General features: G+C 36.4%; 1 long non-coding RNA gene across 1 annotated transcript; it reads left to right on the top strand.

The window, feature by feature from the left end:
* The first annotated feature begins 11794 nt into the window (after positions 1–11794).
* Positions 11795–38953, top strand: LOC145668203 (uncharacterized). Its single transcript, XR_014127989.1, has 3 exons — positions 11795–11854; positions 26181–26243; positions 38863–38953. It is a non-coding gene; the product is annotated as an uncharacterized LOC145668203 (long non-coding RNA).
* The last annotated feature ends 33136 nt before the right edge of the window (positions 38954–72089 follow it).

Genomic DNA, 72089 nt, shown 5'->3' on the forward strand with positions numbered 1-72089 from the left:
TCCCCATTAAGATAAAAATTTTAATCAAAATAGCATAACAAAATCCGAAGTTAGGTCATGGTCCACTCGTAAAGCAATAAACAAAAAATCGGTGTAGCGACATAACACGAGTTCCCGGATAAATAATGTTTCATTTATTTACGTATAAGATGCCCTATTTATTTTTTAAAAAATAATTAAAGTAACTCTCGACCAGCCAACCAAGACCGTGAGATAGTCAATGTTTTACATGAATAGTTGATCCATTTTTATCTCTCTTTAGAACAGGCATTATAATTCACTAATATGTCTAAATTATAAAATAGACAATGAACAAGTCAGATACTAAAATCACCCAACTCAGGGATCTAGGAGAAGTTAGAGAACAAACACTGTTACACTCATTTATGTAAATAATTATTATTAGAAAGTGTAGTGAAACCAGTCAGGTAACGTTCTTAATACCTTCCTCCGTGCGTACGTTCTTCCGCTCGATAATTGTTCAACGGAAACGATTTTTAGAAATTATATTTCCGTTGAGTAAACAGCTAGGAACATTATCTGGCACGAGCACGCTAATGAAGTCAATGTTTTTTTATATATATACTTGAAAAAGATACATAGGGCCATTATTTTAGCGAATTCATCAATAGAGTCAATCCGATAACATGTTAAAAGTTAACAGCGACTTCAGAGTTGTCTACCTCTATTTCATCTCTTATATTTGTAAGGAAATTTTGAAATCTGCTTTTAAGCAATAGAGCACTTTGTAAACGGTTTATGGAATCAACTCCCTACTTAAAAATGATTATGAATTTTTAAATACTTAAATGATTTCCATATTTTTTTTTCTTAGAATCGGTGGAGAAATACAGCAACAGAGATTTTAGCGAAGAGAATGAAATGAAATATGTGAGTTTTACTTCCCACAGTAATGCTGTGTGGGCCAAAGGAGACGGTGATGATGGGAAATGAATGAAATGAATGAATGGAATAAATGAAATCAGACAAAACGGGAGAACCGAGAGAAAACCCATGAAAACGGTGTTTCCCCAACACAAAGAACACTTGGTGCGAGCTATGATCGAACCAGTGACTTTAAGCACCAGATGATAACGCTTACCACTGAGCGACCGCGGTGCATGGTAGCGAACAATAAAAGGACCTTGCGCTTCGGTAAATGCAATATTCACAAGCAACTGTCATTCGAAGGTAATGGACACGGGTGTATTACCAAATGTTTTGACACGAGGTGGCACTTCAATATCTAGGATGAAGCACAAAGTGCAAGTTATTCAGAAAATGTTTACTTGATCTCCTTAGATATCACAAAAACAGATATTTCGCGAAAGTGGTTTAACCCGACACATAATCCGAAGTTTTCTGAAGGAAGACTTTAGTTTTCGACCATGGAGAATCGTGGGTCCATCTGTCATTCGGGACACAGTTAATGCAGAACCTTATGATGGACGATTATGTTCACTGTATTGTATCCACGTGAGACAATTATAACGACCTAAGTTTTAACCAAGATGGGGTTGGGCCTTACTTCGCACGACCTGTACGAACGTGATTCGACAATATTTCCTTGGAAGTTGGTTATAACGTATCAGCGTTGAATGTACGAGTTCATGTCCTATTATCGTGCGATATTCTCCTCTGCGAGTTAGGAAAAGAGTAAGTTTGTCACCTAAAATCCAAAGCTCTATATAAATTGGAGGAGCGAATCTCAATGTTCTTGCGAATACACCGCTGAAATATCTGTAAACGTTTGTCTTAAACATCCCCAAACGTTTAAGGAAACTGTGTAAAATAATGCTGCTTATATGGAAGTTTACAAATTCTTAACAATACTACCATTGTATGGAATAAAATGCTTTTCGCTTCGTGAAAATTGATTATATATCTAAAAGCTCATATATAATTTTCATTAGGAACCTAATTCTTGCACACCCTTTAAGAGAATATTTGAATTATGTCTTGGAATATATAACTAGAGCATTTGTCTCGTCTGAGTTCGTTACTGAAGTCAGTCTGTTAACGTTTGTATGTATAATGCTGGGTTTAATGGTGGCCCTGTGTCTCATATACATAAGGAAAATTTAGAATTCTGTCTTAGTGGTTGATAGCTAGAGCTAATATATTCCAATTAAAGTAAATATATGAGGAAAGCAGTTTATAATGCATATGTAATTTCTTCCTACTTAGCACTAGGATGGACAAGGACAAGATTGGAACATCAAGTCAAATAGTTTCATTGAACGTGGCGTCTACGAATGGACTAGATGTAAGTAATTGTCTTAAATTTCATTTTATGAGCAATTTCATAAAATAAAAAATATAGGTCGTAGGATCATCTTTTCTAGGAAGTAGATATTACATTTTTTCAGTAGAATCTCTGAGGAATATGCGTTATCAATTAGATATATCTTTAAAGTAGTATTAAATTATAATGCACAGTCCAATTCCAATTGCCGGACGGCTGGCCCGTGCTGGGTCACTAACGAGGGCGGTGGACAAGTCTACCAAAAGGGCGCCCATACAAACGTGAATATATATATATATATAACGAAAAGTATAGACCAACCTGGGTGTAGAAATGCCTCTGAGCTATGGCCACCCGAATATTTTCGAGAAAATGCAACAGCAGCCATACTCGAGAACAAAATGTTGGATCGAAATCGTGCAAAAGGGAATGTCCATTATTTTTAGTCGTAGATTCCATTAGTGTACAATCGGATGTAGTTCAGTGGCGGTGCAAGGGTGACTCCCAAAGAAAATTGAGTAATATTCCTTGCAGTATTTTATCAAACGTATGTACACGAAACAGCTGTGAGGAATAACAGTTCACAGTCTGATATTGTCAACCGTTGACCGCATTGCAAAGATGACATTGCCGAAGCAAATTTTTCCGCGTGCGGTTAAACACACCTGAAATTTCGGAGGTGATTGCCACAGCTATGTTAACTCAAGCAACAAGTTCTTCGGCTGTCGTGGCTAGTGTTGCATACAAAACGCGTTTCATAACGCCCCAAATAAGAAATCAATGGGCGTGAGTTAGGGTGAAAGAGGTGGTCATAACACAGGTCAATCTCTCCCAATCCCAACTATCTGGAAATGTTTCAATTAAGTAGGTCTGCATATACCTGGCAAAATGTGCAGGTGCACTATCATGCTATAATCACATCTGCTGTGTTATGTTCAAGGGCACATGTTCTAACAATTTTGGGAGAACATTACGTAAAAATAAATTATAAGTACTCCCACACAGGCAGGCCGGTAAGAAATAAGGTCCTACCACAAATATATCCAATATACTGCACCGCGCGCTCACACTAAATCTCTCTGCTGATCGTTCACTAGAGCTGCATGTGGATTTTTACGCCCTACACATGGCTACTGCTAGTTTCAGGACGGTCTTTGATCATTCCCAGTACGCTGTGTTCAAATTCAAATGTCCACATGGTGCAATTTCCTTCGATTTTATGTAGGGGGAATTAAAGAGACCCTATCTCCGGAAGGCGAATATGGAGGCGTGGAAAAAAAATACAGGGAAAGTTACTCTCCTATGAGCGCGACGGTTACGATATAAACGCCTTGCCTCTGGGATATTTTCCCTTATCTTTCCATAAATGAGGTGCACATCTGTCAGGTCGTGGGCAGGGTAATCTGTCATTGTGCAGGCACATACAGATTAACAAAATTAATTTTACTTAAACACCAACGTTTAAAGTTTTACACGACGTGAATACCTGGACACTACAATCTACCGTCGTACGCTACACCTATCCTGTTATACAGCAATTCCACATTTAACATCAGAGCATCGGACACTCTATATCACTTACAAGTTGCGTCAGATGCCTACTATAACACAGCCACGCTAATTTATGCCATCCACATCAAAACTCCAATACAGCCTTCCGCAAGCCACTTGCAAGTGATATAGAAGGGACGATAATTCCGTAAGTGCTGCTACGTCTAAGCAAAAGTGCCACATTCTCTTTCCTCCGTGTTGGTATTTCAACCGGAATACGGACAAAATCTCGCGGGACAAAATCTCGCCGGGCCAAAACCTCGCCGCCCAAAACCTCGCGTGGCCAAAACCTGCCGCGAATGAAATTTTCTTTAAAATTTACCCAATGAGTTTCTTAATATGCAATTCCACATTACAAATAATAATAATAATAATAATTATAATAATAATAATAATAATAATAATAATAATAATAATAAGATATAAAACATCGTGTGCGTGGGCTTTCTCGGGTTATTCCCGTTTCCTCCCTCTTTCTTTATTCGATCATTTCCTTCATTCTGGTCATCTACGTCTCCTTTAACCTACAGGACATAATCAAGGGACGTCGTAAATACTCATATATTATTTCATGCTTTCATAAATATTATTAGATTTTTGCTAAAATTTTAAGTTTTTGTATGTTCTAAAGTTCACGAAACTAAGCCCGTTTGTTGTTATTACTTTCCTTATGCAGACTTTCTTTCCCTATAACCAGTTTAAAAACATCATGTCGCCCTACCTTCACATTGAAATCCTCTAATACAGAAATAGAACTTTCATATTGTATCGCGGGACTTGGCTAAATACCCGTGATACTTCTTCTGAAACAGCGTCTTTCATACCGTCATCCTTATCATCTGTTGGAACATTTACATTTTGGTCAGGCGAGATTTTGGGTATGGCGATATTTTGGGGCGCGAGGTTTTGGAAGACGTGGTTTTGCCAAGGCGAGGTTTTGGCCAGCGAGGTTTAGGGTGGCGAGGTTTTGGCCCCGCGAAGTTTTGGCCCGCGACGTTTTGGGCGGCGAGGTTTTGGCCAGGCGGGGTTTTGGCCCGGCGAGATTTTGTCCCGCGAGGTTTTGGGCGGCGAGGTTTTGACCAGGCTAGGTTTCGGCCCGGCGAGATTTTGGGCCGCGAGGTTTTGGGAGGCGAGGTTATGGCCAGGCGAGGTTTTGGTCCGCGAGGTTGTCGCCGCGAGGTTCTTGCCGCGAGGTTTTGTACCCAAACCATTTCAACCACCTCCAAGGTACATAGAGAACGTCGAAAAAATATTTTCCACCATTTGTTGCATGTGTTTTCTACTAGAAACAATTTTATTCTAAAACATTGTTTCACCAGTGACAAAATCAAAATATATGTGGGCTAAACTACGACACTATTTTGGTATATTCACAATAGGAATGTAGTTCTTCGTAGGTCAGGATTAAGGGGCGTTTTTCCAACTCCAAGAGAGGGGAAAAGCACCTCGAAAGTATCCCTGGAAGAAGATTCACCTAACGGATAAATTAAGTATACTGTTCCAGCGCATTTCTTTGTATCATTATGCAACATATACAACATCTCGTGTTTCGTCCATTTTTGTTGCTTCTGTCCACAGAAGTATCATATTCCACGGAACTACATATTACGAGGAGGTAATCCTTTAATACAGCTTACTTTCGCCCAATACGTACCTGGAAAATCCCTTGTACACTCGTTGATCACATATGATCTTTGCATTTTTGAATACTACATGTTAGGTTTCTTTACACACCGCCTGACTGTCCTATGCACGATCTTTTTAAACATAATCTGGATCAAAGTTATTTTTTTCCATTTTCACACACTCCTAACTTGGACAGAAAGCCTTTTATTTATAAACCACTATCAATAACCTAGAAGCTATAACCGTCATAACATAAAGAATTCTTTTCATTTATATTCTTCTCCCGAGAGTTTATTCCGTGCTGAGACGAAATAGATCAATCACACATGTGTATATCTCTTTCTTTCGAATTCTAAGTGTTCTAATTTGAACGATGTACTAATACTTTTGATTGTTGAAATCTTGTACTTGATTGTTGTTCATTGCCCTTATTCAACGTTTGATAAAATAGTCGACGGAATACTCCAGTTTCTTCGGGAGGCACCCTTGCGCCGCCATAGTATACTAATGGGATCTACGACTAAAAATAATGGACATTCTCTTTTACCCGACTTCGATCCGATGTTTTATTCTTGAGTTATGGCAGTTCTTACATTTTGCCGACAAATTTTCGTGTGATCAAGGTGCCAAAAGGAGGCATTTTTACACTCAGGTTGGTGTATACTTTTCGTTTTATATCCGTGTCAGGAGCCATTTTCTGAAGTTTATGTTAATTAAGTTACATCCTGTATATATACGGGCGCCATTTTATGTATTAAAACCCAAAGTTTGTTTATTAACGTAAATAGCTAAACTGTGAAAACTTCTTTACTAGAGAAACATTTTTTAGTTCTTGTAAGATTTTTTTGTCACACAAAATGAAGCTAAATATATACTAATAAATCAATATTAGAAATACAATAGGCACTAATTATTCTAACACTGTTCTAAAACAAAGGGAATAATCATATGACAAGGGCGCCTTACGTAAAGGGCGCACTATACTCTTCACGGTTCCTTCCCCAACAGTATATATTCATTGTACAGAACTATGCCATATAGAAAAATAAAACCGTTCATCTTTGATGTGGTTTCGCAAGGGCGCCTTTGCAAAGGGCGCACTGTACCCTTCATGAGTTCTTAACTACAGTAACAGTATGTATTCATGGTTCAGAACTGTGTCATACAGAAGAATAAATGAAACCATTTATCTTTGATGTGTTTTCGCAAAGGCGTCTTATGTAATGATCGCACTGTACTTATCATAGGTTCTTTACCAATAATACCAGTAATACAAAGAATTTATTATTAAAAAAATGTACCTTTATATATAATGTGATGTTTCGGAGGGCGCACCGGGACATGTCCAGGTGTCCCGGTGCGCCAGCACGGGCCTGCCGGATGGGGCCGCGGTGGCTCAGTAGTAGAGCGTTCACCTCTGGCGCTTGGGGTCCCAGGTTCGAACCCAGCCCCCGCCAAGTGAACTTTGTGGTGGACAAACACCGTGTGCGTGGGTTTTCTCGGGGTTCTCCCGTTTCCTCCCACTTTCTTCATTGTACCATTTCATTCATTACTCATTATCACCGTCTCCTTTAGCCTAACCGGCATAACCGTGGGACGTAAAACTCAAAAATATCATTTCATTTTTTTCCCATTGCCGGAATACAGATTAAAAGACGCAATCGAGATAAGTCGGTTAATCGTAAAAAATAGTTTTCATTGTAAAATAAGTTTTTTTTCTACAATCGCTTAAATATATCTAAAGTGCACACGGTGACTTAGTGGTAGATACTTTTCTCTGGTGTGTGGGGCCCAAGCAAATTTGTGGTGGACAACATCGTGTCCCTGTTTTATGGGTACATTTCTTTTCACCCACTTTCTCATTCCACGAATTCTTTCATTATCATTAATTTGCCTTAATCATCTTCTCCCTTAGAATAAAGGGCATAAACATAGGACGTTAAACTGAAATATTATTAAAACAGGCCAATATCTACTACAAAGGTAACATGGAGAGTTCTGTCGTATTTGTGGAGGTCTGTGTTCACTTTGCCCTCACACAGTGATTAGAATAAAAATGGATATAAGGCAACGGCCAGTTGTTGGTCTGGGTATATCCAACATGCTACCTGGTTGTGGCAGTTCAGTTACACCGTGAACGTGCGAAAGGATATAGTGAACATGGAACCTCCACTGAGCGTCATAAATGTTGTCTGATGTACGAGTTCAAACTGTGATCAAACACTGCTGCAGCTAAGCGAAAAATAAACCTGGCCTTTGGTGTGGTTGTTGTGGTTACGCGGACAGTACAGCGGAGGTTTAACAAGTTTAAGAACGATGACGATACACTCTAAGAGCCACTCCAAGACACCACGAGACAGAAGATCAGCACACTTATGTACAAAACTTATGTCTCCACTCATGTACAAAACTAATATATTCAGGCAGCAATTAATTCGAACAGTGGCCAGACATGCGAGGAACTGGGATTACAACTCAGTATGAGTGGAGAAACCATTCGGAAGCAGATCCATCAACTTCGGAAGCACTACAAGTTGCGTCCATGGGTCCTACATGATTTGAGTCCGGGCCAGAAGAGAAGACGAGCAGACACCTGTGTTTCTTTGTTGTATCGTCTGTGGAAGGATGGGAGACCTGGGTTCGATTACCGGCGGGAGCTCATGGGGTTCGGATTCCACGTTAATCAGTAGGTCCACGTCTCATATAGCCTCAATGCTGAAAGGCACCCTAAACTAAAATCAACTCAACTCAACGTCTGTGGAAGGAGTCATTTCTGGACAGAGTGTTGACATGTGACGACAAATGAGTCCTGTATGAAGCTTTAGAAAGTGTTCTACTGTGTGTTTGGTGGACTGCTCGCGATATCGCGCATCGGAAATTGCTACCAGTTGGTCAGAGTATCAATGCAACTGTGTATTGTCAGCAGTTGAAAAACTCAAAACTCTCGAACCAGTACTTCTGATTCTGATTCGGGATCCTCCAGTTACAGAACAACGTATTGCCCCACGTGGCTAGGATGACCCGGGACACTATTATACGTCTTGGATTTGAAATACTGTTGCATCCGCCATAGTCTCCAGACATTGCCCTGTCCGATTATCACCTGTTTTATTCCTTGGACAATGACCTTAGAGGACGCCAGTTCAAGTCTCTAGTAGAGTTACAAAACGTATTTGATAGGTTCTTCGATTCAATGCCCAAATAGTTCTACTGCGATGGAATCCATAGCCTTCCAGAACGTTGGCAGAAGGTCGTCAATGTTATTTTTGATCTTCCAGGTACTTCTTAGATTAAATATCAATGTTCGAAGGTGATGGGTGAGAAAGCGACAGAACTTTCTTGGTTAAGTTTATAAAAACAGTAACTGCTCCTGCCAACACTGGATTTTTATGGTTATCAGGTTAAATGTGATGTAGTCCACCGAGCTAGACTATGAAAGAACCTGATGAATGTAGTGTAAAACAGTAATTAACAAGCTTTAATATCCGTATGTCTACGGATAACTTCGACAAATGTGCATTCATAAACTTCGCTGGTAATATTGGCACAAAAGTAGGGGCCATATTTTCTCTTCGCATGTGGTACGAAACTCCAGAGGCTATCTCTTCTTGGCTCTGCTATAGAATTAGTGATTTTCAATAACGAAAGAAAATTTTCGCAAAAAATACAGCATATTTAAATAGTTTTCCAGATTTCTTAACACATTTTTAACACCCTCTAATGTAACCCTGGGAAAAGTACACAATACAAATGTATCTAAAAAAGTAGTATAGGGGATTAGAAATATGTATAGATGAGAGAGGAAATCGTGTATTCGTAAAGAAGCTTTTACCTCATATCTATTCCATCTATCAATACACAACTAGATATCCACATTTCGTATCCGCTTTTGAGATACCTTTATACTGTGTGCTTTTACAAGAGATTACTCCAGAGGTGTCCAAAGTTGAAAAGGGGAATTTCTAGAGGGAACTTTTGCTACATTCTCCCAATTTTCCCTGTTCATGTACATTGTAGACGCGAATACATAACACCTTTGGAAAGTTTGTTTCATGCTTAACAGAATAGACTATAAACAATGACTTTCCAATGAACAGTGCTGATGTAATAGCTATTTCACTGCGAGTCTACGATTTTCTTTATACTAACAGGGTCAATGGGACCAAGGGACTTACTCCGTTGTCCATGGCACCTAAGTCTCTGTGCATGAAAATATCTTTGTTATGTTTATCAAGTGGACAGGTTTGATTAGTAAATCCCGTTGACAGGTGCATGGCCTGTTCCTTGTAAGTAATTGTTAAAGTGGGGCTATTGAGACTAAGCTTAAATATCCACTTCGCCTTGACTTATAAGACTGCTTGTAGTACTAATTAATTGAATCACTCAGCGCCAGGCATGTTCTAAACACAGACTGTGCGTTCGTGAGCTACGATCTAATGAAAGTGTAGGTTCCAGCCCCGGTTCCATTATATAAAATAGCTCGTCCTTTCTAGGAATGTATGGGATTTAGCCCGCAATAGCTTAATACTCGAAGTTTAAAATACTCCTGCTTGGGAAAACAATATGTAAGGCTATCAAGAGGACCGCCGAAAGAGTTTGTCTCTTTTAATTTTGAAACATAATATCTTCTCGACACTTTAAGATTAAAAAAAACATTCTTATTTCATTTGACGAAGAGTACCTTTGAAAATATTGTTTATAACAACTAGTATTCATACACTATGGCCATATTCAAATATGGTGCATTAAAGTGAAACAGAAATGTACCCTTAATTTATGCTTTAAGATTTAACTGTGCATAACTCTGAAACGAGAATGTCCTATACGTTGTTACTTTCTGATTCAAGAGATTTCTAACGAGCAAAGTATCATTGTTTTATCTTTAAAACTAAGAAAGCTGTTCCATTTTAAGTAATGATCGACGACTTTCAAAAATGAGCTTGTCACAATCATTTACAAATGACAGTAAATAGTACTTCTATTAGTAGTAACTGCTGCAATATTCAGACTAAACTCTGCCATATTTCTACCATAAATAAAATTCAAATATATAGCTTAGATAATTCCCTTAAGAGGGAGATACATGGGAATAATATTTTGTAAACATAATTCTTATTACTGGAGACTATTTCTCTATTTAACGATTCAGCTGAAAAAATACTAATTTTATAATTCATATGTTGTTTTCTGTTTGTATTGTAAAGACAATATATATATGATAGTCTCTTTTTTGATTACAAAGCAGTGAGTAAAATAAGCTAGTCTTCAGTCATGTAAATTACGTCCCACATGAAACCATAAATAATATTTATGAAATATAAATGAAATTAATATAAGGATCAACTAACTCGCTTGACCGTAATAGTTCAGTCTTTGGTCAGATGAAAAGAATTTCCAAACATTCCTGTATCTCTCTATTTCTGACAATGAATCAAGTGTTTCTGTGGTATCATCCTCGACTAGAAAGTGTACGTAATTTACATAACCATGACTTACATAATGACTCTACATCGTCAAATAGTTTAGGTCAATACTTCGACAATTTACATCAGGATACACTATCAGTCGAAATGACGTCCAAGATCATTTTATGTGAGTGATCATTTTCGTTCGGGAGAGATTTGAACCGACCATTCAGATTAAGCTGGTGAAAAATGGAAACTTTTCACTACTGAAACCGGTGAGAAACTCGTAAAAATGTTCATTTCCTGTGGGTGTTTTTCGTGAAATTGAGGATATATCAAAATGTTGACTTAACAGACTGGTATCTACAATTCTCATATATTGATGATGAGTCTCTTCGTTTCGTTTACCATTGATATCGGAGTCATGAAAATCGAGAAGAAAATATTCGATAATTTGCATCTTTTGTACGTTTTGTCTTATTATGTGTTAAACAAACAGACACGTTTTTTTGAGAATTTCTTCGTATTTTTGTTATCTTTCTAAACGACAAACAACATGTCTCACCTAGTTACGGCATAAAAGAAAATAATATTGGAAACAATTTCTTCCAGCTCAGCGTAAATTTTGTGGGATTTGAATTTTTCCTGAGCACTTTTTAAATATTAAAAGGGACAGATAAGTATTTAAGGGATGAATTAATCAAGAAATAATATTTGAAATTTAGGAAACATTTCTGTAAAAGTTAAATTTTCGTCTGCCTGGATATGATTAGATAAGTAATTTCCGCCATTCAAGAATATGCAGACTAACTACAGTTTCTAATGTCGTTTAGGATATTTCCTTAAACAAAATATCCCTGGCTAATGTCAATGAACACCAATACAAGTCCCTAATAGTAACGAAAATCTTTCATTTTCATTAATAATAAAATGGTCAACTAGTATCTTATCTCTCTTCCAGGACAATGCTGAATCTTCTCGGTCTGCGATATTGGAAGAACTTATCATACCGTCATCTAGTTCGGAGGTAAGCATTTGTCTTCTCCATAAAATATTTGTATCACTTATTGTTATTAATAGTGGTAGTTATAATAATTATAATGATTACTTATGGAATGGTTTAGTTCTTGCTGTCTATCTAACTCCCACATTACCAAAATCAATATGCTTCTTATTAGAAATGCAGTGCGAATTCTAAATTTTTCTTATGCTTCCTGTTATTAATAAAAGATAACTAAGAATAGTATGTCGTGTTTTCTAGAGGTCTGTGTTCCGTTAACCCTCACAAAGTGAGTTGAATGTGAATGGAGATAAGGCGAAGGTCAATTGCTGATGTGGGCATATCCAATATACACCCTGGTTGTGGCAGTTCAGTTATACCGTGAACTTGCGTAAGGACACAGTGAAAATTTGTTTTCAACAGAGTGTCATGAGGGCATGTATGCTGTACGAGTTTAAACTAGGGTAAAACGCCACTGCAGCGAGGCGAAAGATATGCAAGGCCTTTGGTGAATGTGTCGTAGCTACGCGGACAGTGCAGCGGTGGTTTAACAAGTTTAAGGACGGTAACGAAACACACGAAGACGCATCACGTGCCAGAAGAACAACACATATGCAAAATGAAGATCTTCAAACAGCAGTAATTAATTGGAACAGTGGCCAGACAAGTAAAGAACTGGGACTACACTTCAGTCTGAGTGGAGAAACCATTCGCCAGCACCTCCGTCAACTTCGGAACAACTACAAGGTGGGTCGATGGGTTCCCCACGATTTGACTCCGGACCAGAAGACAACGCAAGCAGACATCTGCGTTTCTTTGCTGTCTCGTCTGAGAAACGGGATATTTGTCGATAGGGCGTTAACATGTGATGACAAGTGATCCCTGTAGGAAGCTCCACGGCACAGTGAAGTCATCATTGGTTAATATCCATGAACGGGTTACAAAACTGCCGAAACCATCACTGCACCAGAAGAAGATCCTCTTTCGTGTTTGATGGACTGTTCGCGGCATCGTGCATCCGGATTTGCTACCAGCTATTTAGAGCATGAATACAACTATGTACTGTTAGCAGTTGAGCGGTGTTCAAGAAAAACTCAATACTCTGGAGTCAGCAACTCAGAATCGCAAAGCGGTCCTACTGTTACAGGACAACGCTAAGCCCCATGTGGCTAAGAAGACAGGAGACACCATTCTCCGAACTGGATGCGAAACAGTATTGAATCCGCCATACTCACCGGACATTGCATCGTCCGACCATCACATGTCCCGTTCCTTGAATAATCACCTTAGAAGACACCAGTTCAAATCCCTAGTAGAGGTACAAAATGCATTTGATATTTTCTTCGCTTCATGGCCCACCTAGTTTTACCTCGATGAAATGCATGGCTTTACAGAACGTTGGCAGAGGGTCATCGATGCTATTTTTGATCTTCTAGGTACGTCTGAGATGACATATGGTGGTGGGTAGAAAAGCGACGAAAATTTCTTTGTTACCTTTATATTACTTTTCTTTGTTGAGTCGTGGGCGTAATAGTATCCTGTATTGACAATATTGCAGTACACAAATTCAAGATTAAGAACATTGATCATTAACATACAAAGATTAAAAAAAGCCTGGGATGCAATACAATTAAGGTGTTTGGGGCAATATACTGTTATGGTAAACGTAGATGAGGAACATCACTGTACGTCACATGTGCCCTAAATAAAAGTTAATGAACTAAATGTTAGAGTGAGCATACGTCCCATTAATCAGGATTGTTCCATTTGCAGAAAACAAAATGTAGAAAACAATTTGCAGAAAACAAAAACAGAATATTTTGACAGACTTTTTTGTCAAAACAAAACACTCCAATTAACCTTTATTGTTAATGACATAATTATGATAAAATTGATTAATGTTTCAAAGCAAAGAAAAAGGAAAGAATTGAGGAAGGAAAAAGAAAAATGGAAACATAATATTCTGTCGGATAAGGATCATTCGTGTTTTGTTATAATTTGAGAAAAGAAAAGATATACAAGAACAATAAGCGACAAAAAAACTCACAGAAGTAGTTACTAAATATATCCGTCAAACTTCTGTTTCGATTTAAATCTCTAAATCATTATTCTAAAAATTGTAAATGAACCAAATTTTGTTGCTAAAATCAGTTGACGAAATAGCACTGAATTTGCGACATAATTTAAAAAAGAAGAAAAAAACTATATTTGTGTAATAAATCGGTGGCCTGGCGCAAGAGTAAGTAATTGTTGGTAGAGTAGTTGTGTGATTGTAAACAATAGATTCGCCTTCTGAGTCGTTTGGATTACTCGAAGTCGAAGAAATCAACGACTGTGAAACACAAGCTGTTCAGTTATCACTTTAGAAGCTCAACTTTTAACAGAAAATACACTGCTAACTAACATACACTGTGATTGTGAATGAAGTTATAAAACAGTTCTGTAAACTGGTGGAGAAAAGGAAGCAGAAAACGTTATACAGGGTGAGTACAGAAACAGTCCCAGGTTACAAATTAATGTAAATTTAATATGCGAAGGACTATTTTGATGAAATTTTGAACAGTGATACATAAACTCAAAATGTTTTTGTAGCAATAATTGAAATCACAAACACTCGATGTGCGCGCCACCTGTAACGCGAGAAATATCGAGGTGGTAATCTAGCTCCAACCACACGTTGTGAAGCATATCCGGTGTGATGGAGTTGACAGCAGTACTGATGCGTTTTTGGAGATCGTTCAGAGTTGCGGGTAGTGGAGGTGAATATTATTTGTCCTTCACAAATCCCCACAGAAAGAAGTCACAAACAGTCCAGTCAGGTGATCTTGGATGTCACTTGCAAAGAACTTGAACATTGACTCCAGAGCGCCCTTCCATCGGTTTGGGAGGTTCTCGTTTAGAAACCTGCGTACAGCACGATGCCAGTGTGGCGGCGCTCCATCTTGTTGTGGAACGAAGTCGTCTATCTCTGCATTACTAAGTTGCGGAATCAACCACTTACGTAGCAATGCTAAGTAACTTTCACCTGTAATTGTTTGTTCCTGAAAGAAGAACGGACCGTGCACCCGACGCTCTGATACTGCACAAAAAACATTGATTTTCGGTGAGTCACGTTCCACATTTACGGTTGCATGAGGATTCTGGGTTCCCCATATCCTTGTGTCTATTCACCTTCAACTTCAAGTGAAATGTCGTCTCATCGCTGAAAATGATCTTCCTCAGAAAGTTTTCGTCATCCTCCATGAAATTTTGCATAGTCTCACAGAACTCACGGTGCTTTACCTTGTCTTGTGGGTATAACTTCTGAGCCAACTGCAGTCGGTACGGGTAACACCGCAAACGCTTGCGTAAGATCGTAACTCCGCAAACGCTTGATTGTGGCATCTGCAAGTCTCTGCTAGCTTTACGTGTAGACTTCTTTGGGCTGTGTACGAAGGCTGCTCTTACGCACTCCACAGTTTCCTCGGATACTGGACGTCGACCTGAATGTCCTTTTCTTTGATCACAAATGCACCCCGTCTAAATAAACGTTCTAGACCACTTCACAATGGATTTGTGTGTGGGTGGATCAGCATTAAATTGTTGTTTGATATCACGCTGTACTCTCACAAAACTGCTTGTTTTTGCAAATTGTAAAACACACCAGTTTTGTTGCTGTGGAATGAACGCCATTTTCGATGTTTCTGCCCTCTAGCTGCCCTGGTCAGAACTAGGATTCTGAAAAGATAGATGAGAAAATACTTTGTACCGAGCTCTGTACAAAATTTCATGTAAATATTCTATTAAATGTTAATTGTATGGGACTTTAAAATTACGTACTGTTTCTGTGCTCACGCTGTACAACTATCTCATGAAGAAGACAAAACATGTAAGTACATAATACTGTGGGAAGGAGTTCAATTTTGGGAAGTGAAAAATTAATCTGCTTGTCCCTGCATAATCTAATGACTGTTAAAGGCAACGACACAAATCTTTCTTCAACTTTGGGGGGCCACGGGTTAGACAGTTCCCATCAGTGGCGTATTTCAGGGGAGGCTTCCGAGCTTAAGCCACCCGAAATTTTACTTACTATTTCAAAGTAAATGACATATCTGGCGGAATTTTCACAGCAAAAAGTTAGCAAAGCCCTTCCCCGAAACAAAATCGTAAATACATCACTGGTTCCCATATATATATATCCTATATATATTCTGGGAAGGGAGCTGACAGGGACTTACTCTGGGAAGGGAAGAGATGAGACTCATATTACAATAGGTGAATCTGATTTCTAGGTGAGAATGTTGTATATTATATATCAGGCGATATAGATGAACTAGAGGTATATATCAGTATTACAAACCAGTGTTGGTAACACATTCTGAAATCTGAATACATGCATATTTATAATTGGTACCGTAAGAATGGGTTGTTTTGCACTTTAGGGGTAACTTTGAACAAAACATCAAAAGAGTTGCACAGTAGGGTGCATCGAATTTCCACGTTTTTTGAAATCAGCTTACCCTTAGTGATATTTTTTTTTTTTTTTGCAAAATGGCCTCCATATAACGAGTAAAAAATTGCAAGTCGATTGGTCAATATCTTTAGGTGCCACCAACGGCCGAAAATATTTAAATTTTGTGAAAAAATAAATGTTATTTTAAAAAATGTAAAATATGTACTTTTATGAAATATGGTTATCCTATGTGGTTTTGTTTCTGTAAAAAGTCTATATTTTACGTGAAAAAAAAATCAGCTTGATCAGTCAAGTTATGCAGGTGCCATCAGTGGCTTAAAATATGGACAAATATGTCCCTACTTTTTTTCATTTCTTAAAAATACAGTTGCATTGTTTGTGATTCATCTCAATCGTTAATTAGATAAGAAAGATTTTGTTTTACATCTGCAGCTCTTTGCTTATTTCCAAACATTAATGATGGAAATAACCCAGAACTCACCACGAGGAGGTGGCTGCAATTTGAGGTTCGCCCACGCGCCCACCTGTATATACTGACGTTGCATATGGTGGTGCAAGTTCATATCATTACTCTTACCTCAAATTGTTTTTGTATTAAATTCTGGTATGTTTTTTCTTGATTGTAGTGTTGCTAGGACAAATCTATGTCGTGCTTCTTGCCCACATACCGCTGATACCACTTCTGTCACCAACTTCACCATTCTTTCTACAGCGAGAGTGTGACAGGGTAAGGATGTAATAGATTCATCAGCCATTAGAGCCATCTTTACATTTTCGTTTAGCTTCTGCAGGCTCAAGTGTTTTGTCAGTGGTGGCTCCATGAGCGTGCATGTTGACCAATTAATCATATCAACATTGTTTGTCGCTTCTAAGTTGATTTCAGGGACGACGAATTCTTGTATCAGTACGCGATCACCAGATTGGGTCGTTTGCCTTGCTTTTAGGACTCCCCTCCAGCCCAGTTCTCGCACTTTACCATCTTGGTCAGTCAACATTGATATAAGTAGGTTCTCAGGATGGCCGTATCACACATTTCTAAGGATCACTGGGCCAATTATTTTCCTGTATTTCGCTTCCATGTGGCGAGAAGTCGTGTTGAGTTGACACAAATGACGAGCTCCTGCACACTATGGATTACGGATCACAGCAAATCAGAGTGGCGCGTAGACCATCATGATGTACTGGACGATGGCTTAAGTTCATTCGTGGGTTCTTTTGTTCCTACGTACAAACGTAAGACTCTATTTGCTGTAGTTAGTCATCTGGCTTGATGAATTTTACCAGGCTTCATGTGTGCTAACTCAACGGGACATTCTCCTGAAGAAACCGCTTGGAAGATATTCCGCAAATATTTTTGATCCGTGCTTAATGCATCCTCAGTGAAGTCGAGGTCCCAGTCTACTGGAACGGGCTGAAAATTCTGGAGTGGAACTCTTCGCAGGTTGGAAATGCTGATCCTATTGGTTCTCTAAATATATTTGGTCCAGTAGATTTGCCGTCTATAAATTCAATCAAATGTCGAAATGGGAGCTCATTCGTGTGTATCATACATATGATTCTCTGAAGGGGTTTGTTCAGGAAGACTTCAATATGTGACATCGAACCATTCTTCTGACCAGTGTTGGTAGGAGTACCGTGGCAACCCAGAACAACCAGATCTGACCGGGGGATATGTTGATGAACAAAGAACTTTGTGATTGTAGCCCGTATGCTCTCTCCTCTTCCAGATGAAGGAGAGATGTAGCCAAGATAGTTCGATCCTGGCTCCTGAAGCAGTACGTAGTGATCTTCTTTCATTATTCGGTGGTTGATGCCGTCTTTAGTCTCAAGGGTGAGAGTCTGATTCTTCCGTCGCAGTATAACGGTGGATTTAAGCGATGCACTCGCCTCTTCAACGATGTCGTTTCCTAAGGATTTGTTCTCTCTCCGAATCTTGCTTTTGTCGATCACCTTCTGATTATGAACTGGGGTAATCAGTCCGATATCTGCCAAAAGCGACGAAGTGATAATTGCGGTCTTGCGGTCTGATATATTACATCTATGTACTGCATTGGAGATAGACGGCAATCTAACTATCATTTGTTTAGAAGGGCTAGTCTTCTTTCTTTTAAGCGCATGAAGAATCTCTACAGTGGAAACTGACTCTTCTCACGATTCATTTTGTAAAGGGATACTATCGTTTTGTCTTCTGGAACTACTAATTTCATTGGGCTTTGGTTGATTTTTCTGACCTCGAGTTTTTCGCAATAAATGTTTGGCACGTTTCTGTGTTTCCTTTCTATCAAGTCCTGCCATGCCCATCTGTCGGGTGGTTCTCTGGTCAATTAAAAATGGAACCTTCAATTTAGGCACTTTCTTCTCTCTCGCAGAAGTGCAAGCAACCGGATCGATGCATTTGCAAGAAGCGATATCAAAGTTTTGGTGGCGAACTCTTGGGATTCTGCAACTTTGGAAGCTGGTTTGTCCTTGAACTTTTCCAGCTGACGGACCTTTTCTTGGTAACGTAAAATCAACGATATAACCCGTTGCTCGCCCAAAATAGCTGCACCACTGATTGATGCATTTTCCCAAATTTGAATTACTTTCCTTGCCACTGAATGAGCTAGCACCTTAGCAGAGGGGTCCTTCTGAAATACTGCTTCCCATTCCGTGTTCTCTCTTTCCCACAAGAATTGTTCAAGAACACAAGCGATTGTTGGAAGCTGATTAAAAGTGAATTCCACAGGGGATCCAATGACATTATGGACAAAGTTCCTTACATTCAAACGTGACTTGTTCTTAGGTGACATCTTTACGGACACTTGATAGTTTATTCATCGAAACCAATTTTGAACAGTTAGACACTTTTGTCAACGCAAGACCTCACCAAACTTGCGGCACCATTGGAATGACTGCCGACAAGCACAAGTAGGACGCAATCCTTCAAAAACGCACACAAATGCACACTTATTTTCACTTTAACACAATCAGCAACGTAAACAGTTTCCACATTAAACACCAGTTTTTCTGTCTAGAAAGCAACGCAAAATTACTCCTAATCTCATATCTAGACACACTAACAAGGAGTCACTCTTTTCTTTTCTCTCGATGCTACTCCACTTTTAATTTTACGACAAACTAGCTTTTGGGCGACTTCATTCTACGCAGTGCAGGTGTATTATCGAAAGGAGTCTTTCTACAAAAATAATTAATTGTTATTTTTCTTCGCGCTACGAACATAAGCTGAACAACAACCGTTATGTGTCTTATTTAATAACATTCAATCTACTGTAAAGTCTGTTTTTGTTACCTTGATTGCCCCATTTTTTACCTAATTAGCTGTTTATAAGAGAAGAAAACTCGATTTTTTTTTACAAAACACTGAATAAAATATATTTTTGGGGAGGGGGGGTCCAAATTTTAAGAAGCCGGTAGCACCTGAAGGACTTGACCGGTCAAGCTGTTTTCTTGACGTAAAATATCTACATTTCTGCCAAAAATAACTACTAAGGGTAACATGTTTTCGTAAAAGTAAATGTGTATAAGTTGTTTTTTTTTTAAATGTATTTCTTAACTAATTGTTGAAACTTTAGGCCGTTAGTGGCACCTAAAGAAATTAACTAATCGGCCTGCGAATTTCTATATGACATATAGAGACTATTTCGCAAAAAAAAAATTCGCCAAGGGTAAGGTGATTTCAAAAAAAGTGGAAATTCGATGCACCCTATTGTACAGTCATAAACTGTAAAGAGAAAGATACATCTGACAGCGTAAGATAGAACATTTAACTGTATTTTGGCAATAATGTTGGCGGTTAACATCAGTTCTAATTACCCGGAGGGTTTGTTGTTGTAGAGGTATGGAAAGCAGTCACTGTAAAGGTCGACATAATTTGAAAGATATCACATAAAAGAATTTCCTTGAAAGTTAAGTGAGTTTCGTAGAATACTACTGTGTATAATGGAACTTTGAAGCAGAAATTGGAGTGTGAAACGTATCAAAGTCATAGAAAAACTAAAATTGGAAAATAGACGGTCTTAGCCTCTAATTGTGGTTACTTTCCATCAATCCAAGTAACCCCTTAGATAGGAAATTAATATTACTGATACCTTATGCCTTCTAATTTTAGGTAAATTTCCAATTTAGGTAGATGCCGGAATGTATTTCTTCTTGGAAAATAAATTACGAATAGTAGCGGATCCAGGAAAATAGTTTAAGAGGGGCTTCACTCAGAAAGGCTTTTTTTTTGTAGACTGCATGCAGTTTTTTGTAGGAACTGAAATGTACAAACACCGGTTGCAAGGGCATCGAAATTGGGGGGCAAGGGGACCCGGACCCCCAAAAGCTCATGTGAGTCCGCCTACTGTATTTGTGAATATACAATATTTGGCATAATTTGAGTGCAATTTGCCTTAAAATCATATATGTATATGTATATACATACATATACATATATATATATACATACAGGTATATATATATATATATATATATATATATATATATATATATATATATATATACAGAATATACGGTATATATATACACCATTCTGCATCTGAGTGGGCCCCCCAAATTTATAGACAAATCGGCGCCCTTGGCTGTGCCCCCTTTACCCTCTCCCTCGCTACGGGTCTGGAAGCACATTCTGACCATTTTCTTTTTCTGGCAGATTTTTTTACAAAAATAAAATAAAAGTAAACATATGCTTAAAGCAAGTTTTAAAACATACACGTTTAATCATTTGTTTTAAACACATCAACCCTGATTTGTGGTTGTGCCCATTGACACACTTTTTTTTTGTTTGAAACACAATATCTACAACATATCATGATTTCAAGGAATCACACCGAAATCCAATGTTCATGAATATTGTGCGAAGTCCTTTGTTATTTCGAAGGGGGCGTTGCCACCTGCAAGTCTTATCTCGAAAAAACGGCAAAACTCGTATTTCCCACTACACTTAAGCTTTAACCTAGTGGAGGTTAATGGTTAATTTGGTTGCTACAACCAGTTAATAATTTGCAGGAACCCTTCTGAGATAAAAATGTTTACTTTACGAGATCACCGTTAATCAATAGGAAAAGGTTATTGGAAAATGTGTAGAAACAATACAGTGTTTGGTTGTTATTAACCAATAAAATAGGTTAGAAGAAGGTAACCAATTCAAGAAGGTTAATTTCATTTAAAATGCCCAGTTGTTATCAACCGAGTTTAACACAAGGTAGATTTAACTCTCTGGAACTTGTTTACTGACAACAAGGTATTACTAAAAGCACAAACAGCAACGTAACCTTTTGCAATTTTACGAACGAAAAGTCTTAACAATTGTGAATAGGTCTGAAGAATAGGAAAACAGTTACTAAAATATGGATTCTTCAGAATTAATCAGAGAGAAATGTGAAGGAAAGTTTACTTATGGAAGTTTATGCAATTTCTGATATTTAAATGAATATATTCTTTTCAATCATGTCTGTAGTACAAATTATCACACGAGATGGTAGGACCGCTAAACATGTAACTGCCGTCAAAACATTCATATACTCATACTAATAATCTCGTGGTGGGTTATAGAAAATATAATACATTATACGTTGCTAAGCGGTAAAATATTACATGTACCGAATCAAGCTTTGCTTATAGCAAAGAGTATGCACAGACAAATTCTCACTGTAAGTTGTTATATATATCCAATAGGGGTAAATATTATTACAAAGGTACACTTTCCTACTACTACCGCACATCCTCATAAACCCACATTACCGCCACGATACCTTTCATAAATAAATAACTGCATCACGTAGAGCTTACCGAGAGTACCGAACGAGCGGCAACTTGGAAGCACTTCGACTCCATCGTCAGTACCTACGCATAACACATAACTACATCGTTGCGTACAAGAAACGACAATGGATCCGTACATGTAATACTCTGGCTTCGGAAACTCATCCAAGCAAATATTGGCGTAAGTTTCGTCAACTTACTGGCACAACTTCATCCACGCCATATCCGCTCATTCAAAACAATCAAGCTCTCACCACTGACTCAGAAGGCAAATACGTTCGCCCTCTTTTTCCAAGATATCTTTACTCCGTTCCCTGGGTGGCACATGCCACAACGACTTCAAACAATTATCAACCTCCAAACTGATCCGACCTCAGCTCACTTACAACCGTCGGATAATCATCATCTTGAACCAAATAATCCACTTACGCAGTCTATAACATTAGATGATATCACTACAAGTCTACAAAAGAAACGGAATACTGCACCTGGCTTTGATTGCATCACCTATGTACTTATCAAACATGCGCCTCCTTCTTTTCTTCTATTCCTCAGCCAAATTTACACCTTCATATTTCGTACTGGTTTCTTTCCACTTGATTGGAAATACTCGAAGGTTCTTTTATTTCCCAAGTCAAAGAAACCTCCATCGGATGTTGAGTCGTATAGACCAATTCATTTAACTAGCTGCATCTGTAAAATATTGGAACGGATTCTTGTTCGCCGACTTCATGACTACATTCGACGTCAGAATCTTCTGCCTATTCACCAAGCTGGTTTCCGGCCTGATTTTAGTACTATAGATCAGCTATTACGCCTTACCACGGCCGTTTATAACCAGTATAACCGGGGTTTTCCTTCCTGTTTAGTCACATTTGATCTCAAGAAAGCGTTTGATAAAGTTTGGCATCCTGGGCTTATTTATAAACTACATCACTATATATTACCTATTTTCTACATACGCTTAGTTAAATTCCTTCTTAACAGTACGTCTGGCATACATATCCATAAACAGCGCTCTTTCTCATCCAATCTTCTTACACTCTGGAGTACCTCAAGGTTCGTCTTTGTCGCCTCCCCTCTATCTCTTATACGTTGCCGATCTCAGATTACCAGCCAATATCCACGTTTATCAGTTTGCTTACGATACAGCTTTTCTTTCATCAGCCCGTACTATTCAGCAAATTAATCGCCTTATGCAAACTGCTATTGATAGATTTGTCGATTGGTGTAACATATGGAGACTGAGTATTCACTCTGCGAAGATACAATCAATTGTATTTTTACCACTAGGACGACGCTCAAGAGTGTACCGTAACCCGACTTTACTACGCCTTCATGTTGAGCATACACCAGTTCCGGTTCATTCGACTCTGACTTACCTTGATATCGTCTTTGACAGTAAACTATCTTGGATCCAACATCTTAAGAAGGTTGTCACCCAGGCTCAAAATCGTCTCAATTTGCTTAAAAGGCTAGTCGATACAAGCTGGGGCTTACAACCCTCTACAGTAATGCATACGTACAAAGCCTTCATGAGAAGTACGTTAACATATGGCCACACGGCTTGGGTCTCTGCATCTGATAAATATTATGAAAAATTTTGTATCATGGAAAGATATGCCTTACGGTTAGCGTATAGAATCACGTTACCAAATCCAACTAGGCTCCTGTACGATCTTATCGATTTTCTGTCCTTACTCCAACACTTGGAGCAGCTTCGAATCCGATACATTACTACTTGGTTTGAGTTACACCATGTAATGCTACAGGACATTATACGCTACGATAGAGATAACGATGCACCACCACGATACATCGACTTTCCGCTGCAACACTATATGACACTATATCAGCTCCAATTGGACCCTACCACTAGAAATCCAGAGATCTTTGCCATATATCATCCACGTAATTTATCACCTCATGTTTATCCATCATACGCACAGTGATTACCAACTAATATGGGCCTACCCTGTCTTCATCAGTTACTGAGTGGCCTCAGGAACAGAAGATAACTGAATTTGTCCATTAACAAAACCTCGTGATGTGGCGTCTAGTGCAATTCATTCATTCATTATCATTTCATCATATCATCCTTTCAGTTATATATTATGTTTTCTACTTCGTCACCGCTTTTTCGCTTTATTAGCCTATATGCACATATAAAATATTTTCTACTTTTCACTTATTTACTCATTGTGCACCTATCACCTTATATATTAGTTTTGTGCACCTATTAACTTTTGTTATTATTGTTATTGTTTAGTTATCGTTCTCTTGATTAATTAATATCAGTTTTGAATGTATGTATAAATTATTTAATTATTAATGAATAAAGAAAAACCCATAGACCAACTATAATATTATGGAGTCCAAAATGTATATAAATCACTTCCCCGAAGAAAGGGCAAAACCCATTAACCGGGTAAACAGCAAAAAAAGAAAAAAAGTACACTTGAATGACAATCTTAAGGACTTGTCATTTATTTTAATATTGCGTCATTTGATGTATATTAACAACTGTGAAAGTTGTGTTTGAAGTAATACCAATTACTTTAGCCAATTGAATGTTATATTAACCAAAATACTTGAATACTATGGTACTATGGATGAACCTGTTTCATTAACCGAGCAGTTGGTTGTTCCAACATGCTAACTAGGTGACCGCTTACAGGCTATGATCGATTGTGGCAACTACGTGATCGGTTAGCGTACCGTGTGAGCTATTATACTGTAACCTAGCAATATTAGCCTGTAACGCAAGGTTGCAATAACCTTCTATCGTTAACCTTTCTGGCTTGATAGCTGGGAAACTCGACTTTGTTGTCCCTATATTGAAAAACTAACTTGGTTACTCTCCACTTTTTTTTGTTTACCAGTAACCTTTCTTTATTGTGAGTATGAAGTCATCTTTGCATCGGCAGAGTTTCGTTTCTTTAATGTGTACCTTTCAATCAAGGTGGCTCTGTCTGGAAACGTGGCTCTTTATCCCCTTTAACCTATTTTCCGGAAGAAACAAAAAAGTACGTGTGGATTTACTTTCAGTCTAGTATATATGTGCCAAGTTTGAAGAAAATCGAAAAAAAAATAAATGAAGTCTGAGTTTTACGCCCCACGGTTATGCCGGTTAGGCTAAAGGAGACTGTGATTATGAGAAATGAATGAAATGGTGGAATGAAGAAAGTGGGAGGAAACAGGAGAACCCCGAGAAAACCCACGCAAACGGTGTTTGTCCACCACAAAGTTCACTTGGCGGGGGCTGGGATCGAACTCGGGACCCCAAGCACCTGAGGTGAACGCTCTACCACTGAAGAAAATCGGAAGAAGAGAGTCCCTTGTGGAGCTATCTTCCTTACACTTTCACTTTCTGGACTTGACGGGTTTTTGCCCCAAAGTCTTCAATTTAACTCCAAACAGTGTTAGAAATACAGCTAAGAATGTTCTTTAAAATAAATAGACTTTGGTAGTTTCTTTTGTTTAACTCAATATGGAAAATAGAATTATGACTATAATTTTAAACATTTTATGATACATTAAATGTTATCAGATTATTAGTTTATCGGACCTACCCTACTCATGAGATTACGCTTCGCCACTGGATCCCATAGTTTTGGAGCTATGGACCTTTAAAGTTCATTTCTTCATGTTTTCGGGATAATATAACTCCGAATTGAAGCATTTGTGCACCCATGTAAGTTTATACTCTTTGTGCTATCTTGGTGTCAGGAATCACCTCGCAAACATTGTTACTGTTGTTTTAAAACACCCTATATATATTTCGAGAAAATACGGAATACTTTTCTCTCGAGGATTTCTTGTACATATAAAATAATTCTTTAAGACGTGATTTATCACAACGCAAGCTAGAAATTAGTCAACAAATAAGGCTTGAAATATTGGGAACAGCTCAATATAAGTAAATCTTTCATGTGTATGGACACGATCGGACATGTAATTTCAGGTATTAAATAATGTCAAGAATAACTTTAGTTCGTAAACTCAATTAAGATATTTACTTAAACCAATCTCCCCTGGCCAATCTCAAAGACGCCACTACAAATTCCTAACAGTAATAGATATATTTAATCTTATTTCATGACAAAATATGAAACTTTTATCTTTTACCTCTTTTAGGAGAATGCGATCAATGGTTCAAGCATTATTGAAGAGGTCTCTCTCCGCGAACTTAGTTCTCCGGTAAGCAATAGCTTAATTCACAAAATATTTATATTATTTATTTTTATTATAAATAATAGTTACAATAATAATAATGCTCATTTGAGGACTAGGTTTAGTTTTTTGTTATGCATCTCTCCTCCCATCACCAAAAGTCACTACGCTTTTTTATAATAAGATACGCAATTTATGATATTTGTTACTCACCAATTTTATTATTTCTTCAGACAGTGGGGTAATAGCCTGCTATTTACACAGTATTGCTATTTAAATCTATGGTAATCAACGTTCAAACCAGAAATTTAATGTTTTTACTTTAAGCACAGGGTTAAGGAAGGATGTGGTACCTAATTCGGAAAGCTGAATTGATTCCTCATCATACTTTGAATCTGTTGATAGCAGACGAGAAGACATAGTTTTTATATAAGGCTTCTCTATTTTTGCATAGGAAAATTAGAAGCCTAAATTAAGAGAGGTGAAAAACATGTTCTGAAAAGTAACTATCTGTTTGCTTACATACTTATAATACAGTAAGATTATTGCCTCAAAGGATTTTTGGAAGAAGTAGTCCTACCGTCAGTTTGTCCTCCCTCGCTGCGTATAATGCAACACAATGTAAAGATGATTAATTACTATGTGAAGAGTTTGATATTAGGATGCTGAGTACATTGAAAGTGATTGGAAGACAGGCATTGGTTGAAAGGACTCAAAATCTAAGTGTAAAGCAGTGAGAATGTGGATGGGAGGGAAATAAAAATGTCACAGGAAAGTCTGGAATCTGGTGTTTAACCAGCTCAAGACATGATTTATTTAAATTATTTCTTACAATGAGACATCCTCAATTTGCGATTAAAACTGTGAATGCTACGAATATTAAGCTTGAATTTCAAACGTACATTGGGCTGGAGTTTGAACTGGAGGTTTCTTTGAAGAATTGGATAGTTTAATTAGTCGACGACTTTAGAATTTATATAGATTTGTCTTTATTCTCATAACACGCTACGTAATGTCCATTTGGTCACGTACCGTCCATGAACCACCATATAAACTTAAGAAATGAACATGAACAAGAGGAAAAAATTACATAGATGTATTGGATTTATTTTAGCATATATTATTACCCATTGACTGATGGCGATTGTAAATTTTGGTAAGAAAAAGGGTGCGATATAACAGGTTACTTAGTAAATTTTGGTTTAAATTGCTGAAGTTTCAAATCATTATATACGGGGAATGTTAGAAAGGCAATGAAACTGCCTTCCTGTTAACGATAAATTTTATTATATTTTTAAATATACGTTACACTTCAAAACGGTCACCTTATACAGCTACAGTGCAATGGAGGTGCTGTTTCCATTTTTGTGTCAATGCTAAAATATATTTTACCTTGTTAGCCACGCTTTTCTGGAATTAACCTATGTATCAAATTGGCAGTTTTCACGTTTTTTTTGAGTAAATTGAATCAAAGTAAGTCATCGAATCTTAGATGCGGTTAACTGCGGAACTGAGAACACATGGATGCTTTTCTTATGCGAAGAAATCATTGATAGAAACTGCAGTGTGACATGGTGCATTGTCGTCGTGCAGTATCCAAATATGTGCAATGTCTGATCGCACAATTTTCTTATGCCCATTTCTTGTGTTAAAATTTAATGGACGGTACTGGTAATTTTCACGTTAAAACGACAATCTAACCTGACAAGAAACTTCATTCTTTCCACATTGTCATCCGTTCTTGAGGCTCGTGTATTTGTTCTGCCTTCTAAAAGGGAATTTAGCTATCTACATATTTGTGTCCTGGATGATGAGTGTTCTCTATAAGCTCTTCGTAATTTATCTAAGTCACAGTAGTGATTCGCCAGCCAAGTTTTGCTGAAACTTTGATAGCAGGACATTGTTTAAACTGGTCTACTTCGTTGTGCACCTCAACAACACAACATAACTTCAGACTCTCAACTGCAGTAAGTTTAAACTTATTGGGCCAATAGCAATGTTAACGATCGTGTAAAGGTGGAAGCAGAAGCGTTGTCGGTACGTATACAGTGTTGGAAGGAATTCTCTTTACATTTCTAACAAATTTTGTATTATTTTTAAATCATTGGAAAATTTACAGCACCTAATAACTTACTACGAAGGAATTTCAAGACGAAATACATTTCCTTTACTATAAACATTTTATTTAAAGAAATATTCGAAGAAAGAAAATCATATTCCGGAATAAAGTAAACCTTCTTATATATATCTACATTTCTTCCCTTGGTCTTAAGGATCGTATATGCAAATATCACCACTCTACATCAGGATGAAAAATATGTATGATACATTTGTAGAGGAAAGCAAATATCAATGGTATAAAATGAATATGAAATACTTTCAGCTCAGTGCTAGAAACGAATTACTGCTAAATATCAATTTTCTCCGACGTATGAGGTTGACAATTAATTTCGCAAACACGTTTCATAAAATATGCTACATACCGATATAATTACTTTCAAAGCACTCCCCTTTGGAAGCTATACGCTGATACAATAGTCTACTGTACCATTCAAAACATTTTTGGATCTTTATTTCTGGAATAGCCTTTTAGAACTACCGCGAGACTAACCTTAATGTAATCACTGCCATCGAAACGCCTTCTTTTAAATACGATTTTGATCCTTGAGAGACGAGAGAAGGCATGAGTTTCACTCAAAATTTTCTTTTCGTTCACTTCTTACATTCTCCCAAAATCTTCCCAGCATTCTCAAATAGTACACTTGCTTGACTGTTTGGCTTTATGGCACAAACTCATGGTGTACGATCCCACGGATGAAGAAAACTCCGTGGGGATGTTCTTTTTTAAATCTCCATTCGTAACAGGAGATTATAACTGGAAATATTATAACATAAATAAATTGGAACCACTTTAACTGTTTTCCAACTTCTCGTAAACAAGCTCATTCTGCAATGTAGGGCCGTTGATAGCGAATCAACTTTCAGAACAATGCAAATTACATATAATTAGTTTCAAATGTTGTTAGCTTGAGGTGCAAACTAGCCCAGACCCATGATATAAGAAGAAAGAATAAGCACCCAGGAACCAGCAATAACAGAGTAAACCGATGTCGCAAAGCGGCCAATGGTGTATAAGAATATAACTGAAACATAAATTAGCTTCCACCTATCTACTTCTTCCAAAGGAACTGACAAAAGAGATTTACTAAATTCTTTAGTTACTTTCTTTGTGTTGCCATAGTTGCATGACTTTATTTAACTTGCTGGTCTGTTCTCGGCTTACGTTAAATGTTACGCACTCTGCCCCTTATAACTATAGTATTTAATTAATTCTCTCCCCGTTCTTTATATTAAGAACCGTCAATGTTATATATATATTTAACCCTAAATTACAGTCCTACATAAATTAGATACATTTATATAGCCAACTGCGTACACACAAGAAAAGTGTATCATTACGTAAGATGGATTGAGGCAGAATATATGAGTTACTACTAATGAGTAATATGTGTTCCACAGATAAACTTTGATGAGTGTTCCATGGATTTCATACACTGATCTGAAACTCCTCACAGTGTCCAAGATGAGCTTCGTATTCTCTATAATCGCAAGCACTACCATTTTGTTTCACGTTTTAGGGCCAAAATTACAGTTCTCCGTAATTTTCCATAATTTCCGAAAAGTCCTCGATCATGCTTTATTTCGCTGTTTCCAGGCGCGCTTTGCTTTCCAATTATCTTCTTCTTACAAATGTATCATATATTCTCTCTTAGTAGGTAAGAACAGGTAGTGTCCAAAAGCTTTAAAGAAAATCTGACTTCCACCCGCAAAGAATGAAGCTATCCTTTATAACAATTAATATATCGTCTGTAGAGTTCCACAATCATCTTGAAAGAAGGGGCAACGGTGGCTCAGTGGTAGAACCTTCACCTGTTGTGTATGGGTTCCTTGGTTCGATCCCAGCTCGCGCTAAGGGAACTTTGTGGTGGACATCATCGTGAGCGTGGTTTTTCTCGTGGTTCTCCCACCTCCTTTATTCCACCACGTTATTCGTTTCTCTCAATCACCATGATAAACGGAATAAATAAAGCATTTCTGTTAAATTTTAATTTTAAATCCAAAGCTATATTCACAATTACATATTATTACTCCCAAGCTTCGGCTCGTTTGACAGTTGTTTATATACTAGTGACATCTCTTGGCAGTTAGTAACACTTGCTAACCTATCTGTGAATTATTAGAAATCAGCGTAACTGCCTCACAGACCGAGACATTCTGAGTTTAGAGTTAGGATTAACAATACAACACAACTGAATCCTAAATAACCAAATCACTATAAAAAAACCTGCTATACTAGGAGCAGTTCGCGGCATAGAAATTGTTACAAAAATTCTAAGTCCAAATTAATAACAAACTCTTGCCCCGTTATCTTATGTATCCAGAAATACATGTCTCAATCAATTAGTTAATTTTTGTATTCAAAACAATTCCTCCCCTTCCTCCACCTCTCTTTGTCGAAAACAGTGAGTGTGACGTAGTACACTCTCTAAATTCAGCTGAAAAAGAAAGAGGAATCAAGTTTAAAACGTTATAGCTTTAAAACAGTCTTTTCCATTTGTTTTTCTGAAATATTTTTAAGAGCCTAAATTTTTTAACAAAAAGTCACACAATGTTCCCAGAGCTTCATATAGACCTTTAGTTTCATTATTTCCCTTCTTGAAAGACTGCAAGCTAGTAACATGCTCCCTAAGAAATCTATGGAAATTGCCAATAACGGCAGTAGGTTGTGCTTCCTAAAGTCTGTAATGCCAACACAGAGCTCTAAAATATCTACTGAAAGAAATGAGTGTTATTCAATGATTCATTTAATTTGTTTTCAGTAATTGCAAACAAATGTTCCAGGGGGGTCATTTGAGCAGGACAGGGGGTGTATTTCCCCTTCCCTTGAGCTTCATAAGTACGAATTCTTTAATCAAATGTATAGTAATACATTAATAAAAAAGTGAAAATCTGATTTCGGTGGAGAATCCATTCCCCCTACCGAATAAAATCTAAAAGACACTCCTTTTAGGTAAAAAAAAAAACTACAGAGTTATGATAGCACATTGCTAGAGAGCTTATATTTGGTTTCAAGAGTCGAAGGTTTGATCTCAAGCCATATGAGTTCCTGGGCGACATTGAGACAGAGAGGCAGAGAGAGAGATTCAAGTATGGAGACAGAGATGCATGATTTATATACACAGATTTAGAATTGGGGAAAATGATCGCACAGCATTGGTATTATGACGAAAATTGTGATTTTGTGAAACAGAAGAAGGGAAGGTTTCGAACTGCGAGGATCACATTAGGCAGTTGTGGAAATAATGTGGATCACTTTTATTAGAGAATCAGACGATTACGAAGGCAGAGAAAGATCTATGAACAGAGGAATTAAGAATTTAAAAAGTCTGAAACTTCCGAAACGGGTTTCGAACAAGGAACCTTGTAGTTATCGAACCACGACTTTACCCATTCTGCTACGGAGAACTCTGTGTACTCGTTTACATACGTTTCCTTTAGGTACCTTGAAATCTAACTTAATGGGATATTCCAAAAGTTGACTCGGTGGAAGCGCCGTTCAGATAGAACGTGAACCCCTGGTAACTTAGTTACAATGCATTGTGACGGACATAAATCATTGATCAGGTAATGGCGAGTGCTTTGAAACAAGTGCAAAGTATAAGAATTATATCAGTCATATCTGTGGTTCCGTGTGGAAAAGAAACAAACTTGTGAACCAAAGGTTTAAGAACTACTCACGTTATTAATATAAACTTTGCGGAAGATTATTCACTTATATCATCATAAAAGAAATACGAAAGACGTTCTGAAACGAAGAAATAAAACTTTGCAAGCGGAGGCAAAGAAACCTAAAATAACGAGACTAAAGGCGAATAATTTACTCGTAGTGGTCGTGGTTCAGTGGTCAAGGCGCTGGATCAATAGTTGGAGGTTGATGTTTCAAATCCACGTCGGGCATTTCTTCTTTCTTTTTTTTTACTTTAGGATTTTTATGGCGGTTGATCGACGATGACACACGTGCTATTATATTCAGATATTTGACTACTAGGATGTTTCAATACTTGAACTATCAAATCTTCATGAATAATAATAGTAATAATAATAAACTTATAATAATAATTATTTTCTCGTAGAAGATTAAAAGGTAGGAGCTAATTATCGCTCAGTTCATACCACTGCAAGCAGAAACGTGACATTTGGCAAAAATATTTCTGTTTTGTTTAATGTTGGAAACGAGAAGGAAGTTTATCATCTCGTTTCTAAAACAAACAAGAAGAGATGAGAATTAACATATTACATTCCAGACGGGACATCGCTAACTCAAGTTATCGTCTCACTTTGGAGATGAGAATCCAGACAATACAAAAAGTGTCGTAAACATTCCTCGTCTTGTCTCTATTCTCGAAATAGTGCATGGCCATTCTTTAAGTAACAAGTGTTCTCTAGACTGAATCTTATAGGATTTTTGTTACTTTGTATTTCAAAGCTTATTGAATTATGGTCTGTGTAGATATTTTTGTAGCAAAGCTTTTATAATTACCTCTGCATATCCTAAAAATTAGTTTAGTATATACCTTACTGTTGAGTGATATTCAGTTATTTTTATTACAGTTATTTCCCTTAAAACATACAGTAGAACACTTTCTACATGAAACTTTAGTGGAATGCTTTTGTTTAAAATGTGAGTAGTTGCAGTCAGGTGTGTCTTGAAGGTACGAAATACATTCCTCAAAATCACTACTTTTAAGTAAGTTTTGCCAAATTATAGGGCAAATTTAAAACTTAAAATAACATTCTTCTTTTTCTTCTTCTTCTTCTTCTTCTTCTTCTTATTATTATTATTATTATTATTATTATTATTATTATTACTGAAGTGTTATTAATTTAATATTTCTTTCATTCTCATCATCGAGATCTTCTGTAGCTTAGCCGATATAACCATTATTTAAAAACAAATTTTCTTATGGCTCTTGTGAGTTTCGTATCCCTACTTTGTACATAAACTTGACCTCGAAATGTTTTGTTATAACAATTAGGTAGTTTTAGGGACGTATGCAAAGGGTAAGTCCTCATGGTCCTGACATTTCTCTCCAATCCCGACTATTTTGTAACTTATGCCTAACGCTACGTGCGATTTTATAGATTTTAATACAATGTGTCCTCATACAAAATATTTCTATATTATTATTATTATTATTATTATTATTATTATTATTAGTAGTAGTAGTAGTAGTAGTAGTAGTAGTAGTAGTAGTAGTAGTAGTAGTACGAGAAAATGGACGAAATTTGTAATATTAGTTTCTGTACGTTGGTTTACTGCCCTTAAATTGGGACGGAAAATTTCATCCGTTTTCCCACTTAAAAGTATCGATAATTCAACAAGGAAATAATTAGACCATAATAATTTAATTGAAATTCTTCGTAATTTTACGCATGACAAACAATTTTACTATTTTACTATTTTACTATTTTATATCTTAAAGGTCAGATCCATCGTTATTGTAAGAGCGGTGCTTGAGCGATTGACGGTAGAAATTCAAACTCCGATTACTTAGAATTTCACAACCTGATTATATTACAAGTGTAAACTCTTTAGTCGGTAAAGAGGTCGTGGATCATGTCAGAGTTGATGACGATGTGTTTTGGTGAGTCAGTGATTCATGGTGGATCGTGCCATAGAGTGGTTCATAGTGGTTGGTGGACCATAGTGGGACACGGTGGGTTATGAGCCAGACTTGGTCACGGTGGGTGGTAGGTCGTGGGTCACGCTGGGTTCTGGAACAGTGTGTTGTGGGATAAAGTTTCATTGACCCGCAACATATCTGGGTTAACTCGTTTGGGTTCGGTTTAAACTTGAAACAGAATGTGTTCGTTTATTTCAGAAAAGTAACCGTAAGTTGGTTGTTTTGTTTGAAAATAGACTTATATTGGCACTTTTCAGAATATCCGTATATATTTTGGAAAAGTTTCAAACGAAATATAATGATTTCGTTTTAGGTTAAGGTATTATGAGACTGCTGTTTCACTTTTGAATGGAATTACGATTCCCCATGTTTTTTTCTATATATTTTTTGTGAAAAAACGTTAATGAGCAACAGAAAATACAACTGTTTTTCGATTCGGATTGGTTTGGGTTAACAGCTTGAAAATAAAATTTTTACGTTTAATGTCCAACGATTATACCTGTTAAGTTGAGAAAGACTATGATTGAAGCAAGTGAATTATGATGGACGAAATAATGGAATGAAAAAGTGGGAGTGTCCCGAGAAAACCCACGAACACGATGTTGTCTGTCTCAAGCTTACTTGCCTTGGGAACGAACCAGGCACCCTACCCATCAGTAGGCGGGGTCTCAGTTTCGATTCCCGGTGGGAGAGCCTTTAAAATATTAAATGCCCTCGATGTATCTGTGTTCGTGTCCCTGTCGTTCATGGTTACTGGAAATACCTGTAAAACGAGAATAACCGAATATAATAGAGATACGTTATAGAGATACTTTCGGTCTTTTTTTTTTAAATAAACTTGAATTCTCTGTACTATAGTATTTTATCATGACAGAAATCAGTGTTTATTGTTACAAAAATATTGAAATCGTTAACGTTTGCAATTTGCTACATAGTGGAGTGTTTCTTGACTGTTACTTAAAAGAGCAACCTTAGGGTAGTGGCTTGTTCATGCGTTTCGTGAGTTAGGGGTCCGTTGTTCGCATCCATCCGAGGATATTCAGAAAATTTTTATAATTTAGAATGGAAATATTTCTGAAGTATAATAACATTAAAATAGTCAATTTCTCTCGTTCTTACAAGTTAGAGTTGAAAAACTTCCTATGGGGAAAAAACTAACATGACATCACAGTCTACAATATCGGTTTCTACTGTCTGAAAAGTTCGCGTGCTTCGCAAACAATTGATGAATACAAACGGGTCATCCTTCAGGCCTAGCATGAGTCATAAGTTTGTCTGAAAAGTCATTGTCGAATTCTTATTAAGTTCTTCCACTCTAACTAGAAATAATAATAATATTTTCGTTCGCCATTTTCAACACGTTCCATATATTCGTTCGACAAAAATTGGTAAATAGGTACTTTTTTTTATATTTGTTTCTGTATTTTGTTAAAATATCAATATAACGCATATATAATCGAATGACTTTTACCCAAAGAAAGATTGTACTATGTATCGTGATGAAGACAAATCCTTCTTAGTTCATGTTAAGGCATGCGATGGTTCGCTTTTCATATTGTCCAGTAGCTGACACCTAATTTCCCCCCTCTTTTCTTTCCAAAGTATCTCTTATATGGCAATTCATCCTTATAGAGAATCCAAAAGATTTATTTTTATTTTTCTTAACTTAGTATGCTAATTTGCGTTGGAATAGAACATAATATTGAGGTCTTAAATATACAGTATAAATAATAATAATAATAATAATAATAATAATAATAATAATAATAATAATTGTAATAATAATAATAAATAATAATATTATTATTATTAATAATAATAATAATAATAATTGTAATAATAATAATAAATAATAATATTAATAATAATAATAATAATAATAATATAGAAGAGAAATTCTCTATAAGGACACACTGTATTAACATCTGTAAAATCGCCCGTAGCGTTAGGCAGAAATTACAAAATAGCCGGGATTTCAGAGAAGTGTCAGGACCATCAGGACCCTTTCCATACGTCCCTACAGCTATGTAAGTGTTATAACGGAAAGTTTTGAGGTAAATTTCATGTAGAAAGTAGGGATGCAGGCCTTACAAGAGCCGTAAGAAAATTTGTTTTTAAGTAGTGGTTATGCCGGCTAAGCTACAAAATACGTTGATGATGAGAATGAAAGAAATATTGAAATAAAGAAAGTGGAAGGAAGCGGAGCCCAGAGAAAATCTACATACAGCGTGTATGTTCAGCACAACGCCTACTAGGCGGGAGCTTGATGGAAGAGGGCGACGCATTAAATTATACACTTCAGATATAAAAATATTATTATTATTATTATTATTATTATTATTATTATTATTATTATTAATAATAATAATAATAATAATAATAATAATAATAATAATAATAATAATAATAATAATAATAATAATAATAATAATGGTATTAAAAGTTTTAAACTTGCTCTAAAATTTGGCAAAACTTACTTAAACATAGAGATTTTGGAGAGGGGGTTCCGTACCTTCTAGACACACCTCTCCAACTATCCACGTTTTAAACAAAAGTTTTCCACTAAAGTTTCATGTAGAAAGAATTTTACTGTATGTTTTAAGGAAAATAACTGTAATAAAAATAAATGATTGTCACTCAACACTAAGGGATATACTAAACTAATTTTTAGGGTATGCAGAGGTAATTATAAAAGCTTTGCTACAAAAACATATACACAGTCCATAATTCAATGGGCTCTGAAATGCATAGTAACAAAAAACCTCTAAGATTCAGTCTACAGAGCAATTGTTACTTAAAGAATGGTCACGCACTATTTCGAAAATCGAGACAAGACGAGGAATGATTACGAAACTTTTTGTATTGTCTCGATTTTCATCTCCAAAGTGAGACGATAATTTGAGTTATCCTTTTCCCGTCTCGCATGTAAAATGTTAAGTCTCATTTTTTGTTTCTTTTAGAAACGAGATGAAAAATTCCCCTTCTCGTGAGCAACATTAAGCAAAACCAAAATATTCTTGTCCAATGTCACGTTTCTGCTTGTAGTGGTATGCACTGAGCGATAATTAGCTCCTAGCTTTTAATCTTCTACGAGATAATAATACTTATTATTACTATTATTATTCATGAAGATTTGATAGTTCAAGTATTGAACCATCCGTGTATTCAAATATCTGAATATAATAAAACATGTGTCATCGTCGATCAATCGACATCAAAAATCCTAAAGTAAAAGAAAAATGCCGAACGTGGATTCGAACCCCGAACCTCCAGATTACGGCTCCCGTGCTTTGTCCACTGAACCACGATCACTACGCGGTAAATGATTCGTCCTTAGATCGTTACTGTAGATTTCTTTGGCTCCGCTTGCAAAGTTGTATTTCTTCGTTTCAGAACGTCTTTCGTATTCCTTTTATGATGATATAAGTGAATAATCTCCGGCAAAGTTTATATTAATAACGTGAGTAGTTCTTAAACCTTTGGTTCACAAGTTTGTTTCTTTTCCACACGGAACCACAGATATGACTGATATAATTCTTATACTTTGCACTTGTTTCAAAGCACTCGCCATTACCTGATCAATGATTTATGTCCGTCACAATGCATTGTAACTAAGTTACCAGGGGTTCACGTTCTATCTGAACGGCGCTTCCACCGAGTCAACTTTTGGAATATCCCATTAAGTTAGATTTCAAGGTACCTAAAGGAAACGTATGTAAACGAGTACACAGAGTTCTCCGTAGCAGAATGGGTAAAGTCGTGGTTCGATATCTACAAGGTTCCTTGTTCGAAACCCGTTCCATACTTGAATCTCTCTCTCTGCCTCTCTGTCTCAATGTCGCCCAGGAACTCATATGGCTTGAGATCAAACCTTCGACTCTTGAAACCAAATGTAAGCTCTCTAGCAATGTGCTATCATAACTCTATAGTTTTTTTTTTTTTTACCTAAAGCATTGTCTTTTAGATTTTATTCGGTAGGGGGGGAAGGGATTCTCCGCCGAAATGAGATTTTCACTTTTTTATTAGTGTATTACTATACATTTGATTAAAGAATTCGTACTTATGAAGCTCAAGGGAAGGGGAAATACACCCCCTGTCCTGCTCAAATGACCCCCCTGGAACATTTGTTTGCAATTACTGAAAACAAATGAAATGAATCATTGAATAACACTCATTTCTTTCAGTAGATATTTTAGAGCTCTGTGCTGGCATTACAGACTTTAGGAAACACAAAATCTGCTGCCGTTTTTTGGCAATTTTCATAGATTTCTTAGGGAGCATCTTACTAGCTTGCAGTCTTTAAAGAAGGGAAATAATGAAACTAAAGTTCTTTATGAAGCTCTGGGAACATTGTGTGACTTTTTTTTAAATTTAGGCTCTTAAAAATATTTCAGAAGAAACGAATGGAAATGACTGTTTTAAAGCTATAACGTTGTAAACTTGATTCCTGTTTCTTTTTTCAGCTGAATGGAAAGAGTGTACTACGTCACACTCACTGCTTTTGACAAGGAGAGGTGGAGAAGGTAGAGGAGTTGTATTGAATACTAGATGTAAATAATCGATTGAGACATGTATTTCTGGATACATAAGAAAACTGGGCAAGAGTTTGTTATTAATTTGGACTTAGAATTTTTGTAAGTCATTTCTATGCCGCGAACTGTACAATGGAATTCTCGTTTCAGCGAAGCACGATCGGTTTCATCAAATTTGCTTAACAGGGTTCTAGTGTATCTAAATATTTTTACCGGTGTGCTTATGCCACCTGTAAGCCTTAATTCTTTTGAAGTATCTTACAGTAGCATTGCTTAGATACATGTGTATATATTTCTCTATTAGCAATGTGTTATTTTTTGGTTTGCAATGAGAATTAAAATTTCGTTCATAAATATTGCTGATTTCAGTTTTTAATTTCTGGAAATGAGCCAAAAGACCAGACAGCTCTTATTAAGTCTCTACAGGAAAGGATAGAGACTTTAACGCTTCAGAATAGAGGTAAGTAACGAATGATAAAAAGAATACGATTTCTAAATTACTAACTCATAGCATGCAGCTATACTTAAACATTACTCTATCACATAGAATAAAATATAATAGGAATTTTCAAGATACATGATACAGAAATAACGGTCAAGATGTAAACTATTTTTTTCGGATTTTTTTCCCGTTAGAAATGACATATATCACATTATATTATTGTAAATAAAATGTTTACTTATAAAATATGAACTAAATCTCTTGAGCAGTTTTTTGACAAATTTTCAACAAATAAAAATAAACTCTTACCCTCCCTCCATATAAATATAGAAAGAAGAAGGACAGCTCAAGTGGCTGCACAAACAATAAAAATAATCAACTAATATAAGTAACTACTGGTATTATTATAAATTTGGGTAGCTGTGACCCAATAGTAGAGAGCTTGCCTATGGTGTGTGGGAGTCCCTGGTTCGAACATCGACCAAGTAAGTCTGTGGTGGACAACATCGTGTCCGTGGGTTTTGTCGGAGTACTCCCGTTTCCTCCCACATATCCATTTCATCCGTTCTCCCATTATCATTCACTTGCTTTAATCGTCGTCTCCTTTAGTTTAACGAGGAAAACATGGGACGTTAAACTGAAAGACACTATTATAAATCGTAAATATGACTTTTAAATCTTTCCTGATAGCTGAAGGGTAAGTAACCTGGTAGTGGGTTACAATGTGAAATTTCATTCCAATCGAAACAAAGCCTGTGTGCCTCAAAGAGTGAACTCTGTAAAGAACAGGGCTGTTTCAGATGATCAAGTGGAACACAAAAATATTACAGTCATATCCAGAGAATGTATTTAATGCAACGATGCAAATAGCCACTCGCCCCGGGCGAGTGATTCATCGGTGAGGCCGAGTATTTCATATCATACCGAAGTAAGTAAATGTTTTTTATTGTGGGATGTAGGCTAGTAGCTTTTTTCTTGGGCTACTAAAATTTTGTTACTTATTTGCATCCATGATTTAATGTATGCACTTCTAATTTAATTTTGCTTTAATTGAAATAGGTAAGGGGTGATTATTTTATTTATAAAAGAAAATAATATATTAATATTTAGAACATTGTATTACTTTAAGCTCGTCAAAAAATGTTTACAAATTATTTTTCTATCTCCATATTCATACAAGTTACTGTTGAAGTTACATATTTAAACACTACAATAACATCTAATGTTAACTGGTTCAAGTTATAGTATTGAATGCTAAATTCAAATATCTGTTCTTGTTTATTTCTAAGTTGCCTCATACCAAGTTAAGATTCAACGCAAAATCCAAGGTTACCTGAGTTCAATTCCCGGTTGGTGACGACCTTTTTTTTCACTCTTCCTTTCTTCCAAAACTGCTCTGTGGATTAGGATTAGGAATTAGACTTCTGGGCTGTCTGTATCTAAGGCCACTCTGTTCATCACGTATATGAGGGATGGCGTCTGTCGGCGAGCATACTATCCAATGAAAGGGAGGGAAGGAAGGAAGGAAGCAGCCTGTGACCATTATGTACACTCCGCATCAAAAAATTGTGACAGCTACGACGTGCAGTTAGGCAACCCAATATACGCTTTCTTATCCCATAATCGTGTCAGGTAAAGAGATCGCATCTCTCTCCTTCCATCTTCTCTCCCATACTTAACTTAAATAACAACATGAGCGCAATTCTAATTTCAAACTACACATGTATTAGTTTCGATAAAATGAAATAATAAAACCGAGACGAACGAAGATTCATAAGTTGATGTAGGAAGAAACTGAAATACGCACGACGAAAAATTGAAACCAATGGATACCTATTACACAGAGATTCAGAAATGAGGCAGAGAGAGAGGGGGGAGAGAAAGAGAGATTGAGAGAAGAGGAGACAAAAATGAAACGGAAAGGGAGAACAGATAAAAATCTGGAATTCAAACATAGTAAGAAACGAACCTAACATTCTAAATTTCCATTTCCAGAAATCCAACAATAATACAGAAATAATTTTTGTTCGTACATATTTTTTCAGAACTATTCGAATATGTAGAGGATGCTTTAAATATTCATTAAGTCACTTTGACAAAAGAGAGCATACTCAATTTCCAGTAGAACTGTAGATCTCCGAGACACATCTAGGATAATGTCAAAAGTTTAACACGTATGCTTTGTTTCTGCGTGGTTCGATTGCAAATTCAGTGGCGTTATTTGAACATACGGATCCAAAATACATTGTAATAAACCCAGTAGGTAGCGTTGGTCATATCCTCCATTTCAGACTACTAATGCAAACTGAACAAAAAAACGAAAAGAAAAGAAAAGAAAAAGAAAGAAAAAGAGAAATTTGAACGACTGCTATTTAACTGCTAATCAGAAAAAACCTTATATTAAAAGTGCAAACTGTATAGTAATGAAAAGTTACAAATGTTGGAAAGGAAAAGCTTATATTCCTCATAGATGTAGCATGTTTCAAATTTCAACGTGAATAAAACACATTGAATTATAGGAAGGAAACAAATTTTCTGTGGAACTAGTATAAATAAAATTTTGTTTTCAAATAACCTTAGAGGATACCATTTTCTAGTCTTTTCAGAAGATTTCTCTCTTCGGAACATTCCTCATTGATTTCCTCTCATGCGGATATAACATAATTTGCACAGATAGAATGAACACGCTAGAGCTCAAACGGTCATCATGCCAGTCGGATGATGTTAGTTAGATTTTAGACCACCACTGGGTCGAGGATTCAAACCCGCAGTGACCCGGTAATTCGACTGAGACTCTGTAACCCAAAGGATTAAAAACAGATTTTACCTATTCCCTTGCCACTTTTGAAATGATGAAATACGTGTATTTCAGTTTTGATATCTGTTGAGCCATTTCAAATTTCTAGGGGTGGCCAAAGACTTTTCAATGTAACTGTTTTAACATTTTTTCCTGCCGGCATTTTGTAGAAGTTTACAATAGAGCGTCGAAACTTATTCCATTGTCTTTCTTTTGAAAATAGTTTTCAAATGATATATTAGTTGACCCTTTTGTCATTTGAAAATTTTGGGTTGGACTCCGTCTGGTACTCTCCGAGAAACCCTGGGGCAATTTTGTTTCTCTCAATACGTGGTACTTTTGAAATAATGAAATACATGTTTCCTCGTTTTGACATATATTTCACCGTTTCCGAGTTTTAGGGGTGGCAAAGGACTTTATGGACACCCTATATATATATATATATATATATATATATATATATATATATAAATAAATGTGTGTGTGTGTGGTGCGTGTAAATATTTTTTTTTGGTTTAACATAACCACTGTTAATTATTATAGATGCAATACCTGATTTGAAATTGTAACACTGTTTCACACAATCAGAAGCATTATCTTTAACACTTTCAAAATTTTCTAAAATAATAAATCCTTTTCCTCGGTTTTGATCAATTTTTATTACTATCTTCCTTCCATTTTTTACATGTGCACCTGCTTTTCCTTCAGTGTCCGGGGCCGTTTCCCGCTCACAACACTCCCTACGGCACGGCACTATTATCTACAGTCCAAGCTTGAAATTTACACTTGACAAGCCATAAACACAGAATTTCTAAGATAAGTTCTATCAAGGAAAATTAAGGGCAAGCCTAGATTTACTGTACACATGCTTGCTCACTGGCTAAATTAATGCATCCCTTGGCATGGAGCTCACGACTATTATATATATTATCTGTAAAAGACCATCTGATCATGACAGGAGCAAAAAGAGCCCACTCTTGATTATAATTCTAATTTTACTTTTTAATACTATTAATAATTTAAGGATGCTGAACTCCTTGAAACTATTTGAAACATATTCTTCCATGGGGTCATGCGATAGAAACTTCACATTTGGGATTTACGTCTTTGTTTTGTCAGTCATAATGAGGAAATACATTACATGTGTTATGTTACAAACGTTCTCTACTTAATGTGAACATGATATCAATACTTAATGATATTCAGACTTTTTTGTTAATAAAAGCATAAAAATAGTTGAAAAGTGCACGCAGAAATGTATCGAAGCGGACGCACTTTTACTATTGACATTAGCAGTACTTCAAAGACTCCAACTTTAAGATCAATTTTCTTGTTACATCATCAACAAATAACTTCAAAAATACTTTCTTTAGATTTGACATCATGGAGGTAGTAGGCACTTTTCACAAATAAAAGAAATCCAAGTGTGGGCCATTTTACTGTTACCATGTTCAAATGTTCTTTAGTTTTAGGGGTCCTAGCACACTGTTTTGCCCATAACGCTGCTAAGAGAGTAGTGATGGGGATTTCGTTCAGATGCTTCGCTTTACCAATAGTATATTTGTCCATTTTAAAAAACGTCCATTTTACGAAACTTTCGGGACATTATCTTTTTTTCTTATTATAATTTATTAAGTTTTGTAAAACATAAAATAAATATCTGAACACATTAAAAGGAATAAATCAACTGGAGTAAGGTATTAACAAGTCAAAGACCATAAGAGAAAAAGAAGAACCAATAAAACTTTTGGACTTCTCTAACTTAACGTGTATAATGTTAAACCACATTTCGTATTCCATAGCATAAGATATGTCGAAAATTTGACGCATTAAGTATTTTTTTTAAATACAACTTAAAAATCTCATTACATACAAATGAAATGGACGTTCTTTATCGCCTTTTCACTATACAAAGACTGAATATTTTACGTGTACTTTCGAGCCTATACTGTAAAAAATCCGTCCTTCGGACAGCGTTACATTTTAAAAATATACCTAATCCTCTTTCGTACTACAGAAATCAGTACGGAGCATACCTTTCCGTATGCTATATAGGCACTGTCCTTAGATGTTAAATAATGTCGTGCAGGGTGTTTAATTTTTAACAGTCTTCCTTATATTGTATATATATATATATATATATATATATATATATATATATATATATATATATATATATATATATATATATTGTGGCAACACTCGTTTTTCGAGTTAATTATTTTGTATATTTTCAATTCTGTTTTAATGTTTACGTTACAAGAATCGTATATTAAGGTTAAGGTGATTGAATGTTATGTATGAAATATAATGCAAGCTGCACAATGTTGTTAATTTCAGTGTCAGCAGTCTGTTGTAAATAAATGTGAATAAGAATGTCTTCGTTGAGAGTCTGGCAATGTAGGAAGGAAATGTAGACAATGCGTCTATTCTCACATTAGCCAGATTCTATGCATTGTACAAAGAGAATCTGTAAGATTTCACAAATTTCACGAAATCACGGATATGCGGAAATTGCTTAGAATCGAGAAATCAGAGTGTGTCGAGAGTTGCAGTTTTTGAGTCTTGACACATGGAAGGAATTTGTTTTTCCATGTGAAAAGGGGTCGCACGTGCCAACAAGCAGACGACAAGCAGACGACGGAGGTTGGACCAAGCTCAACAAAACCAGAGGATGAGAGAGGTTCAGGATTCAGTCCTTGGAGCCGAATGTGACAGTCGTTGGAGTCCAATTTGATCAGTCATTGGATACCAATTTGATCGGTACTTGGAGATCAGTATTTGGAGATCGAGTTCTTGGAGAACTAAGTTTAAAATCGCCAGACAGCCGGATGACAGCGAAAGGAAGTTCATCGTAAACTACATTATTTTAACAACGTAGAACGTCACGTCCAGAGAAGCTATTGAGAGGATTTCATACCTCAATGCTCGTCCTCGCAGTTCAGCAATCAGGAGTATCATCATAGAGGAGCCAGGTTCGACACCAGATCATCGTTGGAGCGACACCAGATTTTCCAGGTATGTGTTACACCGACTCAGGGCTCAAAGGCTCAATACTCGACCGTTGCTATACTCGTCTGGCAAATCGTTCCTAATATCCGTTATTAACTGCATTACGAAATCTTACAGTAAAACCTTAATTATGAGAAATACAGTGATATCAATTTAATGAAGTTAACGTATTCTTATTTGAATTTATCCCCATTAAGAAAACCTCTCGCATATGAATATTAGTTTTATCCCACTCATTCTAGATGGTGAGTGGAAGGCATCCAGTTGCACTCAAAATTGCATCCCCAAACTAGGCACTGAGTGGCTGGGTTGTCAATATATATATGTTACCTTAGTCAGCTATATGTTATATACATCTATTTGTATGTGAGATCCTGACCGCCTACAGTGCTTCATACGGAAAGTACGTACAGATGGAACATTTATGCAGAAAGTATTATCAAACATGGATTTTCAGTTATACATTTGCTGTACGTTAAGTCCAAAAACTGCATGGTTTACAAATGTAACATACGAGTTTACGTACCACTCATAAATTTATTTCTCAGTGTAGCATGTGCATCCAGCCGGGTCTACATATTTTCATTTTGATTAAAATGTGTTATTTAGGGGGACAAGGGGATTCAAATAATTTGCCAATAATACTTTAGCTAACGAGTCCTCCCAACTAGGGAGGTGAACACTGCCATATACATGTTAATTCTTCGTCGAAAATAACTATGTATCAGTGTTTGAGAAAATTTTACTCCTAAGAGGGAAAGGGAAGTAACTCCTATAATATTCAAATTCGTAATTCTTTATGCAAACTCTTCATTAAAAATGACGGAAAACTTGTTGCAGACCATTCAAAATTGTCATTTCTAAAAGGAGGAAAGGGGGAAATTTTCTACGAGTGTCGTTAATTAAGTCCTTACAAAATGCAAAATATGACACCTAGTTGTACAGAAGAAGGTTTGTCTTTAGTAATAGTCATTCCCCACTAGAACATTGTTGAAGTTTCACCTATATCCGTCATGTGGTTTCATTGTCATTATAGATTGAAGAAATAACTTCTTTATTTAGAAAAATGGAGAGAAGTGAGTTTCAGGCGGTTATTAAACACTTCTATTTAAACGATTTAACATCAAAAGATATCAAAGCCGATTTTGATGGCTGCTCCTGTGTTTACAACTGTTTACAATTTGGTAAATGAGTTTAAACGTGGCCATGTATCACAAACATAGTTTGGGATGTAACTTCCTCTGAAATGACTGCCAAAGTCCACGATATTGTTTTAAGTGATCAACAAATGAACTTGCGCGAAGTATTTCAGGCCACAGAGCAGGCATATTAGTGTTTTCAATTTTGCACGAAAAATTGGGTTTGAAAAAAAAATTGGACAAAGTAGGTGCCACGTTTGCTCTCAGTGGAGAATAAATTATCGTGTGATTAATTCAGACCCTAGTTTGATGTCTTTAGTTGTAATCCCGGAATTTCTCCGTCGATACATAACAGTGGATGAATCATCCTCGAGAAACTTCGGAACAGCCGAGACAGTAGGTTTTTAAAGGCTTTTTGAAGTGCACGGGGAATCATCTACATTGATTACTAGGAAAAAGAACAAACGACAAATGGAGAGTATTACGCGTTGTTATTGCACCAGTTGAGAGAAGAATTTAAGAAAAAGTTTTCATTTGCAAAGAAAAAATTCTCTTTGATCAAGACAAGATTCGATGATTAAATTATGAAATTCAAACTCGAATTATAAAACATCCAATATATTCACCTAATCTTGCCTCCAGTGATTTTTTTATCTACCGCGATGGGGTTTAAAATATCTTAAAACTGTAGTTAGAATTATAATAAACAACTACCTTTGAGTATTGTACCTGCACTAATCAAATATATTACCTATCTCTTTGTAGACTTGATAGATCTTATAGTGATGGGACCGTCTGAATCATTAATCGTAAGTACCTTGATTTTACAACTATCGTAGCTAAGTAAAGTATCAGTTCTATTCCCTTTATATTATAACAAATTTCCATATGCATTCGCACAATTTTGATATTAAAACTAGTCTTGTCTAAAACTAGTCACAAACACGTTCCTTGTCATTGAAGGTGGAAACATTTTTTTAAAAAAGGTTTTAAAGTTTTTTTTTCAATTTTAACATATGCAGAAGGAAAATAGAGGAAAGAGATAAAAGAGCTAGTTGCACTGGAATTTGAAAACTGATATATTGAGATTGGAGCTCGCTATTCAATTCTATAAAAAGGATTACCATTTTTCCTTTGTAGGTGTGTTTGCTTTATCCTTTACTAATGTATAAATTATTATTTAAAGAAAAAAGTCACAACGAGATTATATTTGTAGTGTCTGGGGCTTTCTGAGTGAGAACCCTTTTTATTAATAGTTTATTATTATTATTATTATTATTATTATTATTATTATTATTGATAAGTGAGCTCGATATTTTCATTAACGACACAGTAAATAAAATTATGATGGGGTTGTATACTTAAAATTGTAGCTTTGAAGATTTGAGTTGAGTTGATGTTTGTTTAGCGTCCCGTTCAGCAGCGAGGCTATATAACACGTGGACCTACTGATTAACGTGGAATCCGAACCACATGAGCTCCCGCCGGGAATCGAACCCGGGTGCTTTGAAGATTTGTTCTCTCAGGCGAATGGGTGGATGCTGCACAGGGCGGCGAATTGCCTAAACTTCCATAGCTTAATAACTTAATCGATGATTGCAGAATGGACTAAATTGTTTTCTTATGTAACTGGTTTATAAACATATTCCGATTCCGCTGGGTATATGCAACGTTCTTCATAGAAAAGAGCGGAGTCAAAGATTTCACAGCGTTGAGTTGTACATTCATAGCTGAAGCATGGCCATTAAAGAGATTTCAGTAGTTGTTCTTTCATACCTCAACGCTAGAAAAATGGATTGAGACCCTTTCTGGAATCATCGATTCAACTATTCTTTATATCGAATATTCCAGTGCAGAAAATGTACTTATCTTTTTCTATTCGTGTCTCCTTACACGTTAACCGTTATCGTTTTATAGCCTTCCTCTCAATTATTTTTAACATTATCAGAGAATGTTAGCAATATGTTGTCATACAATTATATGAAAAAGCAACGCTCATCATAGATATGACGGAAATCTTTTTTATGGCACGAAGAGAACTCGGTAAATAAGTTTCTCTCAACCATTCATCCCGAAAAATAGTAAACAATGCTCCAAACAAGAAAACGGTTAATTGAGAGAGGCGTCTACTTGTTATTTGACAACGTACGACCAAGACGATGTAAATGATGCTATCTTTGTGTTGCATTGATACTTGCAAGTATCTGTACTTGCAAGTATGAAAATTTGAACAATCAGTGCTCCGCTGATAAGATAGAAGTGTACCTCTTACAGGTGATAGTCTAGCCTTCTCACATCTGGCGTTTTCTTTTCTGACAACAATACGAGACCACACTTGGCATTTACATTTTTGTTACTCTCGGTTGGGAGCCTCTTGCCCACGCACAGTACAATGTTGACTTCGGGCCCACCAGGACACTATTTTATTCTAAAACGAGTTTCAGCCTTCTAAAGAGTTATGTAAATGCATTAAGCTCCTTGATTCTTACATGATTAAATAAAGTTGTCCTATTTTTTTTTTAATTTATTTGTTCACTTGCCACAACCGGCAGGAAAAATTTGTTTCCCGAATAACCCATATATAATATTTCACACAAAAACCTTGGGACTTTATTTGTAACAAGATTTAAAAGCACGAACACTCGTACCAAAAGTAAAAATAACTAGGCCTCGTTACGTATCTAATTACTACAGGTTCCTGAATGCAATGCAACTATTTTCAAACATATCTGTTAATGGAGTAACGAGAAAAAAAAACAAAATTGAGATATTTATTTATATCACATTTCTATGTACATTATGGACGTATATATATCTAGAAATAGTTCCACTGAGTTTTGTTTCCTGAAATTAGTACACTAAGTGGAATTACAAATGTATCCAACAGTATACATTTGAACTATTTGAATACCGGTATTTCAAATATCTCAGCATCGAATTCATTTTTTTCGTGGTCCCATGGACTGATATGATTCAGAATAGTTCTATTCGCTTCACTAATTTGAAAGAAAAATAACCTCTAACATCGAATTGTTAGTGTGAAGCTAAAATTATGCAGTTTCAAAAGAAGTTCCAGTAGAGACTTCTTCAGGAAAAGGAAAACGTATAACAGTATTTGTGTGCTACAATCGAGAAGGGACGCTTCCTCATTCGTTCTCTATTATAAGTGGGGGAAGAAAGATGGAATTCGGGGAAAATGTGCCTCCAATAGCAATTGTCTACATGCCGGAGAAGTCAGAATACACAAAAATAACTCTATTTTATGTTTGGCTGAAAATGCATCTTATTTCTGGAAAGATAGAAGGGAAAGTACAGTGCGTCCCACTAGCTTTCGAACCCGAAAAAAACGTTATAATTTCCTAACAAATATACATAGGAAAATGAAATTCACAATACATGTACCTTGTTTCATGCTGAATACATGACCGTAAAAGCAGGTGCTGAAGGTGTCCTCCCTGGATGTCAAGACATGTTTGTACATGCCGTTCCATATTGTGAAAAGTCCGATGTAGAGTCTCCGGTGTGATCTCATGAATCGCATTCTCAACGTTGTTTCGCAACTCTTGCAGTGATCGTGGGTTGTTTCTGTAGACACAACCTTTAAGAAAACCCCATAAGAAGAAATCAGGTGGTGTCAAATGCGGGGATCTTGGCGGCCACAATCCTTTGGAGATTATCCTGTCACCAAAAAAGGACTCAATTTCTGCCATGGCCACGTTGGAAGTATGGCATGTTGCTCCGTCTTGTTGGAAATAACCGCGACGCAGTTCTTGATCGTCAAGCTGATTCACAAATTCACTGAAGATGTGTAATAAACTTGTGTGTTTACTGTATCTTCAAAGAAGATGGGTCCAATGATACGCTATCACGAAATTGCACACCAAACTCCCACCTTCAAGGGATGAAGTGGAATCTCATGGTACACATGCGGGTTTTCGGCGACCCACACCCGAGTATTCTGCGAGTTCACATAACCGGAGAGATGGAACCAAGCTTCATCTGTGAACCAAGTATAGTCTAGGATTCCTGGATTGTCATGCAACAAAGCTTGCAACTAACGACAGTACATCACGCGCTATTCCCAATCTGTAGTCTTCAAATCCTGGACGAATGTAACGCGATATGGAAACAGCTTGGCTCTTTTGGCGGCTCTTTCTACACTTGACTTTGATATCCCTACCTTTTGTGATAATCGACGCAGGCTCTTCTTAGGGGACTGCAAAAGACGTTGCCACACATTCTGTACTGTCTCCTTGGACATCCGTGGACACGCACCTCCATGTCCCGTAAGCAACGTTCCTATTGTTTCGAACTTGTTCACCAAATGATGTATTGATGATTTCGATGGTCCTTTACGGTATCCAAATTCATGACAAAATTCACGTTGAACGGTCTGATACGATCCCGATATCCAATATTTTTTAACAATGAACACGCGTTCCTGTATGCTGTACAGAACCATCCTCGCGATGCAGCGACTCGAGTCACACTAACGCACGCGCACCACACCAAGCAGCACTTTCCCTGACGTCACCTATCGTCTTTGTTTTGACGTGTGCGCTTCTGTTCAACCCTTTCTCGTGTTTAGCATGAAACAAGGTACGTGTATTGTGAATTTCATTTTCTTATGTACATTTGTTCGGAACTTATAACTTTTATTCGGGTTCGAAAGCTAGTGGGACGCACTATATATCTTGTATTAGAGGTCCATACATTGCACTGCAACTCACTAGAAATGCTGCAATCTGCAGAAATGAATGGGACCATATTGATTTTTCTGCCAAGCCACATTATCTTTTGCCTTTGAACAGAGTAGTTTTTAGTTATTGAAGAATTATTTTTATAGTGCTGTAGCAACGTAGACGAAGAATCACTCTGGACACAGAATAACAAAGTTATAGTTTGGAAATGAATCTTCGGGAAAACTAGTCACACAAGAAAACACAATCACCGAGTGCGTGGAGTTCGTCGGAATTTCTGGATTAATATTTAAGGGTATATAGGCCACAATCTACACATCATTCCAGACTTTTCTTCCTGTAAATCTACTTTCAAAGGGACACTAAACTTAAGCGTGACCCAAACTTTTTGTTGAGTCAAAGGTTTGAGGGAGTGTGTTCAACATTACATAACATTACGTTTATGTAGATGTTCGAACAGATGTTATTTTACAGTGGAAAAAATAAGAAATTTTGAAGTACTAAGACCTATATTTCATGAAAAATGATAAAATTAAATTGCTTTTTTAAATCAGAAAAAGTATATTACAAATTATGACTAAGGTCAAATTTTAGTCTATATCAAAATATAAAATATCTTGGTATTTAAATGTTGTGCTCAGATTGATGCATGTCCAATATCGGCTCTAACTGAAGGAAAATGATTTTTTTTTTACTTTTTTCGGCCTTGTCGTACTGTTAGCCGTGTATTCAGGAGATTCCAACAAAAAAAGGAGGTGTGTCTAATGAGTAAGTGAATAATAATGCAGCTAACCATGCATAAAACTGTAATACGAGCAATTAATTTTAATGATATTCCATGTTACCTAGTTAAGTAATTTAAAATTAATTTCTCATCAATATTTTCCATTACCATGTAAATAGTTTTCATGAAATGAAATGTTTCAGTTTTATGTTCCATGGTTGTAAGTTGTAAGCAATAGAAGACAGTGAGGATGAGAATGAATGAAATGGTGGAATGGAGAAAGTGGGAGGAAAGAGAGGAATCCCGACGAACTCCACTCTCTCGGTGTTTGTCCACTAGAAAGCTCACTTAACACGAGCCGGAATCGAACCAGAGACCGAACGTGAATTTAATCTACTATAGGAAATAAATCACATCAGTAAAAGAATGATATTGACGATTTTAATAATGATCTTACTATATACCAGTAGGAGTTCGTGGACTGTACAAGAACCGGTTGCAAAGATATGTAGGTGTGCTGAAGCCCAGAGGAATGCCCCCCCCCCGAAGAAAATTTATTTCCCCGGGAGAAACTCAAAATTTCGATCACAAAATGTAGACATTACTTTACCCAAACTCTTCTTCCCCTTGAAGAGTTCACATTCCCCGTTTGAAAATGTCTAAATTCAACACTGCGCACAAGTGTTCCACTCCCCCAGCATTCTTCAGTCTTATCCAAAGTATATTCAGAAAATATGAAGAGAAATGTCTTTTAAGCTCTATTTGTATATTATTGATTAAAGTATTTCTCTAATATTAATTTAATATATAAGCTATTTCCTTTTTTTTTTTTCAAACAAACAGTATCATTGTACGTTTATACATTATGTATGTACAAAATGGCTATATTTATGTTATTGAACAAGAGATAAATCGAATATGTAGCATGTACTGTAAGCCATGAATGATTATGTTAATCAAAAAAGAAGAAAAAACAAGAACATTGTATATATATATATATATATATATATATATATATATATATATATATATATATATATATATATATATTGTATATGCACGCAGTTAAACAAAATTATTTAATTATATAAATTATGCATTATTTTGAAATGGAAGGTGTTTCTTCCTCTTTTGGAGCATCAAATGTTTCTATAGTTTCATTGAAATCTGAATGGCTGTTCGCCAAGTTTTTCTGAACAGAAAGCATCGCTACCGCAAATATTTTCCGCTTTCTTTTCTTTAGGGTACAGAAACGCCTCTCACCTCCGAAATATGCATTTTGTTAGCATTTCGTTGTATGAATATAAGGAACAGAAAGTCCATTTTCAGAAACCACGTATTTTTGCTGCTGTTCTACCATAAAGTAGCATGAAATGTATGATGTTCTTCGAAAATGAAAAATAAATAAATAATAATAATAATAGTTTAACATTAATGCAGATTAGGCTAAAGAAGACATATGATTTTTGAAAGTGAATGATTTGACATTAATTTTTAGGCTCTCCACCGAAATCGAACACGGGATGATGTGCACGAAAGACACAGAGCTAGGAATTAGACCAGTGGTAAGACATTTTCTTCTTCGAGAATTGATCTCGCCCCTCCCAGAATAGGATATTTTTTTATTTTAAAAATAAAACTTATCCCAAGAATTTTCACCTTTGTATTATAAATGTTAAATAAAATCTATTGACTTCGAAAGACCGCCCTCCCCTAAATATTCAGCCTAAATCCGTCCCTGCTACCACCAGACCTGTATTTATTCTTTGCGAGTTCGTATTTTGTGAATAACGTCTTTCTTCTGAGCGTCTGTATCTCTCTCACCCTATCAATTGAGTCAAGCGCTGCGAAGCGAAAGAATTCGTAACTATTACAAATGACCAGTTGCGGAAGAAGGTGTCTCTGCAAGCGGTCAATACGGGAAGATAGGAGCGATGCAAGAATAAATCTACTTTCCCATGTTAAGAGATAGGAGCTTGCTGTAATATGCTCAATATTACTGCTTCCAAGGGCAACGCCCTCTGCAACTGTAAATGTGAATCAGTCTCTTCCTTTCAGTTATTTAATTGATTTTTTTAAGAAATGCATCAATACTGTTTTGTGCTCGAGAGTAAAGCATTTTTTTTTACTGAAACACTACATTAACACTTAAAAATATCTTTAGTATTAAAAAACATATCCTTTTGTACAATCCGCGGCAAAAAACCTGCAACATGAGCATATAAGTTTATTGTGAAATGACGAAGTCTTTTGCTCCAAAATAAGTGTGCACGGGAGGAGGCCGAGGTTTATCATGGCGTGATTCCACTTCGACGTTATGTGCATTCCCTGTGCTGTTAGGCGTAGTTTCACAATAAACTTACATCCTCATGTTGCAGGATTTTTGCCGCGGATTGTACAACCATACAAAACATAGTACCTGCCCCCGCTGCAATATACAGAACACTATATCATTCTTTATGCTTCATTGGTGTCTCAATTTTGTTTTAACCAAAATCTTTGATTTAAAACCTCACAATTAAAAACTGTACTGAGAAAGACTAAATAGGCAAAGTACATTTAATATGATGTACAAAATGAATACTAACTTAAATAAAATAAAATGAAATAAGCGTTGTACAGAATAAATAATAAATCAAATAAATATTGATAACAGCAGAAATATCTAGTTGATGCAATCGAGGTAGGCCACGTTCACTTTTCCTATCTCGAAATATATGTCAATCAGTCTCAAAAGAGAAATGCCTATATTAAGTATTTTTTTTTTCATCATAAACTTCAATAGTTTCCGAATTCATGGTAATTCTTATTATGCCTATTAAAGAATGCCTCCAAAACAGAAAAGAGACCTACCGATAGTCTAGTAAGTAGTATACGTGAGTTTAGTAGATGTGATCTCAAGTTCGATTTCCGTTTGAGAGAGTACAAATAATTTTGAGGGCACGGTGGTTTAGTGATTAAGCTTTTACCTCTGGTGTGTGGTGTTCCTGGTTTGGTACCTCGCCAAGTAAGTGTGTACTGAACAACATCGTATCCTTGGGTTTTCTCGGCGTACTCCAGTTTCTTGTCAATTTCTCATTTCACCAATTCTCCCATCATCATCCATTTGCCCTAATCATTGTCTCTCTTAACCTAAAGGGAAGTTAAACCAATATCTTTCATTTCACTTTTTTCTCACAACCACTTACTTTCAATAAACATCTGCTTCCTTTAGGCTTAAGTCCATAATTGTGCAACGTTGAACTAAAAAATGCATTATATATTTTTTTCTTTTAATTTCGAAAGATATGAAATCATAGATTTAAGGTGTTTTCACTTCACATTAGAGCGGCAGGCAAAAATACATGGTCACTGCAAATTGAATTTCTGTCTGCTATAAATATATTCATATAAACAATGTTAACAAAATGTGGATCATCGGAGGAAAGAGGTGTCTGAAGGAAACAAAGTTCAAATTATCCTCTCTAGCGATGATTGCTATTGAGAGAGATTTAGTGAACAACATTGCAGATTTCAATCAGTAACAGAAAAAATTGCAAACCAAAAATAAAAAAGAAAGGCATTCCATTTAAAAAACGTATGATTTATTTAATTACATATAATTTTAAGCTCGTGCATGAATATATATATTCTTTATTTGTAACGCTCTCATTCATGTCTTACAGCACATGCTATATAATCTATTTAAATCTTGTCCAATAACATTGGTATAGGAATTTGGCATATAAACATTATATATATATATATATATATATATAAACTTAAATTGATCGTTCATTTTGTTAAAGAAAAAAGAGATAAATAGCCTATATACAGTATTAAACCAATATTAGTTGATGTACTTGAATCAGTAAGCATAAAAATACAGCTTAAGCAACTTTCTTCTTCATATTCCACAAGATTATTTGGATAAGGCTCAAGAACATCGGAAGGGTAACACTCATGGATATCCATTTACCTTTAATTTTGCAACTGCTGGTTCTGCAGGCCACGATTCGGTACTGCCTATTGCCTCGTTGTCTTATCCATCTTCTTCGTTGTCTGTTCACCGTCACAGAGTTTTCGTTTGGCAGTTCCTCCCGTCATAATTTGTAAGAGTTCATTCATGTTCTGTCACACCAAATTTTAATTATGTTTGGCCTCGTATGCTATATTTGTCTTGACTCGGAAACAAGACGTTTCATCTGGTAATTCAAGACGAGTCGAGACATATCTTCTTTAGAGAAGATAGCCTTATACCCCGACTCGTCTCGTCTCATGTGCATTCCTGCTCTTAAGTATAAATGTAGAATATACGTTGGATTAGTGTTTATTATTCCTGCTTTCTAAACACAATTCTTATCTTTGCAGAACAAGTACGAAGAAAAGGTCAGAGAGTTGAAAGAGAATCTAGACAAAGAGAAACAGGAAAATGAAGAATTGAAAAAACGAAATAACGAACTTTCCTTGAAAAATGATGAATTAACGGATAGCCTTGTCAAGAAAGTAAGGAATGAAATCTGATATTAGTTCTACCAATAGTGACAGTAGTACTAGTAGAGATATTAGTTCTAGCAAAGACAACCCTTCCTCACCCTCATAAAACTCCTGATTCCTGTTGCACTTTAGCATACTTAAGGTACTTAAAACACTATTACTTTTTCCTTTTTCCTCACTTTTATGAACCCTTCATCACAGATGTGATATTTCACCCTAGCATATTCATTTGCTCTCCCTCTTTCTCCTGCAATTTCCCTTACTCCCAAACATCAAGCTATATATATATATATATATATATATATATATATATATATATATATATATATATATATACAGAATATCGCGTACTGTACATTGTATTGTATCCGCGCAGAACAAAAATTCATATAATCCTCTGCATACTTCAATGGCGCTACACTGGGCAGTGAATCTTAGAATGTCTTGTCTCAAACATTTTGTTTCGCTTTTAAAATGTACCGTTACATACCACCCACTTGTAAACTCCTCTTTGTTTGGAAAGTGGGAGGTTAAAATTCTTTTGATGTAACCTCATTGTTGATGTATACTTATGGCGTTGCAAAGAAAATGGTAACAGTGCAATTGTGTCATCAGAAACTGCTTAAACAAAGTTTGCGATGATGCACATAGATACGTCTGTAAATACTGTCCCATTCTCACCACCTGTTTCGAAATTCAACAAAATACTCTCAAAAACGCAAAACTGGCGTTTGTGCAAAATTCAATTCACAAATTAATTTCGGGATGTCTTGTATTTCCTCAGCCGCAGTTGCAATGAGTGCCACGAGATTTTGCTCCGATTCAACCGGGGTCTCATACATTAACGTTTCATGTAACTCCAAAGAAAGGAATGCAATGGTTTCAAGTCGGGAGAACGTAGTGGTCATGCTCTTGAACCACCGGAGCCCATTCATTGTTGCACAAAGGAAGTAATTTAATAATCTAGGGCAGACCGTGTGGAATACGAAGGCGCAACGTCGTATTGAAGCCGCTTGTGATGTCAGATTCTAACAGGAATTTCTTCCAATATTCCCGGCAATATTTCCTACAGAAAGAGTATTTGGCACCGGTGAGACGTACTGGGAGAAGATGTGATCCAATTAAACGACCACTTATAATGCCTACCCATACGTTGACGCTGAATTGTTTCTGGAAAGCTCTCTCTCGAACACTATGAGGGTTTTTGGCAGCCCACATGAGTCTTTTACGCCACTCAGCAATGTCATCCCTAGAGAAACTAGCCTCGTCAGTCAAACGTATCCATTCGAGAAATACAGGGTCCTCTTCACAACAATAAAGAACCCACCAACAGAAGTATACACGTGTATCAATATGGGCTGGAGCAAGAATTTGAACTCGTATAACAATGTATGGATGCAGTTGTTCGTGGTGTACAACCCGGCAAATAGTTGTTCTCTTCCCACGCATGATATGTGCTATGCCTCGGATGTTCGTCGAACGATTCTTTGCCACGCGTCGAAGCACTTCCTCTTCAGACTGTGGATTTCGTACACAATTTGGAACACCATAGTCGATAATGCTGACTGTGAAGATACCTGTCTTCCTAAGCTGACGTTGTAGCCTGAAAACGTAATGCGTGACACCACTCGATGATGTGGAAAGAAGATGAGCACGCCTTCCATCACGATGGGCTCCACCATTAATTAATAACATTTCTTTATACTCGTTAAAACGCGAACTTGGTTATAGTATTAAACTGCACGATCAGATCACGAGAGAGTGTGCGCTGGCCACGATCACAAAGCACACTGTTTTAATGTAGTGAAGATTGTAATGATAGCTGTACGTCATAACATGCGCACGAGCTGACAGCGTGAACTTCATACACGCAAGTTGGAAAACTATGCCAGAGAGCGTGTCTTCGTTTTACCAATTTGCTGCTCTTGGTGATAGATATACTATCTGGCAGCATGGGATACAATGTCAGAATCAGGATTAGACATGGGAAGCAATCAGAAGGTCAAACAGGTACGAAGGTTTTGTTAGACACGTTATTCCTGCAACTCACAGAGGTTTTATATTGACAACTTCTTTTCTTTCTTAGTATGTTACACCGAACACACACACATTCACACACAGGCTCTCTCTCTCCACGACGAACAATACACATGGTAAATTGTGTTTTTGGCTTAGCTTGTAATAAATAATACAAGTCTAGTGACAACCTTGAATGATAAGGCTTCCATGTTTCTGTTTTTGTGTTTTTGACGTAGGCTATCTTCATTACCAGAAAAGTTATACAGTGATATGCAAAATGCAAAACGAACTTTTTGTGTATGCCTCCCTTGCGTTGTGTGTGTAGAACGACCGCAGCCACCACCCCTGCCGACCATTCTAAGCGAAAATTTCCTAGTTTTGGTCATTCTCACCAGAAAAATGTTGACATACCTTTTGTAAGACCAGGGCAGTATTTTTTCCAAATCGTTGATCCTCATTTATTCCGTTCTGAGCTTTCGATACTTAATAAAAATAAATCACAAACATAGTATATCTTTTCTACGTGTAGTTCTGGCTCTGAGAATATGCCTTGTATATGACCGAACTTTATTGTTAAAACGTGAGTCCAAAGAGCAACTTAAGAAACACGAGACAGAGGGCAGTTTGGTATAATTTTGAAATGACGCTTGTGATATGCACCTCAATGTTTCACATGTCCCCAGTGGGCTTGTGGTCACGCTCGCTTTCTTCTAACCAGGTGGTCCTTCGTTCACTTCCCACTTCTGTTTTCCTTTCTACTGAAAAGGGCCCTGTTCTGTTGTATACTATTTTGTTTCGCATACATTTGAAGGTACCACAAACACACAGTGAATAGTAATTCAGACGTCCTAACTTCCTTTCACGTATCACCTCGTGCTGTTTTGTGTTAGTGCAAACATTCAAACAACATATGTCATTTGTACTGTAGTGTTCGTAGTGCACAGGGATATCTACTTATCATGTAGTCGGCAGGATTGACAATACAGTAATACAAGACATAGAAGATACAATTTTGTGGTTTCAGCAACAAACTGTTACGAAAAAGAGTCTGTACTTGTTTCTGGTACTACCAATGGAGAGTGCAGGGTTGCATACATTGTTTGAAAATTAATATAACTTTTAATAATTCACTAATGTTTCATTGGCATGGTTGCTACATGTTTACTCGTAGTTATGCAACCACTCAAACTATCTGAAAATTCTCCATACTGTATATTTGACTGTTTCCATTATGGACATGGCACAGACAAATTCTAGTTTAGTATTAAATGAACGTTCCTTTCCAGCACATTTTGACAGATATTTATTTGCAAACATAAGTGGAAATGCACTACTATCTTTGGGGAATCTATTGAGCAATTGATCTGGAGGTTTGATTTTTATATTGTTGGATACTACGCCTATAACTTCCTGTTTGCAATTGCACACCGACTGTGTCAAGCGCATTTGCCTGTGTAGTATAGTGCGTCGAAGTTTCGTGTCGTCAAAACTTCAAGCTAATAACTCGTAAACGACTATGCTTTCGAGTTTTTGTCTATATATTTTGTTGATTGGTTTGACATACCTTCAATTTCCAAACGCTGTCATAAGAATTACGGAACGCACTGTATATTTTTATGCTGAATATAAATTTTTATAGAAACCTCACTGAAAAGGAAGCTCAGGGGTATAGCTGTGAATACACACGGTACACATTTTGAACACTTGTTGTGTCTGTTGTAGTAATATAGGAGTGCAGTACTTGTTCAGTGATTTAATTTTCATATTCACTGATTTCAAAATCTAGCTTTCAGGGGTGTTCAGTTTCCATAAGGGCAGGGCCGGAATTCCCAATAGGCCCGGTAGGCTCGGGTCTATGGGCGCAAACTCCCAGGGGGCGCGCGCCCGAGAGAAAAAAAATATCTAGATATAAAAATAAATAGCCATAACTTAACATATTTTTTGAATTGATTTAAAAATCAGGCTAATAAAGCATTCTGATTTTGAAGTTCATTGGAACAAATAATTGTTGATAATGCTAAACTATTTTTCAACATTATGCATCAACTTCGTTACAACATTGATCTCAAACACGGGAGAACTTTTTTCACTTATTTACTTATTTTTTACTCCAGTTTTTTTTCTATTTGTTTGCCCAAATGGCTAAATTGAACAAAACCAAACTTGTTCACCAATCTTTTGTTAATACATTAACGGTATTTTGTTGAGTCCAGAACCAAGTAAATTCCTAAAAAAACTTGCAATGATAAAATTGCATCGTGGAGTGGTTTTTAAGCAATTAACATATAGTATTAATAAAGGCTTTTAGGAAATAATTATTTAATAAAGGTTTTTAGGAAAGTAACTTTAACCAGACTAGGGGGCGGAAAAAGTTATTGGGCCTAGGGGCGCTAAAATACTAAATCCGGCCCTGCATAAGGGTACAGGAAACAGAAAGCATCTTAGATAGAAGCTTGTTTATTGAAAAACATAAAATGGTTCTGAAAACAGTTTCTACTTCTTCTGTTCTATTGTGTGTCGAAATTACACAGCAATTGGCAACAAAATTATTGTAAACAACACCCAACTAAACCACCCACTGTTACTCCTTCAGTAGAGGGGTAAGAGAAATGGGAGTCGTAGCTACCGTTTTGCTTTCGTTATCATAGTTTTGTCAGGAGCTCATTGAGCGTAGCAATCGAGAATGTTTTGCAGAAACAGAAGTTTTATGATTACAGAGCAAACAACTTTTTGATTAAATTTAGCTATTCCGAACAGTGAAAATATTCCTAAAAGAAAGACTATCTTGTGCTGGGTATAGAACCACCGAACAACTGTTCACCGTTGGAATAACGAGGCTGTGGGACAGTCTGTTCTGCAGTGCCCAAAACGTTCTACAAGAAAGTATGCTGCAACTGTTGGACTTCCTAGGAAAATATATAAGAACATAAAAAATCAGAAGAAAGTAGTTAGGCCTACATACTGTTTTCAATACAAGTTTCTATTTTTCAGTAAACAGCTTTCCATCTGCAACACGTTTTGTTTTATTAACATTTAAAACATGGGAAATGTTATTAAGTCAGCCTGTAGAATATTTGGAAAACTGCTTAGCTTCCTCTGTCACTTTTAATTTACCTCATTTCTTCAGAGCACAGGCTTTCTGAAACACATTCTCGGTGATTTCTTTGATGGTTAGAATCTCGTTATGTTCTTTAAAGGAACTAACTAAGGATAGTCTCTTTTCATGAAATGAAAACGAAATGAAATCTTTCAGTTTTACGCCATACGGATTATGCCGTTTAGGCTAAAGGAGACGGTGATGATGGAGAAATGAATGAAATGGTGGAATGAAGAAAGTGGGAGGTAACGGGAGAACCCCGAGAAAACGCACGAGCACGGTGTTTGTCCACCAAGTCCTCTTCATGCATGCTAGAAATCTATTTTATAAAAAAAATAATTTCTGAAGTTTATGAACATAAAAATTATAGAAGTGGCTTCAAAGAATTAAAATTCCCATTTTTAATATTAATTCGTTTCAGTCTTTAACGTTGTTAATGTTTTCTTCTTTTCAGTCGTTTAGGCCCCCGGTCAGGTAGCCAGCCTGTCCACTGTGAGCTTTGTAAATAATTAATCAAATATTGGACAAAAACGTTCCATTAAAATGTAATTCAAGTAAAAAGTAGGCTATTTTATTTTTTAGTAGGAAAATAATACATTTTATCAAGTATCACATCAATAGCTTTAGCATGCTAATAATAAAGACTATTATTATACAATATATACAAATATAATCATATGATAACTCATTTCTCCAGATTTTCGTTATTTTTTTATCTAATGTATATACAAGAAGAACTTAAATATTGTTAGCGCACTACTCAATATTTCTCAATCTCTCTAATATCGTGGACGCCTTGTAGGGATTGCTAATTCTATACGGTCTCCAATGAAATCAAAAATGTTTTTTTTTTAGATTTTATTTATTTTACATATTAAAAAAATAAAATGATAAATTACGATTTTAACAGCACTTCATGTGTAATTTATGACAATGCAATACTGTTATAAAATAGAAATCTTCCGAAAAATATAATCCTTCCACTTAGGTCCATTATGACTTCAATCCTTTTAATGTGATGGGTGTTTCTGTTTTTCATGTCTGTATAACTCAATCAATACTGGGTAAATTAAGACGTATATTTAGTTCCATGCTGTCTTTTCCTGTAATTGTTTTTCATTTATACCCAATGGTGTATTTACGATTTTGGTGCCGGGGGGTTATGCACCTGGCCACAACTAGAGAGGGGCTAGGGAGGGCCTGACCCCTAAACTTTTCGTCGCTCCCCTACACCTTAACACAAAATGCTATTATTAATACAAAAACACAATTTAGCTACGTGTAAAATAGTTTTTAATGACTTGGCTCCCGTAACATATTCATGGTCCCCAACCCTCTGTGGCTGGTTGCGGGCCTGGTATGCACAATAAACGCTTATATTTTTACTTTTGGGTACCGACAAATTTTAATGCAGTTTTGCATATAAAAAATTATTTCCAGGGGGGTTTCCCCGATAGCCACCCCCTAAATACGCCGCTGTATGTACGGAATGAGAAAATGTCTTGTACAGATAAGTAGACGCAAATGACAACAAATATCTTAGACCTCCTTGGGAAATTTCAGAATAAAAAGCCTTAGGCTACAAACAAAATCCCGGAAACGATAACAAAGGAAACTCCAGATTGAATATCTAATCATAACACCATATACCAAGTCTAAAAGGTCACTTTTAATTCTATGATTTTTCTTAAAGTACAAAGAAGAAAATGCAGACGTAATTAAGGCACCAATGACCTCAAATGTACAATTACACTTTCAGCAACACTACCAGAGTTCGTTGTTCACGGATTTGTTATCGTTATATTGATTTGTTAAACATTGCAATATAAACTGACGTTGAGCTGTGTTTGAAATTAGGTTCGTAAATAATCACAATAGAAAAAAAAACGTATTTTTATTTCTCCAAACTGATGTATACACTTCTCTCCACAAAATACCAGACCTCCTTCCAGAGACCATTTCTGTAGTTTCTGTCTGATTTTGAATTTTATAAATGTACTCGTCGTCTCGTTCCAAGATGTGGCAAGAAATTTCTCGTCTAGTGGGTAACTCTAGTTTCCGCGGATTTACACCACTATAAGTTATCGATTGGTTAAACATAATGATTTTCTAATTAAATGCTTACTTCGTAATTGTGTGTATTTTATAAAGCAATAGTGATTCTTATTCAATATGTTTTCTTTCTTACTACTACAGACCAAAGATGAAGAAACACTTACGCATATACTCAAGAAAGTTCAGAAGCTGGAATGTGTATCAAAGAATACTTCCAGAACTACAAAACAGATCAAGTAAGTTTATTCAAAAGAAAACGTCGTACGCTGTATATTTATACGTGTGTGTATTTGTAGTAGCTACGAAATCAGTTTGAAGTTATAATCCTATCATCGTTACAGAAACATGTAGGAAAAGAGAGCATGTAGGAGCATGTTCCAACTTAAAATAGTGTTTCGACTTTTTTATCTCTCCCTTTCTGTGTAGGATATACTTCTATCTTGAATCACGCATCATCTTTTTATTATCATTAGGTTATTTCTGTTCCCAATAAATACTATCCTTGGTTCAGTATCTGAGTGTCTTTGCTTTCATTTTTCTTGGCATAACGAGACAACTGAACAGAGAAATCAATGTGGCATTACCAACATATTCGGGAGGCGACTCGATGAAAATCTTGATGTATTTATTCTAACCTATAATTTGGTCGCACTCTGTTTTAGATCTGAGATGCCTATAGTACGATTGAAAAAGTGGTATCTCCCTTTAAAACGAGACAACGTCAACATCGTTAACATAACTATAAGTTAGAAAAAGGAAGTATATTCGAAACTTTAAAATGATAATCCTTTCTAAAGTGAAAATTCAGATTTTTTTCTGAAAGAATGCCCGCCATTCTATAATGTTTGGTATACAGTAGTAACACTAGCATGATTTCAAGTACCAGTTAGTGTACAGCTTTTAACAACAAATATTTTGATTAGAATACAGAAGGTTCATCCTCATTTATGGATACGATTTTGTGTCCCCTACGCCAGAGCGTAATGTCGTATTTCCACCAGCGCTTGTGCACGATATGACAACCCTGACTATAAACTATAGCCCGACACTGAAGTTTGGATTAGAGTAGGCTTCTATTCAGAGAAATCTGATCAAATTCTGCCCACTCCTCCTTCCAAATTTTGCAGAAGGTAGTCAATGCGCGTGGGCGACCTAAGGAAATCGCTCGCTTCAAACACCCGAAACCACAAAGTCTATTGGTGCAGCATCGGGAGACTTGACAGGAATGTCTGAATGTAGGATAGCATGGATTCCAGTTTCACGCAGTTTGCAGGCTATGCATGCCACAGTTGTTCGAGCCGTGTGGCTGGCTGCTTTGTCTTGATGAATGAAGATTTTCGACACCTGGGCACCACACAATGACGGAATATGCTACAGGTATAATGGCGCCAGAACGTGCTATTGATAGTATGCTGCGTTAATTTCCACATTTTGTGCAACTCCATACAAGGGAATTTTCCCTTTGTGGCAAATACCTGCAACCACCATAAAAAAAGGCATAACTTTCGCGGTAATTACGCACCCAATTGGCATCCTTGGGATGATAGTAAATGGCTCGAACCCACCTGAAGTTCGACAAATAGATCCAGGCCTCGTCTAATGTGACCACATATTTCCATTTGTCACAGGCTAAATACCGTTCATAGAGTCGTTTGCAATGGTCCCTGCGTTCTCGGATGTGTTTGGCTGTGAGTGTGTGAACACGTGGCTTAATATGCAGGCTTTACTTGCAGGCGTAAATCCTGGCTGATTATCCTCTGCACAGTTGATTTGGATTTTCTAACACTCTTGACAATGTCTCTTTGTGGTGGCGGATTCACCTGGGTCATCAACTTCTGCACTAGTCGCACCACATCCATTGTACGTTTGGGACGTGGGCGTTGCTTTCGTGTTACTGTGCGAACACTTGCTACATTTGGATGTGCATTTTTGTTGCGTTTGAGTACATTGGCAATATCCTTCCTGGAAATGGCGAAACCCTAGGGCTGTTTCACAATTGCACTGTAGCTGTATCCAATGTTGGAAAGAGCAGAGATGTATCCCACCCAAAATGGGGCACTTTTGGATGCATTTTGCACTCGCAGCACTTTTTCTTCACTTCTTGCTACCGATTTGTCCACACAACTGGTTTCTGATTGCTCTGCTGTACTTCCTGTCTGTGCGATTCTAGCGCCACAGACGGACGTTCCACTTTGTATCCATAAATGTGGACCGATCTTCTGTAATATTTCGAAAAGGTACTTGCAGTTACAGGCCTTCCTGTGACCATTTTCGTTGGTAAAGAACAAATTAGTTCCGCTAATTTTATGTTGATTGTCCGTCAAATGCTGAAACTTCGCTGAGCCTGAAACACACGCAGCAAATATGGGATTTTAAATATACAGGTTTCATTGAATTTTTCTGAAAAGAACTTCCTCTGTCTCAGCTGAGAAGCATGTGCAGTTTTTGTTGATTTTTTTCCCCTTCAGCAAAAAGATGTCTAGAGACCAGAGAGCATTTATACACTACGTAACTTGATTCGATTTTAGGGTCCTTTTCCGCAGCGAAGCTATGTGAGACATGGAATTCGAACCACATGAACCCTCGCCAAGAATCAAACCTAGGTCTCCCACGTCAAAGCCACGTATACTAACTTCTTAGCCATAAGGGAGTTCCACATGCGTTGGTGAGATAAACTATAACAAGGGATCATAGACGGTTAATCGAACTCAGAAGCTTCCGGCGTGCAAAGCTATGGAACACAGCCTCTATTGCCAATTCAAATCTTACATTGTACAGCTCAGCCACCAACTGCATGGACAATGGCCTACTTGCCCATTAAATATCGATCTGATACTGCCAGTAGCTAACAAGAAATAAAGTACCACATACAACCAGAGCTAAGTCGAGGGTGAGATAAACTATAACAAGGGATCATAGACGGTTAATCGAACTCAGAAGCTTCCGGCGTGCAAAACTATGGAACACAGCCTCTATTGCCAATTCAAATCTTACATTGTACAGCTCAGCCACCAACTGCATGGACAATGACCTACTTGCCCATTAAATATCGATCTGATACTGCCAGTAGCTAACAAGAAATAAAGTACCGCATACAACCAGAGCTAAGTCGAGCTTGATCTTTTCCTAGCTCGTTTTCCAAATATAGCGATGATGAATTATTTCCCTACCAAATTAGCTTGAGAGGCGGCAAATAATTATCGAGATATCAAGTAGGTGTATAAATAGAGCCGAGCCTCTCTCTAGACAAACTTGGCCACTGATTATACCAATATCTGTTCCTTAGACAAAGACCACCAAATTTGGTTCCGATCTGGTCAGTAGTTACTGAGAAATAAAGTATCATATATACCCTCACTTTTATACATCTAGTGTGAAAATATAACTTCACTTATTCTTGCGCTGGGAGCTTAAATACAAAGTGGAAACAGTTAATTTCTGCAACTTCTTAACTCATGTATAATCAGTTCTTTTTCTCCTCACATGCTGTATGTAGTGAAATATCACTCTTACGTTATACACACAATTAATTGTAATTTCAATGATACATGGCACTCATTAGAGTACATGCTCTAAACAATAGAGATAAATCCTAAAATGGAAAATGTCCATCCAACAAGTCCACAGGAAATGCCTGTTTCAGTGCCCCATAGGTTTACCAATTGTTATCTAGTGTTGAAATGTTACATGTAAGATAGGTTGCATCTGTCCAGTCGTTTGTGATACCCGGCCTGATGAAGTACAGTCAGGGCTGCAAGTACTTATGTCGCGGACTGTACAATGTAAGTTACTAAGACGGTTTCTCAATTTAATATGATCTGGTTTTCTGTCTAGTGGTGAAGTATCTAGTGAAATAGAAGATTTTAGCACACATTTAGTGCGTATCTATCGTCCGAAATTATTTACAAATACAATAATGCAATTTCACTTAAATGTAATGTATATAAAGTCTATGCAATTAAAATTTTAAATTCCTTTGAATCCAGCTCCAGGCTAAATTAGGCTGTAGATTACTAAAGTACTCATTGGATTAAAATATGAGATACAAGTAGTTGTAAATAGGTGGCTTTCAATCTAAATCGGTGGATTTTTTTTTTTTTTTTTTTTTTTTTGAAACGCACTGATTGTTTGGACTCCACACTGGTAAGGCATTCTATGTTAAATAAAAACGCAACGATGCCAATCCAACAGCTCTTAGCTCCTTACCTCAATAACAATATAGCATTGTTGGGATACGGATTGTTGGTGTTCCAGGATCTCTGATACGGGAACGTGCAAGATCCCCATGTCATTTTGTATGTTGTCTACGTTTCTTTCGTATAGCCTGCTGAAGTGAAAATGTTGTATTTATATTATCTTAGGGTGCCTCACAATGTTAAGCTGAAACGTTCCAACATTTTAGATTGAAAACCACCTATTTCCAACAACTTTCTTTCTTTACATTTTTCTTAGTTTTACTCATAACGGAATTGGCCAATGGACCTGGACATTTGATACACCTGGTACACTTATGTTGATTATTAAGACTCCTTACTAGGATCCAAATTAGTTTCTTATCGTCTGTAAGTAATTCAATGTACATAAAAAATATGGCTGATTTGAAAAAAAAGTCTATTAAATACTAGAAAATTATTGGATAATTTGTTATAAAGATATCTTATATCTCAATATTACAAAGATATAAATGTCCGGGTATGACTACCTAATCAATCCAAATTCAAATTTTAAACAAACCAAGTGAGTTTCCTTTTCTTATTAGTATTTAGCACTTCTAGTTTCAGTAGAAGAATCTAAGGATCCAGAATTTATATATCTTAATAGCATTGAATCAGACCGAAAGCTGCTTCCTGCTGTCTATTATCTTTCTTACTAGGATGATCGTAGTTTTCCAGCACTTGTGTTTAGCACACAAGGATAAAGATTGTGATGACCTTGTTATTTCTTACCGTTTCTGCCTTATAGAGATCACTATACAAACGGAAAGTGGTAGCAGAGATCTATCAGATGATAATATTTCGAGATAGAACATACACTTTTGGTACTAAATCGGTATCAGCAAACTGTTTCTCCATGTTGGGTATTCTGAAAAGTATTGGTCATTTGTGCACGTATGATATTATTGTTCCAAATTTCAGGATAAATCAGTCGCAACGGGTAAGGGCTAACATCATTTGACAGTTGACAGCTGAAGTTAGTAGGAGGGGAGAAATAGAACAGTGACTAGTTTTCGATATCTAGGTAGTATTATTAGTACTGACGTGAAGTGCTAACGTGAATTTAAAAGTAAGGATACGAGTAGCGAAAGAAATTTAACGAGGAAGAAAATACTATTTCGTGGGACCCTTAACAAAGAGTTGTGAAAGACTCAAAAAATCTTTATGTGGAGAATTGTACTGCTTGGCACAGAATCCTAGATATTACCGAAAAATGATGAAAAACGATTGGAAGTGTTCGAAATGTAGCTTTGGAAAAGAATGGAGAAAATTAGTTGGGTTGAGCTAACATCTAACCAAAGCTTGAAAAAATAAATAAGGCACCATTACAACATTTCTATACGCATACAGGAGACTCAGGCGAGATCTCCGATTCTAATACGTACTTCGAGGATTTCCCAGACAAACGTATTGCGTCGCCCCCAGCACTATGACATCTTTTAAGTAAGGGTGGTTGGGTAGTACTAAACTCCAAATCCGTCGTTATTGTAAAGAAAACTAGAATCTAACCTCATGGATTCCCGTGAAATTGACAAACATTGAGAAGACGGAAAACCGGAGAAGTGTGACAGGCTAATATGGAGAGGAACACATGTATACTATGAAACATAATAAGAAGGAAATAATAATAATAATAATAATAATAATAATAATAATAATAATAATAATAATATACTAATAAATGGATTTATAAAAATTCTATTAGAGGATCTCGTTGACAAGAGAGCTCGAGACATTTTTTTTTAAAGTTATAAGGTAAAATGTTTGCGTACAGTGACAAATTAATGTAGTTTCAGGGTTGCTTACTTTCTCTAAGATTTTTAATTATTTATTTTTCTGATATTCACTAGTGCAAACGATTTATTTTTTTATTTTCAGGATACAAACGGAAGCTATCAATTCCAAGATAGACAGTCCCAAGGTAAGATTAAAAATTAATCGTTTTCCTTTGAAAGTTGCTACACACAAAACACACGTGTGAATGAAGTATCTAATTTACAATACTTACTCATTGTACAATTTCTTCTTCTTACTTTACACAAATGATTAGAACATTACAATTCTACACAACCTCTAATCAACGGCACCGAATTTTGGAAATTTTTGTGCGTGCATATCAATTGCAGGCTGTGTTATATGTTTTGCAGGGAAGTTTCGATATTTTAAAATTTCCTTTTAGTTAAGATCTTTTATTAACACTGTCATAGAGCAATGTGCCGTATATTTGAAGTCAGTAACGTTTCCCACTATAAACAGCAGGAACTGAAGAGTATTTGATGCTTCATTGGTATGATCCCGTATTGGTATTTAGAGATGCAAAACCTCGGAAAGAAACCGGCATTTTTTTGAAAAAAAACGGTTTTTTCTGCTTCGCTTTTTTGTTGGGAAATGTTGACCTTTTTTCTTCAAAATTTTGCTTTAAATTGATAAAACAGACTTTGTTTCGCTTCTCTACAGCACAAGAACTCATTTGATTAGAGGTTGATATAGATAATAATATAGAACCTCTCAAATTAACCATGAATTTCGAAAAGATTTTTAAAAAAATCTTAACATATTTACATTATGAATTCCAAAGGATTAACCAATATATATATAGGTAATAATTTTTTAACCTCTTATACACAAAAATAAGTACTTTTTTTTAAAGAAGATACACAAATAACTAGCAAAATTGTATGTAGTATTTTTACTTCAAAGTTTCACGCACCCTCTTTTTGAAACAAAAAATAAAACATGAGAGAAATACATTTATATGATAATCTTAAAAACTGCACATCAAGAGCTTGGTTTCGGTTGGTTCTGTACATTCTTGAAATTTTTAAGTTGTAACTTTCATGTACATCATATGAATATTCGAACAAATTTTTCATTCATTGATCACATACGAAATAATGTTACCACCTATCAGGTACTTGGAATCTGCAAAATCTGTAAAATTCCGAATTCTATAATGCACTGACTGTTCCTTAAGCTTGTTCAGAATTGGGAAAGTACCAAATTTTCTGTTAATGGATCATATGCGTAATAGACTGTTCATCTGATCGTGTGGTTTCCTAGACTTATAACCACCATCACGGTTTACCCAGCCCTGAAGGTTTCTGAATTTTTAACGACAGGTATTCAACATATCATTACGAAACTTTTTTTAAATAAAAAGAGAAAAACTATGGAATACATTTAAGAAGAGTGGAAAGAATCAATCACTGTTCCAATTCAGAAGAAAAATGACAAAATTTAATGTAATAATTACTGAGGCATTTCTCTTAACATTCTATTAACAAGACTGATTCCATACGCAGATGAAATTATTGGAAATTATTCTCAAAGTGGATTTAGGGAAATCGATCAACTATCGACCAGATATTTACTATTCGATAAATACTCGAAACGAAATGGAAACATATTACCCAGTACACCAGGTGTTTATTTAAAAAGGCTTACAACTCGCATAGGAGGGAAACATTGTACGACATTCTTACAGAATTCGGAATACTGAAAAAACTAGTTAGATTACTTGAAATTTGCTTAAATGAATCTCAAAGTAAAGTCCGAGCAGAAAATTTCTTGTCCGTGAGCTTCCACGTCGAGAATGGCCTGAAACAAGGAGATGCGTTATCGCCATTATTGTTCAACTTTGTTCCGGAGTACGCTATAAGGAAAATTATAGATAGCAACCAGGCCCTAGAGCTGAATTATATTCACCAGGTTACAGCGTATGCTGATGATGTAAATTTAATAGGGGATGATAGGAGAACAATAGCAAGAAATGCAGAGTCATTATTAAACGCTTGCAGGGACATGGGTTTAGAAGTAAATGCACAGAAAACTAAATACATGGAAGTTTACCGGGATCATAATATGGCAAATTATGGATGCGTTAAAATATCAAATAATACTTTCGACAAAGTGGATACATTCAAATATCTGGGATCAATATCACCAGACCAAAATCATATCCACAAAGAAATTAAATGTCGACTGCAATAAGGAAATTCGTGTTATTATTCAGTGCAAAGTATTTTGTCGTCGCGAATTCTGTCGATGAATTTAAAGTTTAAAATATATAAAACGATAATCATGCCTGTTGTTCTGTATGGTTGTGAAACATGGTCATTTCCGATGAGGGAAGAACGCAGACTGAAAGTATTTGAAAATAAAATCCTGAGACGAATATTCGGACCCAAGAGGAACGGGAATGGGGGAAACTTCATAACGAAGAACAGCATAATTTGTACGGTTTACCAAACATCGTTGCGGTCGTCAAGTCTAGGAGGCTCAGGTGGGCAGGTCATACAGCCAGAATGGAAGAAGGTAGGAACGCTTTCAAAGTTTTAACTGGAAATCCAATCGGAAAACATCCACTAGGAAGACTTAGGCGCAGATGGGAGGACAACATTAAAATGGATGTCGCAAAATAGGAATACAAAGTAAAAACTGGATCCAGTTGGCTAAGGATTGAAGTCAGTGGAGAGCTTTTGTGAACGCGGCATTCAACCTTTGGATTCCATAGGCTATATATTTAAGTCGGATCCCATCGGATAGAGAAGATATTTAAATTAAGCACAACTGCACAACAACCATGAGTGAGTGGTTAGCTTTTGCGCTTCTATCGGGAAGTCCGGGATTCAACCCCGCATTCGACCATTTTGACAAAAGTTTTTCTTAATTGCATCTGTGAATGTAGAGATAAAGCGTGTATTATGAATTCTGGCCGACTTTCTTTCTTATCGTTTTTAAATCGTTGTTATTACTAATTACCAGCAGTGATGGTTTTGCGAAGGGGGTTAGGGTGGGGATGTTTTACGGGTGAAGCTTGTACCCCGGAATTAAAGAATTTCTAAAACAAACGAAATATTTGTTATGCCGTTACTCATAAACTTCAAGCTCTTCTCAAGTAAAAATTAGGTATTTTTAGAAA

The sequence above is a fragment of the Thermobia domestica genome, chromosome 1, assembly GCF_964235325.1.
Source record: "Thermobia domestica chromosome 1, izTheDome1.hap1.1, whole genome shotgun sequence".
Classification (NCBI taxonomy): Eukaryota; Metazoa; Arthropoda; class Insecta; order Zygentoma; family Lepismatidae; genus Thermobia; species Thermobia domestica.